This window comes from Nilaparvata lugens, chromosome 6 (assembly GCF_014356525.2).
Source record: "Nilaparvata lugens isolate BPH chromosome 6, ASM1435652v1, whole genome shotgun sequence".
In the NCBI taxonomy this organism is placed as follows: Eukaryota; Metazoa; Arthropoda; class Insecta; order Hemiptera; family Delphacidae; genus Nilaparvata; species Nilaparvata lugens.
In genome coordinates, this window is record NC_052509.1 from 29,233,014 (window position 1) to 29,305,102 (window position 72,089).

Below are 72,089 nucleotides of genomic sequence, written 5' to 3' on the forward strand. Positions count from 1 at the left end.
GCTATTTATGATTATATATGAGGCAATTATTTCAAACTAAGGAGATCCACATCTGTTAATACTGATTAATAATTTATCTTGATATTAATTCCTAAAACTATGTTCAATGCATCAACTACTCTACTCCAGAAGGTACTTAGAGAATCAGTATCTCTATTCTTACAAATAATTATTACCTCTCTTACCAAAATTATTTCCATAATTGATAATTTTCGAAATGCTGAATTTCAAATAAATTCGATGATTGACATACGTTATAGATATGGATGTAATCTATAGGTATAGATAGTAATCTCTTCTATATAAAGGTGTATATAATGATATCTTCTACTATTGCCACAGCTCGAACAATAGAAGCAAATGTGTGAAGAATTATTAATATAACAGAGGGGTGGGTAGTCTGCTCATATGCTTATATAGGGGCTGTGTTTCATTTAACGTTATCTTAGACATTCATCACTAAAATATTACATTACTCAATTTACTACTTTCATCGTTATTGTAACTCCCAATAGTTAATTATACTTCTAATACTATATATATAATATTTTTCATACTTCACCGTTCAATCCTATTTGTAACTCATCTAAAATAATCTAGCACTTTCTCCATCGTCTCCTCTACTTCTTATTTTTCTTTCTCGTTTCTCTTCTTGATCTTATATTTATAATGTTTACTAGAATATTGTTGTAATTTTTATTATAACTGTTGTGATTTTTGCGATGATGATTTTCCATTCTTTTTCTTCTTCTTCTCTTTCTTTTTCTTTTCTTCTTCTGCTCCTTCTTCTTCTTTTCTTCTTCTTCTTCTTCTTCTTCTTTCCTTGATTAATTCGAGATCACAATACGATGTTCTATTTCTTATTCTATAGTTCAGTTTTATAAGTTCTTCTCAAGTTGTGCACATTCCTTCTTTCTCTTCTCTTCTTCCCTATTGAGTGAGGGATTTTTTCCACTAGCAATCCAGCATGTTCAAATGTTTATTTCCTTTCTATATCTATTTCTCTTTCTACCTTCTCTCTTTCTATCTGATTACTTTTTACTGATATCCATATTTGATATCCGATTCTTTCCCACTTTGAATCATACTATTCCTCTTCAATTTTATGCAAATATTATTCATTATCAGTTGTATTATGTATCTTTTCTCTATTGATAACTTTCTTCAAAGATTTTCTGTTTTTCTGCTGGCTTCTTCTTCTCTTTTTCAGTTTTTACAGGATCCCATTTCGCTCTATCTACACCTTGAACACGATCTTCCACTACTGGATTCCATCTCTCTCTATCTCCTCTTGGACTCGATTTTCCACCACTGGATTCCATCTCTCTCTGTTTCCACTTGGACTCGATCTTCCACTATTGGATTCCTTCTCGCTCTTCCTCCACCTGGACCCGATTCTTCCACTACTGGATACCTACTCGCTCTATCACCACTTGGACTAGACCTCCCACTAGCATTTCTTCCTCAATCTTCATCTTATTCACCATTAGGATAATTCATCACCGGAATTCCACACATCTACATCTTATTGTGTTTAGTGAATTTTTTGAACTAGTGTTTTAAATAGTGAAGGGAGCCGAACTGTCAAGGCATACTGAATGCACTCGAATCAAGAGACTTTTTCATTTAGGTTAAGTTTTATCAGTTTCATCCCCATTTTCCCCGTCATGTGTCGTTCTGAGGTCGGTTCACGATTGGTCTGCTGCTTCCATGATGCCTCTCACTGACAGGTCAGCTCGCTCACCCTCAAGTAGGTATGATTATTTCAATAATAGTAATAATGACGCAGGTATGTTTCTAGCAAATAAGCTCCACTCTTTCAAAAAACTTTTCAAGGCTGCTCACCTTAACGTACAATCCCTCAGCTGCCACATTGATGAACTCAGAGCAATCTTCCGTTTTCAGGACTTCAATATAATTGGAATTTCCGAATCATTTTTGAAGCCTAGTATTTCATCAAATTTTGTTGCATTGCCTGGATATAATCTTTTCCGGAATGATAGATTAGATGAAGCTTGTGGGGAGGTTGCAATTTATGTGAAAGACGGTATCAAAACAAAAGTTTTAATCACAACTAAACAAGAGTATTGTTCCAGACCAGAGTCTATGCTACTTGAATTATCCTTATCTAGTACTGATAAATTACTCGTTGGTATCTGTTATCGCCCACCAAAAATAGGTCATTCCACAGATTCGAAAATGCCTTGCTTTCTCTTATGCCTTGTTATAACCGTATACTAGTTATGGGGGATATGAACACCGACTTGAACATGGCAAATTGTAACTTTGACTACTTTCAACTGACTACAATTTTCCAATGCCTAAACATGACTATTTCACCTCTCGATCCAACTCATCATACTAATGAATCAGACACACTCATTGACCTTCTCATTGTTAGTGATCCCAATGAGGTTGTTCAATCTAATCATACCGATAATCTTGAAGAGCAGGCTACAAACTTAGATTTACCAATTACTGATCAATTTCATTTCCATCCAATCTCAGAAGAAGACACTTTCAAACCAATTCAACGTATTCATAGTAATGCTATGGGTGTAGACAAAATTCCTATTAAATTTATCAAGAAGATGTTATTTGCTGTTTTACCAACCATTACATACATTTTCAACAAGTCACTTGAAGAAGGCAATTTCCTGAAAATTGGAAGTTTGCTCTGGTTCGCCCTCTAAATAAAGTTCCATCACCCAATAAAGTTGAGGATTTTAGACCAATCAGTATTCTACCTGCATTGTCCAAAGTGCTAGAAAGACTTATTCATGCTCAAGATGTAAAATTTCTAGACAAGAATAGTAAGCTTCATAACTTTCAATCAGGCTTTAGGAAATTCCATTCAACTGAGACAGCTCTGCTCCTTGTCACTGATGATATAAGGTTAGCCATGGACCAAAGAAAATGCACCATCCTCACCCTATTTGATTTTTCTAAAGCATTCGATACTGTTGATCATACAGTCATTTAAATAAGTTGGCTATTCTTGGTTTTAGTCACAACTCGTTAGTCTGGTTCAAATCCTATCTATTAGGTAGGAAACAATGTGTATCTGTCGGTGACAAAAAGTCAACTTGGAAAAACGTTATGCATGGAGTACCACAAGGTTCAATTTTAGGCCATCTCCTCTTCACTTTGTATGCTAATGACCTTTTTTCCATTATCAAATTCTCCAGTTTCCATACTTATGCAGACGACCTTCAAATCTATTTAAGCTGTCCCATAACAAAAATTAATGAAACAGTTGGAATAATGAATCAGGATATCAATTCGATAGTGGAATGGACAAAGAAAAATGGCCTTAAGCTTAATTCCATCAAAACACAACCCATTATAATTGGATATTCTCGTCTTATAAACAATATTGACCTTGATTCGATTCACAAAATTAGTGTAGACGGTAATGACATTCCTTACTGTGGCTCAGTTAAAGATTTAGGCATTATTATGAATAATACTCTTGACTGGTCAGAACAAGTGAACAAAACTTGTAAAAAGGTATTCTCAACCATGCATGCATTGAAGAAAATGCACGATATCCTCCCTAGAAACATTAAATTATTATTGGTTCAATCTCTCATCTTCCCACATTTAATGTATTGCAATTCTGTTCTTAACGATATGCAAGTCACTCTGAATGATAAACTACATCATTGCCAAAATTATTGTCCACGTTTCGTCTACTCTCTCCAACGCCATGATCATATCACCCCAGCCCACATTGCAAGTTCAACATTAAAGCTTCCCGATCAAAGGCTTTTTCGATTAGTCAAGCTTGTTAGAGATATCTTGAAATACGGTAATCCGAACTATTTTAAAGATGATTTCAAATTTGTCTCTGAAGGTAGGAGGATAGATGCTTCACACACTAGAACCGGAGAAAGTACTTTAAGGATACCCAATCATCGAACTACTATTTTCACAAAATCCTTCTTAGTCAGTGCCTGTCGTGCATGGAATACACTTCCTGTTTCTATCAGGTCTATCAAGAGCCGAGCGAGTTTCATCCTGACTTTAAAGAAACATCTTTTGGAACAAATGACTGAAACTGTCCGGCCCTAGAACGATCACATGACAACCATCCCTCACCCATTCCACCAATATAAACCTTTAACCTGTTATAGAACGAATTGTTTCGTTCACTTGTTTTTCCATTATAACTCATCTCCCGAATTTCAAAAACGCCTAAACAAAATTATTCTGTAATCTTCAAGGTTCAAAGAACCCGATAAAATCGATTATAAAGGTATTCAAAGTAAATGGACGTCAATAAAAAATAATAAAATTTTTTTTCTGGTTGCCATAAGTTGGGAAGATGTATTAAATGTATAAATTTAAGTTCAGCGCTCTACCGTCAGATAGGGCTGTCATCACCCATGTATATTTTTCCAGAAATATACAAAAACGGTTCTACCGTACAAATGGCAACCGGAGATTTGGCAACAGTGTATGAGCGAATGACCGTGAGTAGTTCTCGCGGGAGCGGGTGCGTCTGACTATTAACTACTGATACCTTCCCTTTCATTTGCAATTCTCTAAACTTAATTCTCTACCCACTACTCCTTCACAGGCTTCCTCACTCGCTGTTTCTCTCTCTCTTACTATGTCTCTCTTTCTTTCTTCCTTCCTTGAGTTTGTGTTTATGTTTCATTTTGATGCAGTGGAGATGATCATAACATCACTAAACAACATTAAACAACATAATTCCATGAACGGATATAACTCTATAGTGTTCTATGTCTATAAAATCAATAGTATTTTCAACCATTATAATCAATGATTCCAGTCAATATAACTTGATTTCTTATAGATGGAGTGAATTATTAATCTTACAGATTGAATAATAATGTAGATGAAAACTACACCATATCTATATTTTACCCTCATTACTATCCTAATTGACATAAGAGTTTCACGGAAATGAAATGGTACCATATAATGTTAATGATTCCATTATAATATTATCTAAGTCAAAAAGTATAATTGGAAGATAATCTTCAATTCTATTTTTCTCTTACTTTCCACATGGTCTCTTAACCCTATACAGGTGTATACAAATTCGGCAGTGCGGTCAGAAATTCCCAAATTTAGTATACAAATTCGGCAGTTTTGAGAAAAAGATCCCTCTTGAGTGTTATATAAACTCGGCTATTTTTCTCAGGTATGAAAACTCAGCTATCCTTGTCAGGGCCCTACAAACTCGACAATCGAACTTTCGATTTAAGATGTATTCGACTCTCAATGGATGTAAATGTATAAAAAAGTTCGCTATTTTCGTAATAGAACTTATTATTATCAGAAGATTAAAACATTCATTTATCTCATAGCATTTAATGGCTACGGGTGACCAGCCACGGTAATCAAACATCAAATATTAAGAAGAGTTACCAATCGAATATATATTTCATACGTTCAATGAATGCATGGTGAAGAATATAGAATGATCCCATTTAATATCAACAGTGTCTCCGTCACATTTACATCAATCATTTTAGTAAGAGTCATGATCGAGAATCAGTATGCCACATTCATGTAATTATTTCCTATAAGATATAAATATTTCTTCAACAAGATCATATAAAATTATATCAGTTTTCCATATTATGAAATTAATGAATGATAGACTAAGAATTACATTCTTATTACTAACAATATAGGATTATACATCGTAAATGATGGAGTAATGTTCTTTTGTAGTGTTGAATTTCAACAGAACCTTGTAAATCTCATAGAAATTGTTATCTGTCAGTTTAAGAGTTGTTGAAATCTACTTAAAAACTGGAAAGGACGATTCGAGATTAATAATTTATTATTTGTTAGATCACTTGATTGAGTGGTGTCATGTGCGTTTCATGGGAAGGATCATGGTGATGAGTGGAAAGGGTTTGTACAAGGAAGCACGAAATACAATAGGTGTATTATGTAGTCCCTGCTCAATCTTTACAAGAATTACCGAGTTTGTATAGCACTTTTTGAGGGTCCCATGAAATTCTGAAATTCCTTTGACCATTACTGCCGAGTTTGTATGCACTCTCCAATACTCTCTTGCTTTCTTGTACAAGCTCTCTGAATCCCTATCATTTGCTATCTTCTATCGTTTGCTATCTTTTATAATTTCTTTATCTCTCTATCTTACTCTCTTTTACCCGCTCACAAACTCATGGGTTTGTCTGATGAAGAGAACCTGACTCTCGCACCCTCTTTCTCTTTATTTCCCTCTTTCATCAAATAAGTTCTTCCAGTATTTATGCTTTGGTCAATCAATTGAATACTGAATTAGTATCATTTTCAACTATCATAACCTAGAATTCAAGCGAACGTATTTTGTACTTTATATTAAATGAAAAGAAAAGATATTGTCAAACCACAAATTAATGAAAAATCGAGATACCGGTTTCGGTTGTTACACCATTATAAATCTCTGGTAAACTGGTAATCCAAAGTAAATGAGCTAATCTGATAATATCAGATGAAATAAAATAATATAGTTCGAAGCGGAACAAATTTAATAAATTTTCTAACACATCATTAATCACCGAAATTCTTATGAATTTTCCTTCTGCAGTAAATAGAAACTTTGAATTCTTTGTTGCCTAACAAATTAGATTATGATTTCTGACAATCTTGCGAGCCTCAAACGTTTTGAAAGTTGTTGATAGCTGATCAATTTTCACAAATCTTGCTATATAGTCTAGCTTGATCATACTTCAATGTCAATCCGATACACAATACTCCCGATTGTCAATCAATTGAGAAAATGCTAAATATTGAAGAAATTCGATTCCCTCAGCAATAATTTCTAAAAATCATTAGGCCTAAGCACAAACAATAATCTTGAGAACAACGGGATGATTGTCTTGTGTAAGCTCTAATAATTTTCAAATTCTTCATTATTGAGAGCACTATACAGTTATAAGCCTACTGTCAAAATACGAGAATTATAAAATAAGCTGCTCACTTGTGCTTGCTGAGCTATAAGTTAAAAGGTGATACAAATGAATGCCAGGCAGAAAGAGAATTTAACTTCATCGGAACAGTGGAAACAGACTGAAATTTCTATGTACCAGTCCTCTAGGCAACAAAGAATTCAAAGTTTATATTTTAGTATATTTCCAAGCTTCAAAATGACATCTGGTTGACATCTATATTAACCATAGTAGAAGTTGTTGGAATTAGATAAATCTTTCGGATATTGTAGTATGATTATTTTGGAGCTTCCACATGGCTGAACTGATCCGATATCCACGACATTATTAGAATTACGGATAATTTCTTAAAAATCGGCATATTTTTGCCGCCATCTTGTTTTTTTTATGATGACAAACATTTTTGAGACTACCATCATGGATAATCTCTTTCTACACATTATTATAAAGAGATTGATACCATTCCTAAGTCTGTACCTTCAAGGAGTCATGAGTTAAAGGATTTTCCAATTGTTGGGATTGGCATTTGGTGGAAAAAGCATGTTTTCAGCTGCAAACAGTACTTTTCTCTCTTTTTCCGATGACGCTCCAGCCGTGGAATATGAACTGACTGCCTCCAACCAGATGTCATTTTGAAGCTTTAGAAATATACTAGAACACTGTACCAATAACACTGGTGTATGTCTACTGCGAATACATTTACAGGGTGGAAAGTAAAATATTGTCCCCGAAAAATGTATGTTTCAAGTTTTTGAAGTTGAATGAATCATGAAAAGAGTGGTTGAAATGAGTCGATTCTCTTCTCTCGAACATCATAGTTTGTTTAATTCTGAACACTTTGGTGGTAAAACCAAACCGATATATCTCACAATAACTAAATAGCAAGCGATATAAAAATTTCTGTCAATAATGACCGCCATCATGAATTTTTCAATGATGTCGAATATTTTTGTTGTTTCCATCATCAATATTCTTATTCGGCTTGTTGTAACGAAGAGATTGAGACCATTTTCAAGTCTCTATCTTGAAGTAGTCATGAAAAAATCGATTTTATAGTTATAGCTTGTCACCTCATGTGTATGGCAAAACGCACGAGAAACCGTGCAGGGTTTTTTTTTTGAGGGCGCTTAAGAACTCATTTCCTGACGTACATCCCATGAAGATATATCGTTCCAAAGCTGAAATAACGCTCTAAACTTCATAGATTCAAAATTTCTCTGTATCTCTTGCACGAAAAAAGTTATAAAGGAATGAAATTAAAAAAAAATTAGAAAAAACGTTTTTTGGGCTTTTGAAGGTTATAACTAAAACAATAAGCGCTTTAGAGGAAGATTTTATAGAAAAAAATTGTATTGGAGGGTTTTTAAAATATTTTCGTCCGAAACAAAGGTTGATTATCTTGAACGATTATTGAAATACAAGCGATATAGCAAAACCCTGGAAATTTTGGCGGCCATCTTGTTTTCGAGGTGTTTGCCTGTGATTTCGACTTATCATCATCACGATCCTTATTATGCTAGACCTGACGAAGAAATTGAGACATCTTCCTCGGCTGTTACCCAAAAATGACCACGGAGTGCCTTATTCATGCGCCCGGACTACTTACTCGAGAAGGAAAATTCATAAGAATTTTTGTGATTAATGATGTGTTAGAAAATATATATTAAATGTGTTCCGCTTCGAAGTCCCTCCCTATTTTTGTACATAACAGCTTATCAATATAGACTAAAGAAAATCAGGAACTAATTGATTCAAAGTAAAACTGTTTCAGGAAGTGTAAAAATAATAATACTAAGTATGAAATATTGCTGGAATGAGAGAGTGTATTGGTCATACTGCGAGATTTGAGGATGGAAGTTTATCAAAAATAGAGAAAAGATTGAATTAGAAGTATTCAAACTATACATCTTGAAAGCGTATAATATCATTGTCAATAATATACGCGTGTATAAAATATAAGTGTTAATTACGGAAGAACTGAATTCTTTTTAATCTATCTGATATTATATAATATGTCTGAAGCAACTCTTTAGAAACACAATCTTGCGTTCAGAAATTCAAAAATATCATTGATTAATCAATTTTTGACAAAAATAGAATGAGTAGTCCGAATTGTGTTCAACGTTTAAGTAGGTTACACGGAATTTATTGTACTTTGATCGTTTGAAGACATAAAATTCGAAAGATCGCAATAACTTTTTTTTTGTTGACAGATTGACTTGAAAATTTATGGGAAGGACACTAATGTTAAGATAAATGTTCCTTTTTCTTTGTAGAATTTTTCCATGACTCCTTTCCCCTCCAGATCCGAAAAACTTTTCGGGCGATTTGATCCCTTCAGACCAGTTTTGAATCTCCCGGCTTTCATAGTCTTAGGCGCGCTTTAAAGCGATTGGGTGATCATTGCGCGCAGAGGCTCTCTATTGGTTTCTATTCTTCCTAATGTGTTTTGAAAACGTTTTCAATACATGTATTTGTGAACGTCACTGAACAAACATTGTTTTGGTTTGAGTTTCGAGAATGTCAACACAGATATAGCGGACGCAAACAACTTTGGTAAACGATTGTTATTGTTAACTAGCAGGTAACCCGTGCTTCGCAAGGGTCTATTTACAACTTGACAAACTGAAAACTTGATGTAATCAAATCTTGAAGAATCGAAAATAGGTCTATAACCATCCTCGGTTAATTAATAAAGAATCTATATGCAAAATTCCAAGTTAATCAGTCCAGTACTTGAGACGTGATTATTGTGTTAAACATAATTTTTCTATTCCGTACGTGTATAAGCCAGTTCTTTTCCTTCATTATAGTATAGATTATTATGTCACTTTGGCCTCTGATCTGTATAAATGTCCTGTAACAACCAAAGGTGCGTCCACACATGCCGAACCGAACCTCGAACCGCGTAGCAAACCGTGCATTCCGCCGAGCATCGCGAATTCAGCGAACATGAGCATATATATGTTTCATAATGTTAAAAATCAGCTGTTGAGCAAACCTTAGACGGTCATTATTGATGACATTACTGGAGACTAATGTCATTAATAATGATCGTGTAGTGAGACATAGATAGTAATGATGGATAGTAATGACAAAAATCCGAATTTTCTGATTTTCAGTCATCATTACTCGCTTTTGGTGGGGATAATATCATTAGTAATGATCGTGTAGTGTCGTGCATCAGTATATCGTCATTTTTCAGTTCGCACTGCAATATTGTACAATCATCATGGACAGCGATAGTAAAGTGTCACCTTGTGAAGGAAATGCATTTGGAGAAGAACATCTGCGACAGTTCATCGAAACATTTGAAACACTTCCTTCCAGAACTGTGGAACCTATTTTGTTAATCAATTATCCATTCTGCAATGTTAAAAACGATCTGGCAACAGAGCAAAGCGAGAAAGAGATAGCGCTATCCGCTTTGTTGAATGATAGACAAGGATAGCAATACCATTGCTAATCAAACACTGTCATTACAACGTGGACCTCACTATATGCATGTAGTAGCCTATATTCTACATATAGAAAGGGAAACTTAATTGATCTGTGTATGTTTTTTACAATAACATAATAATGCTGAATATAAATAAATGCAAGTATGAAGTAAATTAAATGTACATTCATGTAGTCTTGCAAGATGTATGCAAGTACTTCACAAGTCTCAACAATGGCATTGCTTATTGATGCAGGTGACATGACTGCTGAAAATTTTAGGTCTTCAAAGTATCACCCAGTGGCAAGGTACCTTAATGTTACTGCTAGTCTTCCTTCAACTGGCAAACATTGTCTCATGTTTGTATCTTCTCGGAGAAAAAAGGTGTAAATAGTTTCAGCCATGTCTCAAACATAATGTCATTCATGCGGAAATAGTTTTTGTAGTCCTGGCTAGGTGAGTTGAATTTCATTTAACAACACAACATGAGAGTACTTTTCACGTTTTTTCAACCAATCCTTCAACCAGCGTTTACGTTTTACCCGCCTTTTTGTAGCTAATACTATAACTAGTAGTTCTGTGAACAGTAGACTCCACGCAGTATTCTCATCCAGAAGTACCTGATTGAAACTAAAGACCTTATATGGAAATACAGCAATAGACTGGCTTCTCCACACATCTGTGTAATAACTTGTCAGCTGATTTATGATGAATAATTCTATAGTCTGATTTTCACGCAATTTAAAAAGGAACATACCTGTCAAATTTCATGAAAATCTATTACTGCGTTTCGCCGTAAATGCGCAACATATAAACATTTAAACATTCAAACATTAAGAGAAATGTCAAACCGTCGACTTGAATCTTAGACTTCACTTCGCTCGGTCAATTATAGCAACACAAGCTTTTTTGCTTGATCCATTTTTTACGTTGTGGTAACACAAGCTTGACCACACCTTTACTGAAGGAAAGTAATGACAGTGAAGAATGATTGTGTAGGGTTAAAGAGTAATGATAATCTGAAATGACATTACTGGTAATCGCTCGCCTCTGTTTTAACTGTTTGCCGTAACGCACTCCGTCTTTTCTTCTATGATTGATTCTCTTCAGTCCTGAAAAGCCTACCCATGTTCAATTGTTCAATAGCTGTTGATATATGAGTTTCGACTTGCAATACCACTAGCAGTGGTTTCAAAGTATCACTTATAAAATGATTATTTTCTGTCAATGGAACAATATATAACATAACAATATCATGACATATTTCAAAAGATTATCAGTCATTTTTTGGAGATTCAGCAGCTTTCAGGTTGCGTTACTAGGAACCTTTAATTTTCACTTGCTATTATCTACCATTTACTAATTAAAGTTCTAAAACTCTATTGAGAATATATAAAAAACTCCAGAGAGATTATATCGAGGTAATCACGGAAATCTTATATACTTTAATAAGTGAAGGCTGGAAGGCTGTAATAGTGAATATAAATTCACTATATGCTGCATTATAAGAAACAAATATTTCTAATCTTCATAGGCTGGAAAAAACTTTAAAATATTAAACCGTGATTTATATATTAATTTCTTGAAATGTTATATCCATTGAGCTGCAAAAGTATTTTGAAATTAGATCATTAGAAGTTCGATCCAATAAATTGGATGAGTAAATACAATAAAATTGAAATCTATCTGCATATTCATCAAGATCAGTGGCTACCAGAAAGTGGTCCGCAAGGAGCCCAAGGAAAGAAAAATTGATGTTTACGCTATTAGTGTTATTTGAATGAACTTTATCAGTCTTTTTTTAAGTATAGGCCCAACCAACTTCCCATCAAAAATGTAATACTAAACTCATCGAAAGTTCAAAATTTGTTTTCAATCGGTGAAAGAAGAGATAAGTAGCAAATTTCCAACGCAATAAGATTGGACTTTAAAGTTTGTTTGAAATCTTAATGGCGGATTTGTACCACGTGATTGAGCTAGTCAATCAAATGCGTGACAGTTGATGGCCATACTGTGGGTAATATAGTTACTGCAATTCAGACTGAAGGAGATCAGTAACTAATTGATTCAAAGTAAAACTGTTCTAGAAAGTGTGGTAATAAAAATTAAATATTGTTATTATAATGAGACAGTGCTTGTTAATTGGTCATACTGTGAGACTTGAGGATGAAATGATCAAAAACAAGTTGAGAACCAGCTTGGAAAACAAACGTAAGATAACAATGAAAAAAACCAGAAGAAAAAACAAGCTATTGTAATTCCTGGTGAACATTATGAGTGATGGAAAATGTTCATAGCGAAGAAACAAAGAGGAGTCAAAAGGTCCTGATTGTAAATCCAATAATTAAGTACCTATAATCAAGGAAATTACATTCTCATTATCAGAAGATTCTTGGATTCTTGTATTATAGTATGTTAGTTGAAATATTTAGTTCAGCTACAATGATTGTATTATTGTATAATGCCACAAAGTTTGAAGGAATACTGTTACTTCTTCTTTTGTGGTAATGCTAAAAATAAATTAACAACAATATTTCTATATCGTGATTAAGAAGAAACAATCAAATAAACTCTACTTAGAATACTTTTCAATGTTTTGATTGTAAGATTCTTGGAAAATTTATTTCCATACCGCAGTGAAAATGCTGGGTGTAATTCATCTTAAGAAACACCTACCCGTACTATTTTATTAATAATTATTTCAAGTATCTCTACTCAGTTCATTGCATTTATTGACTTTACAAGAAAGTAAGTTATAATCTATATAATAAGAGAGAGTAGGGTTGTGTTTGTTTGTGTGTTCGTTTGTTCGTTTGTTCGTTTGTTCGTTTGTTCGCATCAAAACATGTCAACTTGTGGATTGCATACCGGAAAAACGGGAATGATTTAGATCTCCAAATTCTGAACATAGATTCTAAAAATATCAATCTCGTGCACCTGGAAGCCCAAATTTCAATTTTCCTTCTAGATTTTTCAGAATTAATGTTCAAATAATTCATCTATGCTACCGTAGGCTACATGAAGTTTCATAGCCCAAAGTGTGTATATTTATGAGCAGGTTATAAGACTGCCATTTATGAACGTCTATGTAGCGCAGCGGTAAAAGGCCTGCTTACGGAGCGATGGTTCGTTCGAATCCCCGAGGCTTCCCATTTTTTTGTTCTTAATTTTTTCCCTCGAAACGTATTATTATCAATTATTTTTTGAAGGAATTTGTTTTCATTACTATTGAACTTGGATTTTATCAAATAATTATTTTTAATGTGAAATTTTGCCACCAGTACAAATGAATTGGACATAGTCTTCATGCTGTAGGCCTATAATTGAATTTCATGAGAAGAACATGAATAGATCACAATAAAATAAGAAATAATTTATATTCTTTAGTTATAATGTACTATCAGACACAAATTCCCAGTGAAACGAGTATTTTAGGTATTTTGTTTGGAATTGGGAAAACAAAAGGCTGCCTGATTCAAATTAAGGAGGATCCTAATCGAACTAAAATTTATTGATGTATTGGAAAAATCAATATGATTCTGTGAGGTTCCCAAGTATTATGTATTCTCCAGTGTTCTATACTATAATAAAGGAAAGAACTGACTTATACACGTAAGGAATAGGGAATTATGTTTGATGCATCATCACGTCTGAAATATACTCAACTGATTAATTTGAAATTTTGCATATAGACTCTTCATTAACCGAGGACTGTTATAGGTCTATTTTCAAATTTCGATTCTTTATTATGTCAAGTTTTCATTTTGCAGTTTTAAAATAGACCCTTGCGAAGCACGGGTTACCTACTAGCTTATAATAAAATAATTAGTCGAATGCAGTAAGTCGTAAGTAAGTATGACTCTGTTACACTATACTCAAATAATTGAATAAAAGCCTTCAAGTAAGGCAATGAAATATTTACGAATCGACTAGAATATTATTGATTCATGTAGTTAATTGAATTAGAAGTATTCGAATTATACATCTTGAAAGCGTATATATATCATTGTCAAAAATATACGCATGTATAAAATATGTGTCAATTACGGAAGAACTGAACGATTTAAAATCTATCTGATATGTTAGATATATGAAGGAACTCTTTAGGTTCACAATCTTGCATTCAGAAATTCAAAAATATCATTGAATAATCAATTTTTGACAAAAATGAAATGGGTGGTCCGAATTGTGTTCAACATCTATGTAGGTTACACGGAATTTATTGTACTTTGATCGTTTAATGACATAAAATCCGAAAAACCTCAATCACTTTTTTATTTGTTGACAGATTGACTTGAAAATTTATGGGAAGGACACTAATGTTAAGATAAATAATCCTGTTTTTTGTAGAATTTTTCCATGGCTCCTTTCCCCTCCAGATCCAAAACTGTTCGGGCGATTCGATTCCGTAAGACCGGTTTTGAATCTCCCGGCTTACTAATTCTTTGGCTCGCTTTCACGTGATTGCATGATTATTGCCCGCAGAGGCTCTCTATTGGACAGCACTGATAATTTGCTTTGTGACTGTTATCCCACACCTTATCCCATACCTTGTTTCTCATAGATTCCTTTTAGTGTTGAAATCTTCAATAATAATCATATTGAAGATGTATTAAAAGCTCATTGTACAAAATAATTAAATAAAAAAACACCTGCTCAGAGAATAACAACTTTCATTATTTTTATAGGTTCATATTCATGTATCTGAATTGTGCTGTGTAGTTAATTTAGCTCTCTCTCTCTCTCACTTGCTCTCTCTCTCTCACTCGCTCAATCTCTCTCTCTCTCTCTCTCACTCTCTCTCTCACTCTCTCTCACTCTCTCTCTCTCTCTCGATGTAAACAACATCAATGTAAACTCACTTAACAAAATTAATGTTGATGGTGTCGAAATAGCTTACTGTGATTCAGTTTAAAACCTTGGAATTAATGAACGAAAATCTTGACTGGTCTGATCAAATTAATAAGACTTGTAAATTTGTATTCTCCGCCATGCATTCATTGAAGAAGATGCAAGATATTCTTCCCAGAAGAATTAGATCGCTACTAGTCAAATCGCTCATATTCCCACATCTTATATATTGTTATTCTGTGCTCAATGATGTACAAGTAACCAACGATAAACTTCAGCGATGTCAAAACTATTGCCTCAGGTTTGTTTACTCTCTCCAACTCCATGAACGAATCACTCAAGCCCATATTGATAGTTCAACTTTTAAGTTACCTGATCAGAGAATGCTTCGAATGATCAAGCTTGTTAGGGACATTTTGAAATATGGTAAACGTTTCAAAAACGATTTTAAATTTGTCTCTGAAGGTAGGAGAATTGATGCTTCCCACACTCGAACAACTATTTATACAAAATCCTTCCTTGTTAGCGGTTGTCATGCATGGAATGCACTCGCAAATCAAATTAGGTCTATAGAGAGTCAAGCGGGCTTCACCCAGACATTATCTTTTAGGAAAAATGGTTGGAACTGTCGAACCCTAGAGCAGCATAACATTAAAATTCCTTCCTTAATCCCTATCCTTATCCTTTATAATCATTTCCCTCCACTCACAAGTAAAAATGATGGTTCTTCTCTTTTGCACTATCATTCATGTGAATTTAGCATAAAAATTGTGTATAAGCTACATTCTAGATTGTTTCTTATTCAAACTCTTCCTGGAGTGGAGCTCAGCATTCTTATTCTACATCCCTTTCCCTCTCTTTCGTATTATAATTCCCCCTTCATAATTCCCTAATTGGAAAATTATTTTTTTGGAACTTTCATAATCATATCATCTTGTTATTTACATAAACTAATCTTTTTTGTATAATAATTCCCCTTTCTTATTAACATTATTTTTGGATTTACATCTACAAATCTCTTTTCTAATGATAACTTTCACTCCCTCATTATTCCACTTATTATTACATCATATCGATTTTCTAATTATTGGGAATTAACTTTTTCCTCATTTCCATCCTTATTATGATTTACTCTTTTCTGTTGATGTATGATTTACTCTTTTCTGAATGATTTATCGTTCCTATGAGTAGTATAAAATGGCCGGTTCTGGGACACAAGTGTCCCAGAACCGGCCTTCACCTCAAGGTCACCCAAGTTGACCAAACCTAACCTCAAGGTCATCCAGGTCAACCAAAACTAACCTCAAGGTCATCCAGGTCAACCAAACCTAACCTCAAGGTCATCCAGGTCAACCAAACCTAACCTCAAGGTCACCCAAGTCAATCAAACCTAACCTCAAGGTCATCCAGGTCAACCAAACCTAACCTCAAGGTCATCCAGGTCAACCAAACCTAACCTCAAGGTCATCCAGGTCAACCAAACCTAACTCAAGGTCATCCAGGTCAACCAAAACTAACCTCAAGGTCATCCAGGTCAACCAAACCTAACCTCAAGGTCATCCAGGTCAACCAAACCTAACCTCAAGGTCACCCAAGTTGACCAAACCTAACCTCAAGGTCATCCAGGTCAGCCAAAACTAACCTCAAGGTCATCCAGGTCAACCAAACCTAACCTCAAGGTCATCCAGGTCAACCAAACCTAACCTCAAGGTCACCCAAGTCAATCAAACCTAACCTCAAGGTCATCCAGGTCAACCAAACCTAACCTCGAGGTCATCCAGGTCAACCAAACCTAACCTCAAGGTCACCCAAGTCTACCAAACCTAACCTCAAGGTCACCCAAGTCTACCAAACCTAACCTCAAGGTCACCCAAATTGACCAAAACTAGCCTCAAGGTCACCCAAATCAATCAAACCTAACCTAAAAAAAAAAAAAATCAAAACACATAAAATCGGGAATAAATGGAAAAAAAAATTAAAACACATAAAATCGGGAATTAAAAAAAAAAAAAATTAAAAACACATAAAATCGGGAATAAATGGACTATATAATGAATAAGTGGGCTATAAAAGGAGTAGTTCTGCAAGGAGTGGGACATTGTGTCTTGTGCAGTCGTGCCGCCAGTATGTGTGTGTGTGTGATTTTTGTATAGTAATGAGATCACACCAGATGAATTTATGTCCATGGTAGACCTACTAGATCAAGATGTCCATGGGAGACTCTAGATCAACATGGCAATGCTGCTCTAGAGATCAAAATGGCATTGAAGATAGATATTTCCAACGACTCCCACTCCACCTCCTCCATGTTCAGACATGACTTATTTAACATGGACATTCTCAATGACCCTCACTCTTCCTGTCACATGGACCATCATGTCTGTATGGCATAATTGGGTCGTCCACTCAGTGGTCAGTCACTGTTCAGTTACTGTTCAGTCACTGTTCAGTGACTGTTCAGTCACTGTTCAGTCACTGTTCAGTCACTGTTAAGTCACTGTCCAGTTACTGTTCAGTCACTGTTCAGTCACTGTTCAATCACTGATCACTCACTGATCACTCACAGTTCACTCTCTTTCTCTCTCACTATCTGTCACTCTCTCACTCTCAGCCCTACAGTGGGAACACTATTGAGATGTATGGGCATAGTTGAGAGATGACGTCATACAGACTTGTTGGAACAGGAAGTGGATGCTGATAATGACTGGTGGGCGTGGCCATTGGTCATGTGACTGGGGAGGTGGAGTGGGGTCATTGGAACAGCCTTCGTTGAAAGCATAGCAAGGTGATACAAGGTGATAAAGCATAGGTCTTACCTATATGAACTCTGAACTCTGAACTTGGGGCTCTGAACTCGGGGCTCTGAACTCTGGACTCTGGACTCAGGCTCTGAACTCTGAACTTCTGGACTCTGGACTCGGGGCTCTGAACTCTGGACTCTGGACTCTAAACTCTGAACTCAAATGTCCTGCATTGTTGAAAAAGTCTGTCAATGAGATAATACCATGATTATGTAGTTCCTCCACCTCAAGCTCAATCACTGCATCCCGCGGACATAGCTCACTGTTTGACAACATGTCGCAGTAGACTGAGGAAAAGTGGAGGGGAATACAGCAAAAGATGAGTCATCTAAAAGTACACCCACTATCAATCATCATTATTCAATCATGGTGGCTACAAGCATGTACCAAGCAGCGCTCTACCTTGTGCTAGAACTCAGTGCTAGTGCATTGGATCCAAAGTACACAGGAATTTCTCACTTCAAGGGAGCACGGACTGGATACATCAAACATCCATCATATGCAACAGTGCCTGCTAACATCAGGGATTCCTGCTCTACGTGGTAATCAGTCAGCAATCGATCAAATGTACATTGATATCAGAGACTGGTACATGAATATGGCTGGGGAACGAGCTTTGGAGGGATCTCTCTGCAAACGAGTCCACTGCGCATACAATCTGCGCACATGTCTTCACCCTATATTCACATTGCTGGACTTTTTGGAAGCGGTTGTTGCAAGGTCAGTCAAGGTCTGTGCATCGTACTGTGAAGAAACATCCATTGTTATTACTACTCCAGTGAGTACTGCAACTGCTACAACAACTCTTGCTGCTAGCATCACAACTACTCAAGCTAGTACTACTCCAACTAGTACTGCTGCTACTACAACTCCTACCACTGTGCCAGACCCAGTAACAACATCAGCCTGCAGTGGAGCAAGCAGATATGTGTGAGTGTGGAGACTGTCTACTAGTAACCAGCAACCAATGGATCATACAACCATTCCTAAACTTTGGAGATAAGGAACTGCCTGAACTGTTTGGAACAGCTCAAAACTTCTTGAAGACATTGACATACATCTTCCACGACGCTGAAGTATCAAGCTGCACCAATCTAAACGAGGGAGCAGTCATCTTGAAATTCATGTTCGGCAGAGGATTTTGTGAAATAAGCAATCGACTAGGAGATTTGTATCACTACATAGTTCTTCATATATTAGACTGAAATATTATCTTTGTGCACTATGTATATTTTCATGCATACACTGTAAATAAACATCAAGTAATACCACAATTGTTACACATTTTATTCCATACAACCTTCAACTTCTAGAGTAAGCACAAGGTGTGAGATAAAGCATAAATTACATCCTATACTGTTAGTCATTCAATACAATAGTAATCATCCTACTCTGATAAACTTATCTTTATGCAGGAAGTTGGTTAATCATAACTTCCACCAACATCATGGTCTGATGAACTTGTTGCCTATATGAATGCTCATTAACAAATTCATATCACCATCATGGATAAGACAGTGATAGCGCGAGAGCTGCACAGACAAGCTCGTCGGAATTTTCCAACAAGAAAGGTTACAGTCAAAGGTCTTGACGATCTCTATCAGGCTGACCTTGTTGAGATGATACCGTATGCTCGACATAACAAAGGTTACAAGTACATTATTACAATCATAAATTGTCTCAGTAAGCTTGCATTTGCTATACCAATTAGGAATAAGTCATCCAATGACATTGTTGGGGCTATGCGTCCTATATTTGAAAAACATTCAATGAAAAATCTACAGACCGATGATGGTAAAGAGTGATTCAATACAAAATTCCAACAACTTGTGAAACAGTATAATGTGAATCATTACTCAACTAGATCAGATAAGAAGGCATCTATAGTGGAACGCTTTAACAGAACACTTAAACAGTTAATGTGGATCAAGTTCACTGAGCGAGGAACCTATTGTTGGACAGACATTCTAACCTCACTCCTCAAAGAGTATAATGCCAAGATTCATCGAACAATAGGTATGCGGCCAGTAGATGTGCAGAAGAAGCATGAGAAAGTGCTGCTTCCCAGGCTTAGCAAACAAAGACAAGAGTATAAGGATGAGTTGGATAATAAACTGAAAAACAAGTTCTATCCTGGTCCTGGTCAAAACATTGAGCCAGGCGATAAGGTGAGAATCAGCAAGTATAAAAAGACTTTTGACAAGGGTTATCTAGCCAATTGGACAAATGAGCTGTTCACAGTAACACGTGTATGTCACACAGTACCTGTAACATATGAATTGGAAGACTATAGAGGTGAGCCTATTCAAGGAGGGTTTTACTCTGAAGAAATTGTAAAGACAACAGTGCCAAGTGTCTTTGAGATTGAAAAGGTTCTGAGGAAAAGAGGGGACAAGCTGCTAGTGCATTGGAAAGGATACAGTGAGAGTCACGACTTGTGGATCGACAAAAGTGACTTGATCTAGGATGAGAGAGGTTGTACAACGGCAAAACCTGTTCAAAAATATTGATTTCGATTGTGTGGTGAAAGGTTGTGGTCTTAAAATAGATAATAAGAAGAAGCAGCATGGTCCTTTGTTCCCCAACCATATAAGATGCATTATATGTGGACCTTCAGGGTGTGGTAAGACAAATCTAATGTTCAACATGCTTTTTGATCCAAATGGAATACACTTTTCAAATATACATCTTTTTTCAAAGACCACATTTCAGTCCAAGTACAAGCTACTTAAAACCATCATGCAGGGACTAGGTGATGAGATGGAATATGTAGAGTGTGATACAAGTGAAAAAATACCTGAACCACATGAACTGCCTGCCAATTCAATAATTATCTTTGATGACGTAATTTGTGAGCAACAGGATGCCATCAGGAAATACTTTAGTGCAGGCAGACACAGTGATGTCGATGTTTTCTATCTGGCACAGACCTATAGCCGCATTCCAAAACAACTGATTCGTGACAATGCAAATTTTCAATCATGTTTGAACAGGATGAGCTGAACTTGAAACATCTGTATAGAGACCATGTCGGCGCTGATATGACCTTTGATCAGTTTAAGGACATGTGTAACAAGGTTTGGTCATCAGCTGCACATGCATTCATTGTCATTGACCGCTCATCAGGAAAGAATGCTGGGCGCTACAGAAATGGTATCAACACCTATTTACTTGAGGTGTAAGTCTAGTAGAGTATCAGTCTGTTATTGTGAGGCAAGCAGGATGGTTCGACCTTGTCAGAAGACATTGGAGGAGGTAGCTTCTACCATCAAAGAGATTGCAAAGCTAAGACGTAACACCAAGAGAAAGCATAAGGAGCTCACACTTGGAAGAGAATTGACAGAGGAGCAACATGCAAAACATTTCAAACCGCTAACTGAACCACTGGAAAAAATTATTGAGACTCTTCAGATTCCTACAGCACAGCAGCAACCACCTCCAGCTCAGCAACAAGCACCTCCAGCTCAGCAACAGCCACTGGCTCAACCATTAGCAGAACAACATCAGCTTATACCACCTACACCACCAACAACACCAATCTGACCCAGACATGTTTGACGTCCATTACCACCACAGCTAGAAGTTGTTGAGGAGCAGGAGCAGAAGGAGGAGTCACCAACCTATGAATCATTTGGAGAAGCAGCAGGCTCCACTCCGGCTCCAAGTACTTCAGCAGTTGCAAGAAAATTATTGTCTGAGGCTAGAAGTGATGAGGAGGAGGATGAGGAGGAGGAGGAGGATATTGAGGCAGTGTTGAATAACAGCAGTCCTAAGGAAGTGTACAACATTTATACTCAAAGTGGATTGAGTGGAACTGAAGTGGGTCCATATGTTTATAGAGCAATGTTGAATGATAGTAGTGCAGATACTACATTTGGACCAAGATTAGTTGGAAACAAGTACTATTTGGGTAGTAGGCATCTAACCTTTGGAAGTGATGGCTCAAAGATTGAACTGACTGATCCTGCAGATGAAGAACATAAAATGATTTTTGATGCAACAGCCGGACTATGTGAGCTGATTTTCAAAAAGAAGCCCAACAATCAACTTGTTACGTCAGCCAACTCAAATGCAGACAAACACATTCTGTATTTGACCAATTTGTATAGGAAAAACTATGACCCAGTTGGACGTATTATAAACTCCAATGATGCCAAGTACAAGAAGACAATTTACTCACTGATAAGGAATGGTAAGCATAGTGGGAGAGTACTGGTGACACCATTTAATATGGTGACAAACAATCAAACTAAGATTGAGTATGTCCACTACAATGATCCCAACGAGTTGGTGGACAGACTAAGACTGTTGGATCAGTCCAAGGCAGTTGGCAATACTGGACATGAGAATGAAATCAATTCGATTCTAGAAGAGTTGGTGGAAGGTGGCTATATAGTTGGTAACCCTGCATACTAGCTTTGTTATATAAGAGACCTAATATGTATATACATAATAGTTGAGCTATGGATTCTGTGGGAATCATTAATGCATGCTATAGATGTTTGATAAATTTAGCACATCCACATGCTGATGGAGATGCTGTTAACTTTGCAACATGTAGAGAACTGATTTCAATGTGGCTGCCAAAGACAAGGGACAATACCACATCACAGGTATTTACAAGTCTCAACGATTCAATACTTACTGATATGCTGGATCCAATTAAGCCTACTGATGGAGTTAACAATCGATATCTTGAGAAGAGGCTGATTGAGTTTGCTGGTGAAATGTTTACATTGTATTTAGACATCCGGAAAATGCTAAAACCATGAAGGGATTGCCACCTGATGAAATGAAGAAACGTTTCATAGATCTTATGGGATTACCAGAACCACCTTCTGCAACACCACCTGAAACATCATTGCCACCAGCACAAACATCGTCCACACCAAGAAGTATAAAACCAGCTGCTAAAACCATTAAGAAGCATTAGATGGCTGTATGTAAGAGAGTGAGGAGGTACCAAGGGAGAGGGGTACTATCATCAATTGCAAAAGCTGCCGGTTCAATAGTTAAAAATAGTGCTGGCACTATAGTTAAGAAAGCAATTGACATTCTGCCTGTTGAACTATACATCCCCGGTCACCAGAACTGTGGACCAGGTACAATGCTAGAGAAGCGGTTGGCATGAGGCGATCCAGGTATAAATAGTCTTGATCGAGCTTGCAAAGAGCACGACATTGCCTACTCCAAAAATAGTGATACAGCGAGCAGAGCAAAGGCTGACAACATCTTGGCAGATCGAGCTTGGAGTGTGGTAAACTCTTCAGATGCAGGAGTACTTGAGAAGGCTGCAGCACTAGCAGTCACCAACATCATGAAGGCTAAGGCAAAGTTTGGGGGAGGAGCAAGAAGTTGTAAGAAGAAGAATTCTAGGAAAAGTCGGCACACATCATCCAAGAAAGGTAAAGGACTTTATCTGAGATGTCAGCAGACATCGTCCAAGAAAGGTAAAGGTCTTTATCTGAGACGTCAACAGGGGATGGGAAACGGGGCACGCCACCATTGTCAATGCAGAAGATGATGATTGCTCTGCCTGACCGAGCACTCACCGACGCAGACCTCTACAAGTATGTGTGTCGTCTAAAGCTGAAACACTCTCGAGGAGTGTTTATGCGGGATGTCCTACCATTGGATGGACCCTTGAGACAAGAGTGTGGTATCATCAACCTGGATACCAGCAGTGGAGCAGGCACACATTGGGTGTGCTATGTGAAAAAGGATAATGTCACCCAATACTTTGATGGATTCGGCAACCTGAGACCACCGCAGGAGTTTATTGACTATATGCATTGAGGACTGGAGCCAGCATCGAGGATTGAGTATAACTATGAGCAGAAGCAGGAGAATCTATACTCACATATCTGTGGACATTTTTGTTTGAAGTTCTTGATTGATAATAATTAAAATTGATTAATACCACAATATGTCCATCTATATTTATTTTACCCTTTACTCTTAGTATATAAGGCTGATGAAGGGAAATTGATAGTCATTGTATAAATGTATATTGAGAAGGCAACATCATGATGCTCTATTTTGGAGGTAAAACGTCAGTTCTGGAGAGCAAGTATTTTCCACCACTTGATGTGAGCAGTGGTGACTGAGAAATTGGATTAACTGGCTTTACAAGTTGTAACTCAATACCAAATGTTGAGGAAGGTTTTAACAATGTACTACATTTTTATGCAAGTAATAGAATTCCTAAGAAGGGTGATACTAGTGCAGAGATAACACATGATGAGCTTTGGAGTATGGCTAAAGCAAGATTTGAAGAGTATTGGAGCGAGGTGCTTGAACATCAGAAGCATAAACCTGGCGAGTCTGATGATGATGATGAGGATGGTACAGTATTGCCTAAAAGGACTAAAAGGAAAATGCTAGCTACTACTGCTGACAAGGAGGATTTGGTTCTGCATCAGGTATCATTACCAACAGGTAGCTTTGAATTTACCACAATTGCCGACTTGCTTGTACAAAGGCTGTCGGAAAATGATGTTGATTTCCAGGTGACTGTAGATCCATCAACCTTGAAGTGTATAGTTTTGAGCAGTGCCAAGTTGGATTTCAGTCCATCAAATTCAATAGGAAAGCTGTTAGGATTTACTAATACTCAAACAATAGAGGCCAACACATCTACTAGAAGTGATACTACTGTACAAATCAGTAGACCTAATGTGATACGCATCACATGTGACATTGTTAATGGATCCTACTCCAATGGAATTAAAGATCACATGATCTATGAGTTTTACCCTAATGTTGATCATGGGTATAAATTGGTGGTGACTGTGCAGAATGTAATCTATTTACCTGTAGACATCAAGCAGATTGGTAGCATTACACTGCAGGTAGTTGACGAGAACAGACATCTGATAAATAATAGAGGAGAGGAGATTAATATAGCTCTAAGTCAACGCAAGTGAAATGGTGTTGTTATTTGAAAAGTGGAATCAAGGATTGGATATGGAGGCTGCAGTCCATCCTCCTCCTTCTTCTCTCCATCATCATCCTCCTTCACCTATAAAAGAAGATAAAAGGAAACAAGGATTCATTCAGCATTCAACCTCGGTGAGGTTAACATCAAGCAGCATTGAGTATCTGAAGGAACAAGGCTGTCAAGTTATAGAATAGAAGAAATGGGAGTTTTGGATGTTACACGACGAGGACCTTCGTCAGACGACAGTATCATTGGCTATGACTATCATTCTCAGCCCCCTATACTACAAGCTTCAATGCCAACGATGGAGTGAGGATACCAATCCAGCAACAGGACATTTACACACTACCATCAGAGAGCTATCTACATCTAGAGTATACTGTGCTTGTAGCTGGCAATGCTGCTGTGGCTGGAACACCATGTGTGTCTGGATTTTTTGCCAATCTGTTTTCAGAGATATGCTATGGAATCAATGGTGTGGAGGTGGACAGCATACGTAATCCAGGTATCACCAGTCTGATGAAGAATGCAATGACATTCGAGCGAGATGAATGCAGCAAGATGGAAGCGGCCGGCTACAAGTTTAGTTCAACCACTGGTTTTGCTAATTTTGCTGCAGATGGAAAAAATGGATGTACCTCTACGATACCTGCAAGGCTTTGCCGAAGACTATAGACAGATTCTGTTGAATGTGAAACAAGAGCTGGTGTTGAGAGTCAATCCTAATTTCAATGACTGTGTGAGTGTTGCCAGTGCTAATGTTACAATCACAAAGTTTTTGTGGAGTATGCCATATTTAGAAGTGGCTGATGATGTGAGAATGCATCTGCTACAGATTGTGCAGAATGACATACCAATCGGTATACCATTTCGACATTGGGAATTGTACGAGTACCCAACCTTGCCGCAAAGTACAAAACATACATGGACTGTCAAGTCAACAACTCAGCATGAGAAGCCACGCTACATTGTAGTTGGCATGCAGACTGCAAGACGAGGTGTAGCAGCAGCTAACAGTTCAAAATTTGACAAGTGTAGTATGAAGGATATTCAAGTGTTTTTAAACAACAAATACTACCCGTATGAGAGCATTGATGGTGATGATAATCGCATCTACAACATGTATGCAGCTTTCAATGGAGTCTACAATCATGATAATGCTCACTCATCCAAACCTCTGCTTGAAACAGGAGCTATAAGCACTGATAATATAATGTTGTTTGCTTTCGTTTGCTCCCGCCAAAATGAATCACTCAAAACTGGATGTATCGATGTTAGGATTGAGTTTGAAGCTACTGCCAACATACCCGCCAATACACGAGCCTACTGCCTAATGATTCATGAAATGATCAAAGAGTACCGACCATTGACTGGTCTAGTACAGTCAGCATAGAGAGAATATAAAATACTTATGATCTGGATTGTGCAGCTCATTCTTATGTGGAGCATTGAGTGATACAGTCATGTTCAAGTCGGCTACTGTTACCTTCTCTACTAAGGAAGATGGAGAGATAAGTGAAGGAGAGGATGTGTTAGACAAACTGTTGATGAAGGATGATTCTACATGTACTACAGACCTACATACTGCTTCTGATGATGGCGTGGTATTTGAGGACTGTAGTGGAGATGACAATTTTGCAACATTTACACCGAGAAGAGCTAGCAACATTTTCGGTCCACTACCACTCTACCTGATAAACTTCCAAGGATTTGAAGGACTGGGTCATGATTTCATTGTGAAGGAGATGGCAGTACTGGAACGTGATGATAATTATCATGTAACAACTCATCACTACTTTTTTGAGCCACCCTACCCAGATATGCTGTTGAAAGCTAGTGCGGTGCTTGACAACAATTGTCTACATCAAGCTTAACATGGACTAAGATGGTCAGTCAAGGGAGCTGGTCAACAACATCTTCCCTACAAAGCTCTGAAACCAATTGTTTGCGATATGATTGGTCGATGGCTGTCTGACAACAACTTGGGACAGTCAATCAAGATCTTTGTCTATGGATATGACACAATGGCTCAATTGGACAAGCTGCTGCAGCTGGATGATAAGGAGAATATAGAGTATGTCGACCTGACATCACCCTATCAATCTCTACTACAAGATACCGAACCTGGAGGAATTGTTTTGGACTAGTGCTGGACATGGAAGCTACTGCCCGGAGCATTACCCACTCAACTTTGTTGAGTCTGTGCGGAAGAAGCTGACTGGATCAAGGAAGGAGCCTATGGATGCACCACTACTCTGCACACTCAATATTGTGAACTCAACCCATGATTGGATTATGAAGACAATGCTGGAAGATAGATATTTTTGTCAAAACCTTCTCATGTCAATGAATAAACATTTGATTTAATTTACTGTTTTATCATTCACTTTTACCCCCACCACCACCATCATTATAGACTATATATAAGTGGAGACGTTTGTCTCTTGAACATCAGTCAATCGCTAACTGTTGACAATGTCATACTTTAGAGGTTATGTTCTGTTTGGCGATAGCCAACGAGTACCTTTGGATACTATATACAGTCTCAAGTATAGTGAAGTAGCTGTTGTAAATTTGGATAAAGTCTATAATTGGCAAAATGAGGATGTCAAGATTGAATTAATCTTTGATGATCGTTCATCCCGAAAGTATTGGTGTGAATTTGAATGTGGTGACAAGAGTCTAACTCTTATCAGCAACAATAGGAAGGTGACCTTTGCAGGATTCTCATACTGCAGAGATGATGGACGTGTGAAGAGATTCAGAGTTACAGAGGCCTGTTCAGGAGACCCTGCTCTACTAATATCTATCTACACTGCTGCTTTTCGGGATACTGTACAAACTGATGGAGTATGCAGCATTTCAGAACGAGAGGAAAGGTCAGCAGAGGTCTATCAGGAGACCACAAAATATAGAAGAGGATTTTCAATGACTAATATAATTCTGTTTTATAATGGAAAATAAATATATATGGGAAGAATAAAAATATGGTTTTCTTTTCTCTACCCACTACATACAAAAAAATATATCCTCTGGTTCTGTTGATACTGACCTTTAATACTTACCTTTACCGCCTTGGATTCGAACCTAGAACCTCCAACTTGGGAAGCTGACTTGCTAACCACTACACCATAGAGGATTTATGTTCAAAGACTTAAATTATATAGAATATGATACTTCTTCATACTAATGATAACGAATAATTGAGAAGTGAGTCATGATGGGGTGGCATTGTCATAGACCTGTTGACAAGGAAGGTTATCCCCACCACCACCACCACTTTTCTCTGTTTGGTATAAGACGGCTTGTCAGCACTGAGAGGTATTCCGTCTACTGCAACATGTTGTCAAACAGTGAGCTATGTCTGCGGGATGCAGTGATTGAGCTTGAGGAGGAGGAACTACATAATCATGGTATTATCTCGTTGACAGACATTTTCAATGATGCAGGACATTTGAGTTCAGAGTTTAGAGTCCAGAGTCCAGAGTTCAGAGCCCCGAGTCCAGAGTCCAGAAGTTCAGAGTTCAGAGCCTGAGTCCAGAGTCCAGAGTTCAGAGCCACGAGTTCAGAGCCCCAAGTTCAGAGTTCAGAGTTCATATAGGTAAGACCCATGCTTTATCACCTTGTATCACCTTGCTATGCTTTCAACGAAGGCTGTTTCAATGACCCCACTCCACCTCCCCAGTCACATGACCAATTGCCACGCCCACCAGTCATTATCAGCATCCACTTCCTGTTCCAACAAGTCTGTATGACGTCATCTCTCAACTATGCCTATACATCTCAATAATGTTCCCTCTGTAGGGCTGAGAGTAAGAGAGTGACAGATAGTGAGAAAGAAAGAGAGTGAACTGTGAGTGATCAGTGAGTGATCAGTGATTGAACAGTGACTGAACAGTAACTGAACAGTGACTGAACAGTGACTGAACAGTGACTGAACAGTCACTGAACAGTGACTGAACAGTAACTGAACAGTCACTGATCAGTAATTGAACTGACTGACTGACCACTGAGTGGACGACCCAATTATGCCATACAAACATGATGGTCCATGTGACAGGAGGAGTGAGGGTCATTGAGAATGTCCATGTTAAATAAGTCATGTCTGAACATGGAGGAGGTGGAGTGGGAGTCGTTGAAAATATCTATCTTCAATGCCATTTTGATCTCTAGAGCAGCATGGCCATGTTGATCTAGAGTCTCCCATGGACATCTTGATCTAGTAGGTCTACCATGGACATATTCATCTGGTGTGATCTCATTACTATACAAAAATCACACACACACATACTGGCGGCACGACTGCACAAGACACAATTTCCCACTCCTTGCAGAACAACTCCTTTTATAGCCCACAGTTAAAGATCCCCAGTGTTGATTTATTTCCATTTATTCCCAATTTTATGTGTTTGTAATATCTTGGGTAGCTAAGATATTAAAGAATTGTTTTAACCAAAGTGTAGACGTGGTTAAATAAAGCTAAAGTTACTCTATGAAAATTTGTTATATTTAAACATTTGCTCTACCAAATTTTCACATCAATTTTGGCTCTCCTCTGGCTGCCTAGCCTAATACAAAAAAAAAAAAAAAAACATTGAATGAGATTTGGACTGGTACAATAAACAAAACAAAAAAAAACCTATCGTTATGCGAAGAAAGTTCGATCGCCCCTTGTCATTAGAGTAGAATTAATTTTGGGACTCACCCATAATGAAGACGTCGAAGAAATCCATTAGGTGATGATTTGGGTGATCCAGTTCCAAAAAGAATTTGTGTCCAAGCGCGCTCCGTTCGCTTCAACTGTTAAAAGAAGAGTGCACGGAAAGAATGCAATTTTTGTCTCAGGTCCGACTCTTCCTAGGCCTACACGTGTGGAAAACTAGACTACGGCAGGGGGGAAGAAGAGCCGGAAACTGTTGATGGGACGAGTGGATGGAAACTATTTTTTCCAGGCTGGGATGCAAGCTAGGCAGTTCCCAACCCTGAGAAAGATCCTCACCTCGTCCATCGGTTGAAAAAATGCAAGCTTTCCGTAGCCTATGCTAGGCAGCCAGCAAATAAAATATTACATTCTAATTTTCACAAATTGCAATAATACTATTTTCAATTGCTTCCATTACATCACCCCCTCCCTAGAAAAAGGGTCACTAGGATTCCCGCGGCTCCTCAGGATCCTGGGTGGGTGGTGTAAAGTCCTCTGCAACATCCATTGTAGAGGGCTGCTCTGCTGATACCAAAGCATCCTTGCTCTGGGCTGAGTGACGGTGGCGGTCCCAGACCAACCCTGCAGCCAGCGCAGCGACAGCAGCAAGGGTGGCTCCAAAGGCGAGAGCTGAGGTGAGCCACCAGCTCCACCCCTCAGCATTGGGTTGTTCTTCCAGGGATGTCAGATGGTGTAGCAGCTGGTCAATGGACACCTCGTCTACCCCAAGTTCACCAGGTTGCAGGCAACCCTCGGTCTGATGATGGTGGATGCCCTCCAGCATCCGCTCTCTAGTCATGCCTGGGATGGTCAGCATGAGAGCAGGAGGCACACTAAGGAGTGCCAAGTGCTTCTGAAGATTGAGGTGCCCTCTGGCACAAGCTGATGGTAGGATCTGGTAGTGGGACGTACTCAAGGTGCAGCCAGGTGTTGCCTTCATGTGTCCAGTTCCATAGAGTGTCAACTCATGTACGATGATCTGGTTGCCCTGCTGACATTGCAAGACAACCTGCCGCTTGGATGCTATACTGTAAATCCAGGTGTCATCTTGATCATTCCAGACCCAAGTGTCTGCTGGGTCGGCGGCAAGCACAGTCAGCTGACACTGTTGTTGAGATGCAGCAAGGTCGTTCAGGAACAGTGCACTCAGGCAGGATGGATGATGTCGGCTGTAGACTGGAGTCATCACTGAGCATACAGTCAATGGCCCCGCTTCACACTGCTCCGGTTGTTGTTGGTGGATGACTGCAAACCGAGCCTGATCAGGTGTCATCAGCAAGCGGTGGGCAGGCTTCAGCTGGTATTGTACCATCAGCTGGGTCTGGTTGTCACGAACTGGCAATGCAAAAGCCTGGAAAAGTTCAAATCTCCATTCAGGAGACATTAATGGCACTGTTACAATCAGTTTTATCAAGCCACCAATGGATACAGCACGCACTTTCATGATATTGTAGTACAGATGAGCACTGGTGGGGTTCGTCCCAAATGGCAACTCCAACCCATCTGACAGGCTTGATCGAACTTTTTCCAGAATATTACTTAACTCAACAGGAGACAATAAATTGATACTTAACCTACCATATGACACTTCATTAATAATCGTTATCAGTTTTCTTAAATCTAACAATGCATTACTACTTGCTAAACTTAAATTCTGTAGGGCTGAGGATGTGTTAATATAGGCATTCAAAAGTTCTTGGATCTTAACCACCTTTTGGTTGAGTTTCTTTATTGCAGAGACCATCTCGTTAGTGTTCCTTGAACATCCCCTTGCAATTTCAACCAGCTCTCTACTGTTTTCTGCCACTCTGCGACTTAAATGTCGGGTCAGGGTCAAGTGATCCTTCTCCACATGAATGAGTCCTGTAGTTTGAGTTTGGAGTGCTTCCTCGCTGTGTTTCACTGACTGCAGATCTTCATCTTCTGCCACTCCAAAGATTACACGAAGAAGTTTTCCTCCCGCATTGATCAGCCCCCTTCTTCCCTTACCTTGGTAGAGAAGATCCATCAGGGTTCAAATGGAGACAGAGATGTCATCCTGCATATCGCTGATGCTGCTGAAGGCTTGCTTTTGAATGTGTAGTGCAGGCATTTTTTCTGAAGCAGTGGTGATGGCATTCTGCATTTCTTGGGTCTGATCGTGTAGTTGAGACAGTTCGTGACTGATTTCAGTGATGTTGATAACTACCAGGATCCTCCAATAGTCACCTGTCATAAGGATATCTGCTTTCTTCTGGAACCATTCTCCTTGTGGATTGATGATCTCTCCACATGATAGACCGATAGCACCTGCAACTGATGGAACAGCTGTGTCCAGTCTTGGAACGGGTTCATGTTCTGTTAGTTAACTCATCTGTACATTGTCCTTGCAGTGTTAGATATCTGACCCTGATACCCTTTTCTTGCCACTCAATAGTTGCATTCCTCAGCCCAGTTATTTACAGCAACTTAATACTATACCAACACAATTAATCTTATCCTTCTAATATTAACCAATACAATTTGTAATCAAAACATCCAGAGAAAAAAATACACTATCTGTCAATGGCTCTCCATTGAATATGAATATTTCAAACAACAACTAAACAATAAATTCTTAACCTAAACTCACATGAATCTCAATTACTAGATATTGTAGCTGATTACAGAAGGCTCCATACACATCACAGTTAAACACGAATACATCAACAGTTCAAGTTCCTTAAAATTAACATAGATTTCTAACATTTCAACATTAAATTCATCTTAGATGTAACTGCATGTGATTCTTCTACTAGTCCTTGTGGGCTTACACATTCTCACTAAGGATTCATTAAACCTCTGATCAAACAATGCTCCACTCAGCTATGCTTCAGGACAGACACACTTCCTCCCTGCCAGGCAGCCATGCTCCTGCAGTTCCAGACAGCTGTGCTTCCTCTCGACCACATACTGAGGAGTCTTATTTGAGCCAGTGACTTCTTCACTTGCTCCTGATTTCCCATGCATACCCTAATGCATGTTGTAACCTGCGCACCCTAGGCAGTTACCGTTGCACACACCCCATGTGTGACTCCCTTGAGGCACCAAACAATGTTACTTCAGATAGTTGATTATTGATCTTTGATATGCTAGATCAAGAGATCGAAATATTCTTCTCATCTTGGAATTATCATTAACTTGATAACTTCTGTACTCATTAGACCTCATTGCAAATGACATACAACATACAAGATAGATCTATTACAATATGGGTCACATGACAGCTACACTTGAATACTTTTGTTCAATTCAATTAAAATCATCAAAATCGACACATTACAAATACAGTATACAATAAACCAAGTTTTGTTTCTACTCTATTTCTCTTCATGTATATATACACACTTCTTGTTACAATCAGCTGTCCCAGGGCCAAACGCAGTCTGCAGCAAAGAATTTCCTACTCAATCCAGAAATTCTCTACCCGACCTTGTCTGGTTAGGTTGCTGACCTTGCTCGACTCCTTGTCACAATTGGGGATCGGGGTACTTCCCGCACTCTCTCATCTGGGCTGTAGGGAGGGTCCTGATTCTCATCAAATACAGGGCTGGGTGGTTCTTCCTCTTCTTCTCGAAATTCCACCTCTTCTTCTCGAAGATTCTCCCTCTCTTGCTCATCCTCACCAGGAATTTCAGCTTGTGAGTATACTTGCTCCCACCATTTATCCTCAGAATCTGGGGCTCTATATTCCACCTCTTCCTCTTCCTCAGGAGTTTTATGGGAGCTGGTTGTACCCTTAGCTCTCTCTTCAATCTCCGATGTCTTCTGGGAGTCCTCATTAACATTATCCAGGGGATCTGCTTCAGCCTTCTCTCTCTTATAGCAAGGCTTCAGCCTGTTCACATGAACTACCATCTTTCGTCCATCAGGCAACTTGATCAAATAGTTCACAGTTGACAGCTTCTCAGCAATGGCGAATGGACCTTTCCATGGCAAATGAAATTTAATTGAATCACCTGGTGTTGTTGCTGGGTCATGGAGATACACAAGGTCTCCGGCCACAAATTCCCTCAATTTTCTTCCTTTATTGGCAATTTTGGTTCGCTGTTCTGCCATCCTGGTAGATCTCTTGTGAGCATCCTTGTATGCAGTTGCTAGCCTCCTTCTCAAGTCGATCAGATGTTCTTCCACAGTGGTTCCTTTTACCTCTTCTGGGAGGGGACAGCTTGCTGGAAGGATGATCTCACGGCCATGGAGTAGGTAGTGTGGGGAGTATCCAGTAGAAGAGTGTGGTGTTGACCTATAGGCAGACAGGGCATAAGGCAGCCATCGGTCCCAATCTGTTCCATCTCGCTGAACAAAATGGGTCATGGATTCATTCAAGGTTCTGTGTAACCTTTCCACTCGGCCATTCCCTTCTGGATGATAGGCTGTTGTTCTCAACTTTTGTGTGCCCAGTTGTTTGCACACTGCTTTAAACAGATTTGACAAAGAGTTACGCCCTTGATCACTTAATAGTCGGCCAGGCACCCCATGTCTTGTTATGATGTGGGTTACAAAGACATGTGCCACTGTTCCAGCTGTCTGATCTACTACTGGAACTGCTTCTGCATAGCGGGTGAAATGATCAATAAAACTGATGTAATATTTGTTTCCTCTCTTGGTGGTTGGTAGAGGGCCTACCACATCTACAGAAACTAGATCAAATGGATATTGGGGCTCATCAGCTGCTTGCAAGGGTGCCTTCAACAAGATTGGTGTTTTTCTCTGTGAACATTCGTGACACTCCAACACAAACTTCTTCACCGCTTCTCTCAGTTTTGGCCAATAGTAACGTTTCTTCACCAAACTAGCTGTTCTTTCTTGTCCTGGATGGCCTGCCCAAGGAGCACAGTGATTCCAGGCAATTGCTTCCTCTGCAAGTCTGCTTGGCATGGCAATTTCCCATCTGTTTTGGTCTTCCTCACCGCCGGTCCAAAGAATGATTTCTCTCTCCTTTTTGCCTGTGCCTGATGATAAGATCTTCTGACACCAAGGGTCATCCTTCTGATGTTGGATGAGGATGTCTTCATTCATCTCCTCTGCTTCCACCAGCATCACTGCTCGGTTCAGGGCATCAGCATTTGTGTGTTTCCTGCCTGGCTTATGCACCACTTCATAGTCAAACTCGGATAATCTGAGTGCCCATCTTGTCAGACGTGATGATGGGTCACGCAGGCTCAACATCCACTTGAGAGCAGCATGATCAGTGATGAGTTGGAATTTCTTCCCCAGAAGATAGCATCGGAACTGCTTGGTTGCAAAGATCACTGCCAACAGCTCTCTCTCAGTTGTGCTGTAGTTCATTTCAGCAGCGTTTAACTGACGGCTAGCATATGCCACAGGTCGTTCTCCATTCTCTGTATTCTGAGATAAGATTGCACCCACGGCTGTTCCTGATGCATCTGTTGAAACTATGAACTCTTTATGAAAGTCAGGAAAAATCAAAACCTGGTTTGAACACAACACTTGCTTCAATTTTTCAAAAGATTGCATTTGTTTGGAGCCCCACACAAATGGTACGCCCTTCTTGGTGAGTTGAGAAAGGGGTTGAGCAATCTCAGCAAAATTTTCCACAAATCGTCGGTAGTAACCAGCTAACCCAAGCCAACCACGAATTTCCCTGATGTTTTTAGGTACTGGATAATCCTTCACCGCTTGAATCTTTGCTGGATCTGGTTTTGTGCCTGACCTTTTCAAAAGATGATGAAAAAGATAATTTTGAATAAAATTTAGAATTTAGAAATAGGCCGACACATCTAGAAAATACCTGAGTCTATACCTAATTCATGCAGGTGAACGGGCTAGAGTTAAGAAAACCTCAATTAATCTTGCCATGCCTGATTTACTAGGTTTCTACTATAAACTAACACTACACTTTGAAATAATTAAAACAAAAAATACAAACAACTTCAATAAACATTGGCAACTAAAATCGAACAACAGAAACAACAATATCATGTTACTTTGTTGACATTCTTCATCTGATTCGGGGGCACATTACTATCCCCGTTTAGATAGCAATATGTCACAAAACCAAACAAGATCAGTCATAAAATAACCAATTAATTTCAACATGAAATTACTCAAGAAAGAAAAAACCAGTTTAACCCAAATTTCGTCAATAGTAACCCATATAACCCATTCCATAATAATTTTGAATCCCCACTTTTGATTGACATCCTCGAATGAACCTTTGTTTCACTACACTGCACTTTCGTTGGTCTGTACGTTGCTTTATCGTCGGGGTTACAGTACCTTGTTTTTGGCGGTGAACTTTTACCGGTTGAATTTGGCTTGACGGCGACGTCCTCTTACGTCCCTAGACCTGTCGTCTGAACGGGTGTCTTGAAGCGGTGTTACATAAAGTTGCGGAACCAACGGGGGTGGTACATAAAGTTGGTTTGGGGACACACATGAACTGCTGTAAATAAATGTATTACAGCATTGTTTTCTAACTCTTCCTACAATTCATCAAAAGCTAAAACAGGAGTTTATTCTGTTATTAGATTCAGATTTTATCTTGACGTTCTGATTTCATTCTCAAAATTTAACAGATTTAAAACAAATTTACTTGCCAGAGTGTCATTAATATACAATGCAACATTTATGAAAACACCCATAATAAATTAATATAATGCTTTTAGAAAATGAATACTTCATTAATTATGATGTTAACCTTCATATAAATTGATATAATACTCTTAGAAAAGGAATAATTCAGATTGAAATGATGCTAACTTATATGATATTTTTCGTATGGTTTGTGAAATCAAATATAATTTTTCATATAGTAGCTCGACTAGTATTGTTGGAAACTTGTGCGCTAGCTAACATTTATTAAGATTAATTTCATGGAAAAGAAAAACTTTCTTCTTTGTCTATTAAGATTTCTATCATAAAAATTTACTAAATCATTCGAGAGCCTTAATGACATAAGAAAACAGAGTCTGAAAAATATAAAATTATAAAATGTCATAAACTCAATATGAACATAATCTTAAAAATTTCATTCCAATTTAAAGGCTATCTTCCTGACTTTCAGCAATACTCTACGATAATATATTTCCAGAAACAATAACTCAAATGTAACGTAACTGGAAACTTTCTATACTTCTTTAGAAAAAAATTAAAAGTATCTTCCATCACTAATAAAATCAAAAGGATTATTCTCAATCAATATTATTAACTTGAAAAATAACAGGCTTTGTTAATACAATACTCTTATGGAAGTTTCAATCAATTAAATTCCCTAAATTATATTTTAACCTTATTTTACATACCTTAGCGGTTATTTGAAGAAAAATTATTCGTACATGATGAAGAAACACAATTAAACCTTTCAGGACATGGCACTACTAGAAAATTTAATCTTTAATAAAAATAAAACTAGCTCCTACATTAACTAATGATATACTTGTAAACCTGCCCGAAAAGGGTGATACATAAAGACTACATCTTTACTCTCGTAGTGCTCCTAGCAAAGTGTCCTCCGAAACGTAATCTGGTCTCGCAGTTGGGGAATCCCCCCACTACTGTATTTAGAGACAGGTCTCCCATTGGGCGAAGGGAATCAATTTGACCAATCGTCGCGTGGCTTCTAGAGCCTTTGGACCAAATAGTAACTGCAAAATCGGTAGTTTGTTATAATTTCAATGCTTGCTGTTTTCTAGCTTATCGCACTCCATGTCACGACAGGAAGGCTAAGTTTTAGAGATAATTCCATAATCTACATTCCTCGACGACTCGGAGCCACAATTTTTCAATATCTATCATGGGAAACTCGAAGACATGGCCGTTCATAATAGAGAGAGAGAAAATAATTTATTTCGCTAACTCACTTACAATAATGGCTCTAGTCAATTGCATATCAAATTTACTATTATAACTTGGGAAAAGGCCTGAATTGAAAAGAGTGCTCGGCACAGTTTCACCCCTTCAGATGTTACCAGGTGTCCCAGGTCTTGACAAAATTGCATTTCTCCAAATTCACCTTCAAATTTGCATTTTCAAAAATACTGAGGACATGATCTAGTCGTTCAGCATGCTGAGGTATTGATGAGCTGAATACAATTACATCATCTAGATAGACAAAGCATTCCATTCCCAAAAGCTCGGTCAGGAGGTTGTCCATCAAGCGTTGGAGAGTTGCAGGAGCACCTGTCAAGCCAAAGGCCATTTGTTTATATTGAAAGTGGCCTCCCACTGTGGTAAAAGCTGTTTTCTCCTGGTCCTCATCAGCTATCCTGATCTGATGGTATCCACTGTGTAGGTCAAGGGTGAGAAATATTTACTACTGCCTAAATTTTCTATGGTCTCATTTATTAGGGGCAGAGGATAAGCATCAGCCTTTGTAACCTCGTTTAGTGCACGAAAGTCTGTGCAAAAACGATATTTGATGTTACCATCCGTGGACTTCTTCTTTACAAGAACCACTGGTGCACTCCATGGGCTAGTAGATGGAACAATGACCCCTTTATCTAACATCTCGGCAATGTGCTCCTCCACAACAGGTCTAGGGGACTCGGTATGGGCGTTTTGCTATTGGTCTATCACTGGTGGTAGGGATAAAATGTTCTACATTTGCTTGGCATCCTTCTAACCCTGGTTCTTCAAAAGTGGATGCATATCTTTTCAGCACCTTTTTTAGTAGGATGGACTCGCTGTGTGGAAGGTGACCCAGTTTTTCATCAATCTTGTTCTCAATGTTTTTGTTCTCTTCCAAAGTTGTGATAGAATTTATTGAAATAGTTGGTTCTCTCACACTCAGAGATTCTGCCACCGCTAAACATTGTTTCTTATCAATCCTTATAGGTGACTGAGTGAGGTTTATAACCTTGACAAACGTCTTCCCATTTTGTAAATGTTGAATACATCTTGCCACACGCAAGCCTGCTAGAGGTTCCAACGTTGGTTCAATGAGCATCACTTCACTAATGGGAGTATTGGTATAAACATCAGCCAGTTTCTTGGAATATGCCGGTACAGTCAGACTTTGTATCGCACACATGTGGAAGATCTTCTTATCATCAGCGGACGTAGTGACAATGTCGCTGGCAGGCGTTGCGGCATGCTGCTCCAACAAGTCGCTGCCTTGTGTTGTATTTACATACTCGGCTGCCGAAGACGCTGTCCTTTGGTTTCTCCCCGACGATAGATCTATGCGTTGAGAAGGGATATTTCGAACGTTGGGGGGAAATTCCCCATTGCTGGACGGAGGGACTTTTTCAGCCACGGAGGGAATTCCCTGAGCGCTGGCCTGAGGGAATTTTTCAGCTGCAGAGGGAAATTCTTCTGCGCAGCCAGCCGGCGCACTGAGTGATCTTCTCTTGCTTTTCTTTTCACACACTTCTTTGTTGGCTATCAGTTGTTTCTTTCTACTCATCTTCTTCTTCATCTTATTGGCTTCTCGCATCGTACGTCCATCCATAGATTCCGATTCGGTGCTATTCCTCGGAGATAAATCGTCAACTCGATCTTCTTCTCTCTGCTTTGTTCGGATCTTCGCGTTCTTTTCGAAGCTACTAGAGTCTGTAAGCGGCTGTTCTCGCTGTTTCTCCGGAACTTCGTGACTACTATAAACTACATTCACTGGCTTACACTTATCTACTACGTTACGCATTCTTGTCATTCCTCTTCCCTCATTCGCTTCTCCAAACGTTATTTGGCGTCCTACAACATCAATTCTAGAGCCTAGTTTGGTTAACAAGTCCCAACCTAAAAGCCCGTCATATTTGACTTGAATGGGTGCTATAATAAATCTATGTTGAACTTCTAATTGTGCTACTTTCAAGGTCACAATCTGAGTTCCTGCCACTGATAACGAATCTCCGGTCACACCCCTCGCCGAAGTATTTTCTTTTTCGAGCCATACCCCAGGTATGCTTTCCTTTAGAATAGAAATCTCGGCTCCCGTGTCTACCAAAAATTTCTTGATCTCTCCTTCAACCCAAATTTTTGCAACTAGTCCTTGTCCACTATAGGACACGTTGGGAATGACATAATGCCCTTTCATTTCCGTAGGCCAGGTGGTTGGGCAATTCTTACCCCTAGCCGACTCTAGTTTTCCGAATTATTACGTCTGACTGGAGAGTTTGAGCTACTCCTAGTCGCGGTAGATGACTCTTTCGCCCATTTCGAACACTGATAGGAAAGGTGATTGGGGTTACCGCAAACAAAACAAAATTTCGGCCTCGCCCTACGATCCTCTCTGCTGTTATTCTCGAATTTCTTCTTATCGGTTGATTTTGATCTTTTGTTCTTTCTACTTGCTTCTCTCCGGTTCGCACAATCCCGAGCGAAATGTCGTTTTCCGCCACATTCGAAACAACCGGAATTCCTCTCATTACTTCCTTTTCTATCCACGAACTTTGATGTTACCTTTTTCTGCTCACTACCTTGAACCGCAAAAATACTATTGGGACGGCTTTCTGTAACTTGTTCAACACGCTCCGCTACAACTATTGCCTCTTCTAGGTCTTTTGGTGGATGGACCTGTAGGGTTACGGCTGCTGACCCTTGAAGTCCTCGTACAAAAGCAGTCAATAATGTCCTGTTGAGCTGCGTGCGAGCCCATATTGCCTGTTGGGGGTCGGCAGGAATAGGCATCGCCTTTAACCCGATTTCGTGACAACGGTCAGCAAACGCACGGGCGGCCTCACCTTGATTTTGCTTTATGGCGGTGAGCGCGAAGAGCATCGTTCCGGGTCGAGACTTTTCTCAAATCTTTGTTTGAGTATACGTTCGTAATCTTCAAATTTGGAAACGACAGAGTGTAACTCGGGGTGAGTGTCTAAGCAAGTTGCAGCTGCACCCGTCGTTTTCATTCTACAAATAAACTTCAAATCATTGTCCTCCCAATTTCCGAGTTGAGCAATGAGTTTTAAATTTTGGATGAATTCGCGTTCACTCTGACTTCCTTCTTCACCCGAAAACGACTTCACGAGAGATTGTACTCCCAAATCCTTCCTTACAGATGAAGTGATTTGGCGACTGGCGTGGCTTCTTGAATCTTGCGATAATAATTCTGACCTAAGTTGGTTTTTCTCCGCTTCGTTACGTTCATTCTGAGCTCTAAGTTCCGCTAACTGTCTCCTTAATTCGTCCATTTCGGATGCGTTTTCCGAGTCTTCCGAACTTCCCGGATTTAGCACGTGTGACGGAGGTTTTGGAGGAGGGTTAACATCGTCGTGCCCCATGACCATCGTGTCCGTAGAGCTCAGTAGGATGAAGTTGTTATATCTTATGAACTACTCCGCCAAAATCAGTACTATTAATGATTTCTTATTAATGAATGATAGAATTTGAAATCAGATGAATTGTACGATAATAATTGAACAGATTGTCACTAAAGACTCTCTTCCTACTCTTTATTTCGGTCTAAGGTGATAATTTTGGAACACAATAATTATTCTTATACTCAGCAATTGATAACTCGAAGAAAGAAAGAGAGAAAAAAATTGAAATGGTTAATTTTAAGGTTTGATAATTTGGATTAAATTTCAAATTCTTCCGTTTGTGTAACAAATTTCAAGAAAGCCCTTCGTAAATTGTTTTTTTTTCACAATTTAGTATAAGAAGCAAAATGATCCCACATTAAATATTATTACATCAATGATTAAGTTCTTACATTCCATAAAAAAACAATCAAAATCAACTTTTCAATAATTCTCGTATTTAAAAAATTTTGGTCAAGAGCTACGCAATTTGGTTTCAATTTAATCGTAGAAACTTGTTAAAATATTTTATGATTACTTAATATTTTGTTACACTCAAACAATTCACAGTATTTAATTTTGCTTAGGCAGCCAACTAATAATAATTTATTAATCATCAAGTTCTCCGTCGAGTAGTGGACTAACAAGATCAATGACTAGTAATGAAGCTTCCATCAACAAATGGTTATATTCGTACATTGGAAGCAGCTCCAATAAAACTTCCACTATTTCCTGTACTAGCGTTGGGTGATCCAGTTCCAAAAAGAATTTGTGTCCGAGCGCGCTATGTTTGCTTCAACCGTTAAAAGAAGAGTGCACGGGAAAAATGCAATTTTTGTCTCAGGTCCGACTCTTCCTATGCCTACACGTGGAAAACTAGACTACGGCAGGGGGGAAGAAGAGCCGGAAACTGTTGATGGGACGAGTGGATGGAAACTATCTTTCCCAGGCTGGGATGCAAGCTAGGCAGTTCCCAACCCTGAGAAAGATCCTCACCTCGTCCATCGGTTGGAAAAATGCAAGCTTTCCGTAGCCTATGCTAGGCAGCCAGCAAATAAAATATTACGTTCTAATTTTCACAAATTTCAATAATACTATTTTCAATTGCTTCCCTTACATGTTGTAACATATTGTTATTTCGATGGATAAATAAGAAGCCTAGCTGAAATATTTATAGATCTAAGTGAAGTAATTGGCTAATATCGCCAAAGAGATAACATAAAGATTAGATAATATTAGATTGTCCTGGCTGAACTGTACAAGAGCCTAAGAGGAATTGAAATAATTTTTTGCTAATATATAATATTATATAAAACATTGAAAATCGAGGTTAGGCATAAACATTTAGTGATCGGCGACCTAACGATCGACTGAGCCATGCAACGTAGAATCTGACCAAACACCTTGGCAGAAATTTATTGTGGCAAAACGGTATGCAATTTGAGGAACTAAAGGTCTCACGTGGCTAATTATTATGATGCATGAAACAAATAATAACATATAAAAAGTTAACCAGCATGTAGAGAGCATATTTAAAAAACCCAATAAAAATAATTAAATGTATCAAGGAAATAGGAGGTTACCAGGTGCATGAATACTGTAACAATTTGCATGCATCAATCACATAATGGCAATTGATAGGCGGCAATAGTGAGCCGATTCAAAAATATTTATATATATTTCTATAAATAAATAGAATTTGTATAAAATAGTTGTATAGTCTATGTTTTCGATATGGCCTGAAGGCAAAGAAATTATTATATATATAACATAAGTCATAGTTTAATATTTTGGCACGGTCTATTTGAGCCTTGAATGGCGGAGGACTAGGATATTCAAATTTTATGTGAATTTAGAAATTGGAAATGAGAATTGTGAAATTGAGAAAGGAGAACGACACTCGCCTGCCAAATGCCACCATGAGAGGTCACTAAAAATTATAGAGCGTAATACCTTGCTATATCTTGTAATAACTTGAAGTTAAATTGAATTACTAAATTTCTTATAAGACTTTGTGATGCTCTTATAAAGCGAAAGTCATTTTAAATAATTTTGTAACCCCTTGGAAGAGACGACTCCGGCTACAATAGTCCAGGACCACCAGGAGTTGGATCGACATCAGCAGCTCATAAGAAAATTCTGACACGTGAGTGAGAAATATTGAAATAGGCTATCTTCCTGACTTTCAGCAATACTCTACGATAATATATTTCCAGAAACAATAACTCAAATGTAACGTAACTGGAAACTTTCTATACTTCTTTAGAAAAAAATTAAAAGTATCTTCCATCACTAATAAAATCAAAAGGATTATTCTCAATCAATATTATTAACTTGAAAAATAACAGGCTTTGTTAATACAATACTCTTATGGAAGTTTCAATCAATTAAATTCCCTAAATTATATTTTTACCTTATTTTACATACCTTAGCGGTTATTTGAAGAAACAATTATTCGTACATGATGAAGAAACACAATTAAACCTTTCAGGACATGGCACTACTAGAAAATTTAATCTTTAATAAAAATAAAACTAGCTCCTACATTAACTAATGATATACTTGTAAACCTGCCCGAAAAGGGTGATACATAAAGACTACATCTTTACTCTCGTAGTGCTCCTAGCAAAGTGTCCTCCGAAACGTAATCTGGTCTCGCAGTTGGGGAATCCCCCCACTACTGTATTTAGAAACACGTCTCCCATTGGGCGAAGGGAATCAATTTGACCAATCGTCGCGTGGCTTCTAGAGCCTTTGGACCAAATAGTAACTGCAAAATCGGTAGTTTGTTATAATTTCAATGCTTGCTGTTTTCTAGCTTATCGCACTCCATGTCACGACAGGAAGGCTAAGTTTTAGAGATAATTCCATAATCTACATTCCTCGACGACTCGGAGCCACAATTTTTCAATATCTATCATGGGAAACTCGAAGACATGGCCGTTCATAATAGAGAGAGAGAAAATAATTTATTTCACTAACTCACTTACAATAATGGCTCTAGTCAATTGCATATCAAATTTACTATTATAACTTGGGAAAAGGCCTGAATTGAAAAGAGTGCTCGGCACAGTTTCACCCCTTCAGATGTTACCAGGTGTCCCAGGTCTTGACAAAATTGCATTTCTCCAAATTCACCTTCAAATTTGCATTTTCAAAAATACTGAGGACATGATCTAGTCGTTCAGCATGCTGAGGTATTGATGAGCTAAATACAATTACATCATCTAGATAGACAAAGCATTCCATTCCCAAAAGCTCGGTCAGGAGGTTGTCCATCAAGCGTTGGAGAGTTGCAGGAGCACCTGTCAAGCCAAAGGCCATTTGTTTATATTGAAAGTGGCCTCCCACTGTGGTAAAAGCTGTTTTCTCCTGGTCCTCATCAGCTATCCTGATCTGATGGTATCCACTGTGTAGGTCAAGGGTGAGAAATATTTACTACTGCCTAAATTTTCTATGGTCTCATTTATTAGGGGCAGAGGATAAGCATCAGCCTTTGTAACCTCGTTTAGTGCACGAAAGTCTGTGCAAAAACGATATTTGATGTTACCATCCGTGGACTTCTTCTTTACAAGAACCACTGGTGCACTCCATGGGCTAGTAGATGGAACAATGACCCCTTTATCTAACATCTCGGCAATGTGCTCCTCCACAACAGGTCTAGGGGACTCGGTATGGGCGTTTTGCTATTGGTCTATCACTGGTGGTAGGGATAAAATGTTCTACATTTGCTTGGCATCCTTCTAACCCTGGTTCTTCAAAAGTGGATGCATATCTTTTCAGCACCTTTTTTAGTAGGATGGACTCGCTGTGTGGAAGGTGACCCAGTTTTTCATCAATCTTGTTCTCAATGTTTTTGTTCTCTTCCAAAGTTGTGATAGAATTTATTGAAATAGTTGGTTCTCTCACACTCAGAGATTCTGCCACCGCTAAACATTGTTTCTTATCAATCCTTATAGGTGACTGAGTGAGGTTTATAACCTTGACAAACGTCTCCCCATTTTGTAAATGTTGAATACATCTTGCCACACGCAAGCCTGCTAGAGGTTCCAACGTTGGTTCAATGAGCATCACTTCACTAATGGGAGTATTGGTATAAACATCAGCCAGTTTCTTGGAATATGCCGGTACAGTCAGACTTTGTATCGCACACATGTGGAAGATCTTCTTATCATCAGCGGACGTAGTGACAATGTCGCTGGCAGGCGTTGCGGCATGCTGCTCCAAGTCGCTGCCTTGTGTTGTATTTACATACTCGGCTGCCGAAGACGCTGTCCTTTGGTTTCTCCCCGACGATAGATCTATGCGTTGAGAAGGGATATTTCGAACGTTGGGGGGAAATTCCCCATTGCTGGACGGAGGGACTTTTTCAGCCACGGAGGGAATTCCCTGAGCGCTGGCCTGAGGGAATTTTTCAGCTGCAGAGGGAAATTCTTCTGCGCAGCCAGCCGGCGCACTGAGTGATCTTCTCTTGCTTTTCTTTTCACACACTTCTTTGTTGGCTATCAGTTGTTTCTTTCTACTCATCTTCTTCTTCATCTTATTGGCTTCTCGCATCGTACGTCCATCCATAGATTCCGATTCGGTGCTATTCCTCGGAGATAAATCGTCAACTCGATCTTCTTCTCTCTGCTTTGTTCGGATCTTCGCGTTCTTTTCGAAGCTACTAGAGTCTGTAAGCGGCTGTTCTCGCTGTTTCTCCGGAACTTCGTGACTACTATAAACTACATTCACTGGCTTACACTTATCTACTACGTTACGCATTCTTGTCATTCCTCTTCCCTCATTCGCTTCTCCAAACGTTATTTGGCGTCCTACAACATCAATTCTAGAGCCTAGTTTGGTTAACAAGTCCCAACCTAAAAGCCCGTCATATTTGACTTGAATGGGTGCTATAATAAATCTATGTTGAACTTCTAATTGTGCTACTTTCAAGGTCACAATCTGAGTTCCTGCCACTGATAACGAATCTCCGGTCACACCCCTCGCCGAAGTATTTTCTTTTTCGAGCCATACCCCAGGTATGCTTTCCTTTAGAATAGAAATCTCGGCTCCCGTGTCTACCAAAAATTTCTTGATCTCTCCTTCAACCCAAATTTTTGCAACTAGTCCTTGTCCACTATAGGACACGTTGGGAATGACATAATGCCCTTTCATTTCCGTAGGCCAGGTGGTTGGGCAATTCTTACCCCTAGCCGACTCTAGTTTTCCGAATTATTACGTCTGACTGGAGAGTTTGAGCTACTCCTAGTCGCGGTAGATGACTCTTTCGCCCATTTCGAACACTGATAGGAAAGGTGATTGGGGTTACCGCAAACAAAACAAAATTTCGGCCTCGCCCTACAATCCTCTCTGCTGTTATTCTCGAATTTCTTCTTATCGGTTGATTTTGATCTTTTGTTCTTTCTACTTGCTTCTCTCCGGTTCGCACAATCCCGAGCGAAATGTCGTTTTCCGCCACATTTGAAACAACCAGAATTCCTCTCATTACTTCCTTTTCTATCCACGAACTTTGATGTTACCTTTTTCTGCTCACTACCTTGAACCGCAAAAATACTATTGGGACGGCTTTCTGTAACTTGTTCAACACGCTCCGCCACAACTATTGCCTCTTCTAGGTCTTTTGGTGGATGGACCTGTAGGGTTACGGCTGCTGACCCTTGAAGTCCTCGTACAAAAGCAGTCAATAATGTCCTGTTGAGCTGCGTGCGAGCCCATATTGCCTGTTGGGGGTCGGCAGGAATAGGCATCGCCTTTAACCCGATTTCGTGACAACGGTCAGCAAACGCACGGGCGGCCTCACCTTGATTTTGCTTTATGGCGGTGAGCGCGAAGAGCCATCGTTCCGGGTCGAGACTTTTCTCAAATCTTTGTTTGAGTATACGTTCGTAATCTTCAAATTTGGAAACGACAGAGTGTAACTCGGGGTGAGTGTCTAAGCAAGTTGCAGCTGCACCCGTCGTTTTCATTCTACAAATAAACTCCAAATCATTGTCCTCCCAATTTCCGAGTTGAGCAATGAGTTTTAAATTTTGGATGAATTCGCGTTCACTCTGACTTCCTTCTTCACCCGAAAACGACTTCACGAGAGATTGTACTCCCAAATCCTTCCTTACAGATGAAGTGATTTGGCGACTGGCGTGGCTTCTTGAATCTTGCGATAATAATTCTGACCTAAGTTGGTTTTTCTCCGCTTCGTTACGTTCATTCTGAGCTCTAAACCTAGCGCCGCAGTGCAGGATGGTTTCTCACAGCTTGGCGTTGCTGTCATTTGAGATGGGTGTCTGACTTGGAGGTATTTCGGCCGCATTGCAGGATGACTGTTAACGGTTGCCGGAAGATCAACAGCTGGGTTTTTTTCGTTATTTTTCGTGATAGAGAAATTCTAATTGCAGATTCGTTCTCAGCGACCCCAAGTTTAGCCTGAAGGCTCAGAATGTTAACAATGTATTTAAATAATCAAAAATCATTATGAAAAGTCATTAATATGGAAGTACACCACGTTTCTGGAAACTTTTTACTGGTGACTGGAGTTATTATTGATTATAGGTAGCACAAAAATCAAAATAATCGTGAGAAAGAAAACTGCTGATGAACGCGAATAAGACCGTCACTCCATTGTTCTATTGTCTCGGCTGCTTGGCTGAGCCTGTCTGGAGGGATCAAATAACCGACTGGTTTGATCTTTCGTCTGTCCACTAGGCGGAACTACGCCAAACATTGCTGGGTGGAAGACGTTACTGCGGCCGCTCGCATTCCCACCAACGCTGCTATTATTTGCTGTCTCAGCGCCTAGTCCGAGTCAGACAAGCATCCAGCCTGCACTGCGGAGCTAGGTTAAGTTCCGCTAACTGTCTCCTTAATTCGTCCATTTCGGATGTGTTCTCCGAGTCTCCCGAACTTCCCGGATTTAGCATGTGTGACGGAGGTTTTGGAGGAGGGTTAACATCGTCGTGCCCCATGACCATCGTGTCCGTAGAGCTCAGTAGGATGAAGTTGTTATATCTTATGAACTACTCCGCCAAAATCAGTACTATTAATGATTTCTTATTAATGAATGATAGAATTTGAAATCAGATGAATTGTACGATAATAATTGAACAGATTGTCACTAAAGACTCTCTTCCTACTCTTTATTTCGGTCTAAGGTGATAATTTTGGAACACAATAATTATTCTTATACTCAGCAATTGATAACTCGAAGAAAGAAAGAGAGAAAAAAATTGAAATGGTTAATTTTAAGGTTTGATAATTTGGATTAAATTTCAAATTCTTCCGTTTGTGTAACAAATTTCAAGAAAGCCCTTCGTAAATTGTTTTTTTTTCACAATTTAGTATAAGAAGCAAAATGATCCCACATTAAATATTATTACATCAATGATTAAGTTCTTACATTCCATAAAAAAACAATCAAAATCAACTTTTCATTAATTCTCGTATTTAAAAAATTTTGGTCAAGAGCTACGCAATTTGGTTTCAATTTAATCGTAGAAACTTGTTAAAATATTTTATGATTACTTAATATTTTGTTACACTCAAACAATTCACAGTATTTAATTCTGCTTAGGCAGCCAACTAATAATAATTTATTAATCATCAAGTTCTCCGTCGAGTAGTGGACTAACAAGATCAATGACTAGTAATGAAGCTTCCATCAACAAATGGTTATATTCGTACATTGGAAGCAGCTCCAATAAAACTTCCACTATTTCCTGTACTAGCATTGGGTGATCCAGTTCCAAAAAGAATTTGTGTCCGAGCGTGCTATGTTCGCTTCAACCGTTAAAAGAAGAGTGCACGGGAAAAATGCAATTTTTGTCTCAGGTCCGACTCTTCCTATGCCTACACGTGGAAAACTAGACTACGGCAGGGGGGAAGAAGAGCCGGAAACTGTTGATGGGACGAGTGGATGGAAACTATCTTTCCCAGGCTGGGATGCAAGCTAGGCAGTTCCCAACCCTAAGAAAGATCCTCACCTCGTCCATCGGTTGGAAAAATGCAAGCTTTCCGTAGCCTATGCTAGGCAGCCAGCAAATAAAATATTACGTTCTAATTTTCACAAATTTCAATAATACTATTTTCAATTGCTTCCCTTACATGTTGTAACATATTGTAATTTCGATGGATAAATAAGAAGCCTAGCTGAAATATTTATAGATCTAAGTGAAGTAATTGGCTAATATCGCCAAAGAGATAACATAAAGATTAGATAATATCAGATTGTCCTGGCTGAACTGTACAAGAGCCTAAGAGGAATTGAAATAATTTTTTGCTAATATATAATATTATATAAAACATTGAAAATCGAGGTTAGGCATAAACATTTAGTGATCGGCGACCTAACGATCGACTGAGCCATGCAACGTAGAATCTGACCAAACACCTTGGCAGAAATTTATTGTGGCAAAACGGTATGCAATTTGAGGAACTAAAGGTCTCACGTGGCTAATTATTATGATGCATGAAACAAATAATAACATATAAAAAGTTAACTAGCATGTAGAGAGCATATTTAAAAAACCCAATAAAAATAATTAAATGTATCAAGGAAATAGGAGGTTACCAGGTGCATGAATACTGTAACAATTTGCATGCATCAATCACATAATGGCAATTGATAGGCGGCAATAGTGAGCCGATTCAAAAATATTTATATATATTTCTATAAATAAATAGAATTTGTATAAAATAGTTGTATAGTCTATGTTTTCGATATGGCCCGAAGGCAAAGAAATTATTATATATATAACATAAGTCATAGTTTAATATTTTGGCATGGTCTATTTGAGCCTTGAATGGCGGAGGACTAGGATATTCAAATTTTATGTAAATTTAGAAATCGGAAATGAGAATTGTGAAATTGAGAAAGGAGAACGACACTCGCCTGCCAAATGCCACCATGAGAGGTCACTAAAAATTATAGAGCGTAATACCTTGCTATATCTTGTAATAACTTGAAGTTAAATTGAATTACTAAATTTCTTATAAGACTTTGTGATGCTCTTATAAAGCGGAAGTCATTTTAAATAATTTTGTACCCCTTGGAAGAGACGACTCCAGCTACAATAGTCCAGGACCACCAGGAGTTGGATTGACATCAGCATCTCATAAGAAAATTCCGACACGTGAGTGAGAAATATTGAAATAGTGATAGGGCGCCCTCAGTGCTTCGAAATAACATAAGAATCAAAGCTAGCTCGTCGAAAGGGTATTCTTATAAATAAGGAATTTAGTGAAAAATACTTGCACAAGTAAATGTAGTATTGAAGGTATTTCATTGGAAAGTAACGAGTCAATACATATCAGAAGTTCTATAAATCAAAGAAGTATAAAATCTAGGCTGTTAATACATTTTCATATGATCTTTAATTTCTGCAATATAATTTGCGATAGTTTGTTGTAGCTCTGATTCACTAGATGAATTGCTATATTTATTCCGTCAGGTGCCGAATCTCGTACCTTGAGATAAAATATATATTCATTATGAAGAAATCTATTAGATACCATAGAATATTATATATATATTTGGATTATTGGTTGTCAATTTATCAAGCTGATTTTTAAGAAATCTATTTTTAATTGTCACGATGTATATCGTAACTAGAGAAAGGAATTGAATTTAGGGCTCATTTATTCAACGCTCGGCTATCTTTCATAGAATCTGAGGGGTCAACGTTCAAGCCAGCCACTGGCCTACCGCTCAGCGATGCTGCGCATCCTCTCTCCCCTCCCTCTCGGTCACTGAGGGAGGCTCGAGAAAGGCCAGCAGGAGGCAGTCGAGTTTGGAGAGCCAAGTCGAGCGGTCGAGAGAGGTGAGAAGGAAGCAGCGAGCAGCTAGCAACGTCACAGTACGCCTTGTACTAAGTGAACTCCGATTTCTTCAGCGACCGGGAGTTGTGTCGAGGCTAAAGTCGATTAGCCTCTCACACAGTGAACTCCACTGCTCTACACTCGTTTGGGCGAGTGTTGAACGACATTTAACCTGTTTAGACGACGGGTTGCCAGTTTCGACCAACGACAACACGTCAGGTTTGGTCGAAACCTGACTCCCCATTGGTAGGCCACCAGTGGGACATCGAGGCGAGAAAGGACATCTGGGAAGGTGTGGAAAAGCCTTTCCCACAACTCCGCAGCCGATCCGGACCCCAGGAGGACAGCTGGTGCCGGCAAGTAGGACTTAGGAAAGTCCAGAGTGCTGGCCGCCGCAGCGCACTAGTCCAGTGCGGGATCGCAAGAGGACGTCCGGGAAGGTGTGGAAAAGCCTTTCCCGCAACTCCGCGGCCGATCCGGACCCCAGGAGGACAGCTGGTGCCCGGCAAGTAGGACTTAGGAAAGTCCAGAGTGCTGGCCGCCGCAGCGCACTAGTCCAGTGCGGGATCGCAAGAGGACGTCCGGGAAGGTGTGGAAAAGCCTTTCCCGCAACTCCGCGGCCGATCCGGACCCCAGGAGGACAGCTGGTGCCCGGCAAGTAGGACTTAGGAAAGTCCAGAGTGCTGGCCGCCGCAGCGCAGTAGTCCAGTGCGGGATCGCAAGAGGACGTCTAGGAAGGCCAGGAAAAGCCTTTCCCGCAACTCCGCGGACGATCCGGACCCCAGGAGGACAGCTGGTGCCCGGCAAGTAGGACTTAGGGAAGTCCAGAGCGCGGGCCGCCGCAGCGCACCAAACCAGTGCGGAACCGGAAGAGGACCTCTGGGAAGGCCAGGGAAAGCCTTTACCAGAGCTCCGCAACCAACCCGAACCCCGGGAAGACACCCGGTGTCCGAGGACTAAGACTTAGTCCCGACACGAGGCCCTTTCTCACGACTAACACTGCAAGGTTCCTGTTCCCTTCTTTCCGCGACCAACCCTGTTTGGCAGTGCGAAAGCACGGCCCCTCTTTCCTAAAAGAGGGAAACATTCCTCCAAAGCACTCAAAACCCTGTTTCAACCCCCAACCCGAGCGAGGGTGGTTGACGGACGCCCCACCAAGACTCCCGTCCCCTGCCGCGGCCCTCCCCAGTCGCCGACTGAGTTTAGCCGGCCCAGAGCGACACTGGGAACTCTGATAGAGATAGGTGTGGGCAAAAATCTACTCAGAAGATTGGCACACGAACGTGGGGCCCAAGGCAGGAGGAGTAAAGCAGCAATGAGTGCAGAAGAGAAATGTAATCGCGCCGGAGAAGACCAGGAGGCGCGAGAGGATAACAGCGATCCAGGAGTGTCCTGGATTTACAAACTCCACCGGAATGAAGCAGTGGATCTAGCAGCATCAGCAGGGCTACCTACAACAGGTACCATGGCAGAGCTCAGGAGAGCTCTTGTCGAAAACCACCGGAGGACAGTGGTGGAGGCCGCCGGTCTAAACAGGATCGGTGGCGGAGCTGGCACAGGTCAGGAAGAGGAAGGAGCTGCAGCTTTGTGGCCACCAGTCGCGGAGGCCACTGCATGTTCCAGACTGGAAGAAATACCCAAGGAGACGTCTCCAGAGTTTGATGGAGACTCCAGCAACTCCTGGGTGTACGGAGTGCACGATCAAGGCTTGATTGATCTACTACTCGACTCAGTGCTGACAGAGAGCACAAGTACGAGCCTGAGGAGGGCTCTACTGGAGCAACGACAGCGGATTGTTGCGATGCTCCCCGTTCTGGATAATGGGGAGGAGGCGCTTCGTCGAAGAGCGCGAAGGCCAGCACCAGTTAGCGAGGAGGCAGAGCCTGCGCTGGTGAGGCCGGAGATGCCGGAGAGGCATAATAACATGTCTAGGCATGTGTTGAGGTCACCTACCAGACCAGCGGTGCCTGCTACATCCTGCATGGACCCGGGTGCCGTGTGTGACAAGGTTCGAGGGTGGCGGCTCTCATATGATGGGAGTGGAGATGCTCCAAGTTTTATGGAGCGGCTCGAGGAGCTGCAACAAGCATATGGCTTGTCTGGCAGACAGTTATTTCCAGCGCTACCTGAAATGTTAGCGGGGAAATGTTCCTTATGGATGAGGAATAGGAGAGAACAGTGGAGACACTGGGACGATTTCCTGAGAGACTTTCGGTCTCGTTACTATCCACCTACTTATGTGGAGGATCTGGAGAATGAAATTCTCGACAGGCGGCAGAAAGAAGGCGAGCTCATAGACGACTATGTTGAGGAGCTGCTAACGCTGATGAGGAGAAGAGGTGGTTTTTCAGAGAGTAGCCAGGTACAGAGATTGTACAAAAATCTTCTACCACGCTACAAGCTCTACATCAGGGAGGCTGAAGTGTACACCACCGACGACTTGCTACACTTAGCGAGGCAATATGAACGAATTAAATCCGAGGAGAAGAGTGCTCAACAGAGACAACGAGCTGTGAAGCAGGAGGAGGTGAGGAAGCAGACCAAGCCTCGACAGGAGACGACTACTACACAGCGCCGGAGTGAACAGCCTACAGAAGGCCCCGTATGCTGGCAGTGCAAGAAGGTGGAACACTGGAGATCAGAGTGTCCGGAGGTTTCACTCTGCTCAAAGTGCGGGAAGCCACGACCCAATTGTTCCTGTGAGAGAGAGCAGAAGAAGACTTCTGATAAAACAGCTGGGGTTAAAACAAGGCTTCAAATCCAGCTAGAGCCAGAGCTCCAGGATGACAACCGTCTTTTCACTACAGTGGAAATAGGAAGCAGACAGTATAGTGCTCTTCTCGACACAGGAGCAGAGTCCAACTATATTAGCTCTAAAGCTTTTAATAGTTTGGAAGCAGTGGAACAAGAGCCTGTGCAGCGCGGCGCTGTTATGGCTAACGGAGCGGCTGCACGACTGCGAGGTGGTGTTATAACCAACCTGGAAATTGGCAGAATATCCCTATCAACAACACTCACAGTAATGGATGGGCTTTCTCCAGATATTCTGCTTGGTATGGAGTTTCTCCGTGAGCGCCGGGTGAAAATAGACCCCTATTCCCGGTCAGTGGAATGGGATCCTCATCTCGTCAAAAAGCACATAAGAGACGATATTTCCACTCCAAAAGTGGGAAAAGGAGCTGTCAACTCGAGGCTGGCTACTGTTAAAACCCAGCCTGACATAGGGAGGTCAAGGAAGCCACCTGGAATTATTCCTGTGAAGAAGCAGGAGAAGGAGAAATTTCCTCAAGTCCAGAAACACGTAGGAGCCGTGTGGAAGACTGGAAAAGAGGAATTTATTTCTCAGAAAATTTCTCCAGCCCGTGGAAAGTTCATTTGCTGGCACTGTAAACGAGCTGGGCACTGGAGGTTCAACTGTCCGGAAAAGCGGTACCGGAGGCGGAAGAAGGAGGATAATTTTCAGCAAGGAGCTGGCACACAAAACAAGACAAAACAAAATTACAAAGATTTACGAAACAAATAAAACACAATAAAATGTTACAAATATAAAAAACCATGGGCTTAGTGTTTGGGTGTGTTGGAGAAGAGAAAAAAAGAGAGGAAGATACCTAGCCAACTATGGTTTCCCATGTAATAGGCAGGCAAAGAAGAGAAGAGAAGTAATGAGGAAAAAAGGAAGGGAGAAATGGGGGGAAGGAAGAAAACAGAGGAATAGGTACTCAAAATAAAGTAAGCGAGTCCACTGAAAAATGAAAAAAACTAATGAAAAAAAAAAATGCTGGAGCAGAAATCTCGAGTCATATATCTAAATGGAAGAAGAAATTACTGTATGTCCAGTTTTTTATATCCAGTTTAATTTTTCCGCTGATCTTATTGTCCATGAGAAAGTGATTTGGAATGAGGTTTATTATTTTAGTACCTATGTAAATTAATTGCCTCCTTATACATTCAATATTAGTGTTATAGGTTACATATTTGTTAGCAGTGGCCCTTAGATTATAATAATTAAGAGTAGAGTTTATTGTGAGAGGAAAATCGGATCTATATTTTATTAAGTACTCAATTACGGTTTTTATGTATAATTGACGTATAGTCATGACCTCAAAATCACTAAAAACCATATCCGTTGGATAGAGCCTGGGTTTGTTTAATATAGTTTTAATTATCAGTTTTTGTGCTACAAATAATTCAGCAATATGACAGTTGAAACAGCCTCCCCAAACAACTATGCCATACTGCAGAATTGACTTGACTAGAGCATGATACATCATTTTCAGGTGGTTCTTATTAAGAATTCTGTTAACTTGGTAAAATTTAAAGGATAAATATCTAATTTTTCTACATATGTATTTAATATGAACATCCCATTTAAGGTTTTCATCAATTATAATTCCCAAATACTTAGTATTATTGACTTTTTTAATGGTGGGACAATCACAATTACCCAAGTTTAAATTGCACTGAGAATGGAGTCTCAAATCTTGATTCTCGTTAGGCTGCCCTACTCTATTTGCAGAGAAAGTAATGTAATTAGTTTTTTCAATATTTAAACTTAAGGTATTCTTATCTAACCACTTCTTAATTAAAAGCATATTATTTTCAGCTATAGTATGAACTTCATTCCATGAATTCCGTGAAAAATAGCTGCAGTATCATCTGCAAAGGATATCACAGTTGAGTTTAGAAGTCTTAAATTTAAAAAGTCATTTACATAGAGTATGAAAAGGATGGGAGAAAGTACAGTACCTTGAGGAAGACCATAAGAAGTTAAGTTAGTTACACTAGATTGATCATTTATGGTTAGGGACTGGGTTCTATTACTCAGATAGCTTTTGAACAATTTAAGCGAGACTCCTCTGAAACCATAGGACTCCAGTTTATTGAACAAAGTATTATGAGGTATTGTATCAAAAGCTTTGCGTATATCCAGGAAGACCGCAATAGTTTTCTTATTGGAGTTTATTTTATCAGATAAAGTATTGATGAATTTTATTAGAGCGTCAGATGTACTTTTACTATTTTGGAAACCGAATTGGTTCTTGTTGATTATTTTGTTAAGATTCAAGAAAGAAACAACTCTTGACTTTATTAGTTTCTCCATTATTTTAGCAAGGTTGCTGATAAGACTAATCGGTCTATAATTACAGGGATTAGTCGGGTCACCTTGTTTGAATAGAGGTTTTATTTTGGCTGATTTGAGGTGCTCGGGAAAATATCCCTCCTCAAAGCATCTATTAAAAATGAAAGCGAGAGGTTGAGATATAAAATTGGCTATTTTCTTCAGCGTAATATTACCTAGACCATCAATACCAGGACTGCAGTTGTTCTTTAGATTTTTAATAGTTGCCTCAACTTCAACTGGGCACGTTGGTCTCATAAAAAACGTATTATCGATCTGTATTGCAGGAAATCGATCACCAGTATTATCAGGGATATTGATAGTTTGAGCTTGTAATTTACCCACATTTGTGAAATAATTGTTGAGGGAGTGAGCATCAAGTTCAGTACTCTTTTCCTTGATACTGGCCTCACCTATAACCTCGTTTATGCACTTCCACAACTTCATGCTGTTGTTATTACAATTTTCAATTTTCCCTTTATAGTAGACTTCCTTTGCATGATTTATGATCTTATTCAAACCATTACGATAAGCCTTATATTCATTCTTTAAGATATTGTTATTAGGATCTCTTCTGAGTCTAGAATGCATTTTGTCCCGCGTGATTATTGATCTTATGATGCCTTCAGATATCCAGGGCTTCAGGGGACGAAGTCTGTTAGGTATCACTTTTACCTTCTTGCATTGATTGATGAGACTGGTCAAACGATCGACAAATTTATCCATAATAGTGTCAATGCTTCCATTCACGGTATAGATTTCTCCCCAATCCTCATTCCTTATGCGTTCCAATAGTGCATGATAGTTGGTTCTAGTTAATGTGTTTATCAATACGTTTCTATTATCCTTATTGATAGGGACCTTCACCAAGTTCAGTACAACCGCGTAGTGGTCAGTTATGGTTGTCCTAAATATAACTCCTTTAGTGGACATAGAATGGTTGCCTGAATTTTTATAAAAAATGTGGTCAATGCAAGAATTTGTTGTGGTTGTTACTCGGGTATCACCATTTATGTAAGACTTATAGCCATTACTATTGAAAATATGCAGATAATCTTGAACAGGAACACTAGTTGAATGTGTATTTATATTCATGTCTCCCGCCACACATACATTTATTCCATTAGGAATTTTACTGATTTCATTACTCAGACTATTAAGAAAATTATCAATATTTTGATTACTTGGTGATCTATAAACCCCAATCACCTTCACAATAAAATCATCAATTCTTAAGTCAGCACTAACTACATTAGCATCAGAGATATCGAGTGAAACTTCATTGAATCCTATGCAATCTTTTATGTACATGCATAATCCATCACATTTATTCTGTTTAGTGTACTTATTTATTGCCGTATATCCAGGAATGTTGAAAATGAACGGCATATCTGCAGTCAACCAGGTCTCAGTTAATATTATAATGTGAATATCAGTTTTCAATTCATTGAGGCAGCAAATAAACTGATCGAAATTAGCATTCAAACTACGTATATTCATAGACATAATATTGAAACACTCAGCATCTTTATTTCTGTCCTCGTGAAAGTGATAGTTCAAATAATCGTCGATTACATCTGTTTCATTTTCTGTTTCTAAAATATTAAGAACCTCTTCAGTGTCACTCATAAATTATATCATCAGGTCCACTTCTCTTTTCCTTGTTCCATTCAACAAGCCCCTCACTATCTATGAATTTAAGTTTTTTAATTAGTTTGTCCACAGCATCATCTACCAGACTGGTTGTTAAATACCTGAAAGTTTCAGTGTGTCTAGACAAGGCAACAATCGCATGGGGCATGCTGTTATAGATTTCATTCTCCTTGTACTTAATTCTGATTAGAATAACATTTTTATGAGTTAGCCCTTGTGCTTCGTGGATTGTGTGAAGTGCAACATCCTCTCTCCACTTTATAGTATCACCCACCATAAGTTTTTCTTCTTGGGTGAATGTTAATATCAAAGTGTCGGGTTGTATCAGATGGTATTCCCCATTTCTGTAAGTAGGCAGAATTGAGATAGCTCTTTCATTAAGCGTCGTAATATTTTCATAGACAGTGGAAAGGACAAAACAAACATCGATAGGACATCTACGAGTTACCGTTTGTTTTGTAAAAGGTTCGCAGAATTCTGAAATTTTATGCCATCTTGTGGCATAATTACTTCTCTCAATGTAGGGTATTTGGTTTGCGTCACCAACTACAATTATTTCTGAGGCCTTACTCAAGTTAGCAATAAAACCGATGTAACCCGCATGCATAAGTAGAGCTTCATCAATAAAAACTCTATTGTATGTTTTATTCTGATTATGATTTATTATATATGAGCCAACTGTCCTGTAATCAAGCTTAAGACGATTACAATGTTTTCGACCATACCTTTCAATGACAGTTTCACGGATTGCTTTAATACCTGCCCGTGTTTGAGTGAGTACTAGATCCTTGCCAGGCTCATGATGCGAGACTATAAAGTAAGATTTACCACAGCCGGGAACACCGTCATACCATTTTATTTTAGGAAGTTTACACTCATGAAGAGTTATTCTATTTATAGTTTTTATTAATTCGCTATTCAGCATAAGTGTAGTATTACGTGTGACTAAAACATATCGTTCTTTAGTAGAGAATTTTAAAGTATCCTCTTGAAATTCTACGTAACTTCCACCCTGCTCCAAGCAATATCCCATTCGGTATTTAGAGTTTGTTTTGAATAGGAATCTTTTCAAATTATTATCATAGATGTTCATATTGTTATTCAGGACGCTTATTAGTTCATCACCTGATATTGACATGTTTCTTTGCGTGACCCTAAGAAGAATATTTTTATATATTTTAGCATTTTCGTTATCAGTGTTTTGAAGTAGGGTCCGTAATTCAATCATAGAGTTTATGAAAGCTTCACGTTTATTATTACCTTCAAAGAATCCCACAGGGTACTCAACTCCCGGACTATCAGATAGCTTAGGTATATTAAGAAAATTAATTTCACAATAACCTCGATAATAAAAAATAAACTTCAAATCTCTAGCTCCTATGACAGTACTCAAGAGTTCAGTGGCAGGAATATCAAAATAAGTTTCACCCAGATTGTTAAAAGAATCAATTCCTATAATCAAAGGGTAATTGAATTTACTCCAATCATTTATTCTATTCAAAAGATCAATAAGTACCCCATTTTCACCATCATTTAATATGAAAATAGGAATGTTCTTATCAGAAAACAAAACTCTTATACAATTAGAATCCAGTAACACATTCAGGTGATTCCATTCTTCAAGAGAGAAATACTTTTTATTTCTAAGCAGAGAGAGACCTTTGGATGTTTTAATAATATTTCCTATTTTTGTAAAAGATATCATAACATCAACCCTCTCACCAAAATTATAAACCAGACTTATCTTACTTTTATCAGTATTAGTTGTTACGTTGAAACTATCAATTTTGTTAAGGATGGAATTTAAAGTAATCATTTTGTGTTGGGTTGATTGCTTGATTTTACTATCACTATTATTTTTATTTATCCTCAGTATATTAAATATTTTTCTTTCAGATTCCATAATCAGTTCTATCAATTATTTGTTGTAGCGCTTTTTGATAGGAAGGGCACTCTCTGTCACCTACTTTGTGATCGAAAGCTTTTTTATCATTGCGGCAATTTAAACATGAGGGCTTTTTGTCTCTATTAGGGCACTCTTTAACATCATGTCCTGTAGTGGAACAGTGAGCACAGGTGTTTTGTGCTTGAGTGCAATGCTTACTGATATGTCCAATTTTTTGGCACTTGAAGCAACGAGAGACGGCAACATAGTCTCCAACTCGGCACACCCTCCAATCAATACCAATCCGCGATTTGTTAATAAATTCTTTTCTTAATTCACCAGTGCACTCCACTACCCAGTGCACGGTGTTTTTGTTTTTCGGTCCTATTAAAAATCGGCCTGAAGTTTTTCAAAAAATTTTCCCTACTCAATGACGATGACTCGAGATTTCTCTCAAACACATCGTTTGCCAATTCAGCAGCAGTTATATCTGCAGCGACGTGATACAGAATTATTCTTGGCAATTTGGATTGTGGCTCGCTTACCTTTATGTTTGGATGTTGCAGGACCTTATCACCCAAAACATTTTCTTTATTGGCCCTTGGGTGAAGCACTAACAGCACACCCCCACCACGGACATCAACGGCTTTTTTAATGTTCAAATTTTGTTCACGGGTGATGTTCTTCTTTATTGTTTCTCGAATTTTTCCGCTTTGTTCCTTTTCCGTTCCATTTATTTTTGCTGGCTTCAGGATGATCACATTCTCCTTGGGTAACAGCTTCTTGGTCCGGGGCGGAGACTCCCTGGCTGCAGCAGTGGAGGCGGCACTCGACAATGTAGAAGGTGCGGTCCTCTTCTTTGGCAGTTGCACGGCCTCAGCAAATGAGATCGGCTTGTTGTGGCTTTTTGCAACTTCACTTGCTAGTTTATTCACACTCTGCTCCAGAGTGTGAATTTTTCCAAACATTTCCGCGTTGTTTTCTTGAATATTTTGCTTAACGTCTATTCTTTCGATACTTATGTTTAGTTCATTGCACACATTTAAAAACGAATCATAGTCCTCTCTGGATACTTTTTTTTCATGATAATTTCACTCCCCCATTTTAGAAATTTCTCTTGTATCTTTCTAAGAGAACGTACCTCGAAACGTATTCCGCTATCGTTTTTACTTTTCGGTGGCAATTCGGGAGGCATATTCATTTCATCCTTTTCCTCCTCTTCCTCGTATTCTAGCTGCGCGGATGGTGGTAGTTTTATTGGCGAATGGATCATCTTAAGGCTGATAGATCCAAAACACCATAGTTTATTGATAGTTTGATAATTGTTTTTTAAAGAAACAGAACCTAATTTTTAAAGCGAGCAACGTTCAAACGAAAAATTTGGTGACACACTTTTCACTCAGAAAAAAACGTTGAGTAGTTTTCACTATGAAAAACTGCTGAGTAGACTGCTGGTTGTTGTTGACACCACTTGTTCCACTTTCACTACTAGTACTACTCTACACTAATTATTCGCTACGATCTGCACTCTACGGAGGTCTGATTACGACTGTATATATTATATCTTAAAAGATCTGTGGAATGAAAATTGTGTTCCAAAACTTGTCATTCTCTATCTTTTAATCGACTGAATAGAACAGTAACACAAAAATATTGATTAAAACTATTTTTCTTTGTCGGAACAGATACGGTTTTTACCAATAAGAAAACTAATTAATGAAGCTGGTGGTAATTGCTTTAATCCGTGTAAAGTGTTACGATGCAGTTAATTAACAGACGTTATTATACTGTGGGATGAAAGTGAATTACGTTGCAATTAATTATTCATGTGGAATGAATAAATTGCGTTTGATTGTGAGTCGAGATGTACTACAATCGGAGGTTATTAGCTCCAGATTATGATTAAAATTTTCTAATATTTCACTTGAAAATAAAGTCGGAGGACTTACTATAATTGAATAAAAATAATTATTTCAATTCGAATTAATTCTATGTTGGATCGAGAAGTTACTTGTGCTGTGCAGATAAGATAAACGTTATCTCAACTGGCTAACTGCTATCGCCAAGCTTCTAGTCTGTAGAAGAGAATTACTTCTCCTTTTCAATAACAATTTATAAAATAGAATTCATGTGAATTCTAGTTTTTCCAGATATTCTACTGTTATTGAGTGTTTGATCGTGCTATTGTTAGTTTGGAATTAGATCACGTCTCGAGAGTGAATCTAATATTTTTACTCAGCCTACCATCATGAGTTTATTGACGGTGCAGAAGTTCATTCAATTATTACTATTTTTGTGCTGATTGTTGTGATTATTTTTCGGAAAATCAATACTTCCAGAATATGAATTAATTAACAGCTGTTGTGTCATTATACACGCCTTGTGTGAACAATTACTTTGAAAAAGTAAATCAAGATTTGTTTCGGGGTCAAATAAGTCTTGAAGTGAGAAGGAGAGATTGAGCAATAAATGTTCACTGATTGTGAATTAATTAGCAGATGTTATCTGTTATAATAAACACACTGTCATTTATATCCAATGGAAGGTTACTTTGCATAAGTAAATCATGTGATTGATTTCATTATTGAAATGAACAGTGAAAAGTGGAAATTGAGTTGAGATTTATAGTTCCGATTTTATTATTGTGATATAGTGAGAAGGCTGTGATCCTCATAACAGATCGAAAATGAATTATTTTTTTCGACCACATTTAATTGTGATATAAAATCGAAATATGTGGTGTAACATCACAACTAGTGGCTTCATGTCAACCATATAATTCAGTATTCCTCATCATATATAATCTCTCATATTTTATTGTGAGCAATAAGTTGCTGATACACTGAGCTAACAAAGGGTATCAATCACTCCGACACTTGGTAATTTCCCGGACTCCAATTCGCCTCTATCAACTTCTGCCTCCTGTGAAGTGTACATTGTTGTGTATCACATTTCTTCTTGAGGATGGGGACTGCAACTTGAGTCTACCTCCTCGACGAGCTCCTGGAATTATTGGAGCTGTGTCTCAGCTGACTATTGTTGAGACCACGACGAGTTCCTGGTCGTGTTGGGGATTCGTCCCAGCTGTCTGATGCTGGAAGTTAGGCAGTGTGAAAACACGGCCATGCAGGGCGAAAGCCCGGCACAAGCAGTGCGTGAGCACGGCGAAGCAAGGCAGTGTGAGAACACGGCCATGCAGGGCGAAAGCCCGGCACATGCAGTGCGCAAGCACGGCGAAGCAAGGCAGTGTGAAAACACGGCATGCAGGGCGAAAGCCCGGCACATGCAGTGCGCAAGCACGGCGAAGCAGGCAGTGTGAGAACACGGCCATGCAGGGCGAAAGCCCGGCACATGCAGTGCGCAAGCACGGCGAAGCAAGGCAGTGTGAAAACACGGCCATGCAGGGCGAAAGCCCGGCACATGCAGTGCGCAAGCACGGCGAAGCAAGGCAGTGTGAAAACACGGCCATGCAGGGCGAAAGCCCGGCACATGCAGTGCGCAAGCACGGCGAAGCAAGACAGTGTGATAACACGGCCATGCAGGGCAAAAGCCCGGCACATGCAGTGCGCAAGCACGGCGAAGCAAGGCAGTGTGAAAACACGGCCATGCAGGGCGAAAGCCCGGCACATGCAGTGCGCAAGCACGGCGAAGCAAGGCAGTGTGAAAACACGGCCATGCAGGGCGAAAGCCCGGCACATGCAGTGCGGGAGCACGGCGTCCTTTTCGCGATGCGAAAGCATAGCGTTCCTGGCAGTGCGGAAGCATGGCGCCCCGGGCAGTGCGAAAGCACGGCGTTCCTTTTGCAGTGCGCAAGCACCGCGTCCTTATTTTTGCAGTGCGAGAGCACGGCGACTCATTGCAGTGCGGAAGCACGGCGTTTCCCTTGCAATGTTATTTAGGTTCTCAGAACCTGTCTGAGGTGTTGTTCATCTCGTTTTTGTGTTACCCGCCCCTCCTGGCAGTGCGAGAGCACCGCGACTCTCATCTGCAGTGCGGAAGCACGGCGTCCTCGGCAGTGTGGAAACACGGCAACTCTGCAGTGCGGGAGCACGGCGTCCTTTTCGCGATGCGAAAGCATAGCGTTCCTGGCAGTGCGGAAGCACGGCGCCCCGGGCAGTGCGAAAGCACGGCGTTCCTTTTGCAGTGCGCAAGCACCGCGTCCTTATTTTTGCAGTGCGAGAGCACGGCGACTCATTGCAGTGCGGAAGCACGGCGTTTCCCTTGCAATGTTATTTAGGTTCTCAGAACCTGTCTGAGGTGTTGTTCACCTCGTTTTTTTTTTGTGTGTTACCCGCCCCTCCTGGCAGTGCGAGAGCACGGCGACTCTTTGCAGTGCGGAAGCACGGCGTTTCCCTTGCAATGCTACTTAGGTTCTCAGAACCTGTCTGAGGTGTTGTTCACCTCGTTTTTTTTGTGTTACCCACCCTTCCTGGCAGTGCGAGAGCACGGTGCTCTCATCTGCAGTGCGGAAGCACGGCGTCCTCGGCAGTGTGGAAACACGGCAACTCTGCAGTGCGGGAGCACGGCGTCCTTTTCGCGATGCGAAAGCATGGTGTTCCTGGCAGTGTGGAAGCACGGCGCCCCGGGCAGTGCGAAAGCACGGCATTCCCTTTGCAGTGCGAAAGCACCGCGTCCTTATTTTTGCAGTGCGAAAGCACGGCATTTCTTGCAGTGCGAAAGCGCGGCGTCCCCCATCGCAGTGCGGAAGCACGGCGGCCTCTTGCAGTGTGCAAACACGGCGTCCCCCATTGCAGTGCGGAAGCACGGCGGTCCTTTGCAGTGCGAAAGCACGGCGTTTCTTGCAGTGCGAAAGCACAGCGTTTCTTGCAGTGCGAAAGCACGGCGTCCCCCATCGTAGTGCGGAAGCACGGCGGTCTCTTGCAGTGTGTGAACACGGCGTCTCAACGCAGTGCGAAAGCACGGCGCAGGTCTTCAAGATCTTTTCTGAAGCTAGGCCTAGGATCTGGCCGGATAGCTTGCTCATTTCTTCGGATGGTGCCGACGCATCACCACCGGTTGGCGAGGAACCAACCTGGCGCCCAGTTTATGTTCGGTCTATGTTGACCGGCGGAGAGGTGGCAGAATGTACTCAGGCATTTGGGACATTCTGTCTCCCGTTTACCCCTTCCATCCTCACCCCCCCTCTCCTCCCCCTCTCTTTTCCCCCCCCCTTCCCTTAGTAGGAACAGTGTGTCACGATGTATATCGTAACTAGAGAAAGGAATTGAATTTAGGGCTCATTTATTCGACGCTCGGCTATCTTTCATAGAATCTGAGGGGTCAACGTTCAAGCCAGCCACTGGCCTACCGCTCAGCGATGCTGCGCATCCTCTCTCCCCTCCCTCTCGGTCACTGAGGGAGGCTCGAGAAAGGCCAGCAGGAGGCAGTCGAGTTCGGAGAGGCAAGTCGAGCGGTCGAGAGAGGTGAGAAGGAAGCAGCGAGCAGCTAGCAACGTCACAGTACGCCTTGTACTAAGTGAACTCCGATTTCTTCAGCGACCGGGAGTTGTGTCGAGGCTAAAGTCGATTAGCCTCTCACACAGTGAACTCCACTGCTCTACACTCGTTTGGGCGAGTGTTGAACGATATTTAACCTGTTTAGACGACGGGTTGCCAGTTTCGACCAACGACAACACGTCAGGTTTGGTCGAAACCTGACTCCCCATTGGTAGGCCACCAGTGGGACTCCGAGGCGAGAAAGGACATCTGGGAAGGTGTGGAAAAGCCTTTCCCACAACTCCGCAGCCGATCCGGACCCCAGGAGGACAGCTGGTGCCTGGCAAGTAGGACTTAGGAAAGTCCAGAGTGCTGGCCGCCGCAGCGCACTAGTCCAGTGCGGGATCGCAAGAGGACGTCCGGAAGGTGTGGAAAAGCCTTTCCCGCAACTCCGCGGCCGATCCGGACCCCAGGAGGACAGCTGGTGCCCGGCAAGTAGGACTTAGGAAAGTCCAGAGTGCTGGCCGCCGCAGCGCACTAGTCCAGTGCGGGATCGCAAGAGGACGTCCGGAAGGTGTGGAAAAGCCTTTCCCGCAACTCCGCGGCCGATCCGGACCCCAGGAGGACAGCTGGTGCCCGGCAAGTAGGACTTAGGAAAGTCCAGAGTGCTGGCCGCCGCAGCGCAGTAGTCCAGTGCGGGATCGCAAGAGGACGTCTAGGAAGGCCAGGAAAAGCCTTTCCCGCAACTCCGCGGACGATCCGGACCCCAGGAGGACAGCTGGTGCCCGGCAAGTAGGACTTAGGGAAGTCCAGAGCGCGGGCCGCCGCAGCGCACCAAACCAGTGCGGAACCGGAAGAGGACCTCTGGGAAGGCCAGGGAAAGCCTTTACCAGAGCTCTGCAACCAACCCGAACCCCGGGAAGACACCCGGTGTCCGAGGACTAAGACTTAGTCCCGACACGAGGCCCTTTCTCACGACTAACACTGCAAGGTTCCTGTTCCCTTCTTTCCGCGACCAACCCTGTTTGGCAGTGCGAAAGCACGGCCCCTCTTTCCTAAAAGAGGAAACATTCCTCCAAAGCACTCAAAACCCTGTTTCAACCCCCAACCCGAGCGAGGGTGGTTGACGGACGCCCCACCAAGACTCCCGTCCCCTGCCGCGGCCCTCCCCAGTCGCCGACTGAGTTTAGCCGGCCCAGAGCGACACTGGGAACTCTGATAGAGATAGGTGTGGGCAAAAATTATAGAGCGTAATACCTTGCTATATCTTGTAATAACTTGAAGTTAAATTGAATTACTAAATTTCTTATAAGACTTTGTGATGCTCTTATAAAGCGAAAGTCATTTTAAATAATTTTGTAACCCCTTGGAAGAGACGACTCCGGCTACAATAGTCCAGGACCACCAGGAGTTGGATCGACATCAGCAGCTCATAAGAAAATTCCGACACGTGAGTGAGAAATATTGAAATAGTGATAGGGCGCCCTCAGTGCTTCGAAATAACATAAGAATCAAAGCTAGCTCGTCGAAAGGGTATTCTTATAAATAAGGAATTTAGTGAAAAATACTTGCGCAAGTAAATGTAGTATTGAAGGTATTTCATTGGAAAGTAACGAGTCAATACATATCAGAAGTTCTATAAATCAAAGAAGTATAAAATCTAGGCTGTTAATGCATTTTCATATGATCTTTAATTTCTGCAATATAATTTGCAATAGTTTGTTGTAGCTCCGATTCACTAGATGAATTGCTCTATTTATTCCGTCAGGTGCCGAATCTCGTACCCTGAGATAAAATATATATTCATTACGAAGGAATCATATATTTGGATTATTGGTTGTCAATTTATCGAGCTGATTTTTAAGAAATCTATTTTCAATGGAATTGTCCAAGTCGACAAGTATTAGCAAGCTGATATTGCAGCTACATGCAAATAGATGCATATGATCATAAAATAAAAGCACATGGTAACGTTTCGTGCTGTAGAATTTAAAGAATAGTATTTAGCCTGTGATATTTTATTGATTTTGATTATTATTCTATTTTTAGAAAATATATTTTATAGAGAGAGATATTATATTTTATGGGCCTAAACTGCCGAAATTTAGTCAAAATTATCTTGTATATATGGTTGGAGAACAGTATGTTAGCTAGTCAGAAACTGACAATTGAAAATATGAATATTATTATTATATTATAAGAGCTTAAGTAATAAATAGGTTACCTGGCTTGTAATGTCCATAGGCCTATCCTCATTTGTGTCCTAAATATTTTGTTAACCAAAACTTTCACTTTGTTTCACAAACACTTGACACTTAATCCATTTTCAAAATATGAGTTTCTCTTCGTCCGCACAAAGTAAGGTAGCAGACACACTGCAGATGGCGATAGTAGCGATGATCGACGCTGAGGGGGGCGCGATGGAGTCCAGCACCCAGATATCTCCAATCACCGTCAAGAATCCTGGAAACGGTAATAAATCATTAAATGTCTCTCAAGAAGAAATAAGGAGGGTTATAGTAGAGGGGATGATGAAGTCATTTTCTAATAGTTTAGAAAAAACAATGACCATGGTAATGAAGGACTTGAGGGCGGAAATGAAGGAAATGCGGGAATCACTGAAGGTTACATCAGTAAGAATGGGTAAGGAAACTGCGGACACAATACCAGCTTCTACCGCTGAAAATCAAGAACTAATTACAACCGACTCAGCAGCAAAAATAGATATTGTTACTTGTGAGTTGAACAAAAAAATAGATAACCTACCAGCACAAAACACCGTGCAAATTCATGAAGTAGCTACAAACAGGAACAATAGTCAACTTATTTCCATAGATAAACAACAGAATAGTAAACCTACACAAATAGCTCACCTAAATTCTGATATCAATCAAAACCAAGTAATACTTAATTCATTGGAGACAGCCGTTGGAGAACAGCAATTATTCTCATCTGAATTAAATGCCGAAGTAGTAGAAAATGAAACGGAAGCTACTAGTCACTGGAAACAGGCCCAAGGGAAGTTAGTACAACTCGAGAATCAATTACATCAATTTCCGCACGAGAATGTAGAGCCTATTCCCATAGCAAAGTTTGATTTACTACACAGTTTCAATGAATTAGGCCGTTTTGACAATACAGATCGCTATCTTCAACCTAAAGAATTTATTGACCAAATAAAACTAGTTCAATCACTAACACCCACCTCTTGGAATTTTTGGCGTCTTCGATTATCCAGTTTGTTGAGCGGTGAACCTCTGATGTTCTTCCAGATCCATAATCACGAATTCAGGACGTTGGACAAATTCAGTGCAGCTTTCCTGGAACAATATTGGAGTAAAAATAGACGAATGGATGCACTAGCCAATATCATTGCTAGCGAATATAATTCTAGAACAGACGACACATGCATCAATTTTGTTAATACCCTTAAACTGAAAAATGCTCAATTGGATGAGCCAATAATTGATTCTGTTTTAGCAAATATAATCGTAAAAAAGCTACCTTTCCAAGTCAGAACAGCATTAATTACATAGCCAATAACTAGTTGCAAACAACTGATAGATCATTTATACAATATACAATCTATGATGGCAATACCAAATCACCGGTCAGATAAATCATATTCACAAAATCAATACAATTCAGAGATTAATCAGTACACCAGCCAAGTTTATGAATCAGTACCATATGATTGCTCACGACCTACCCCTCAATTTGAACGCCGCAATGATCAAAAACACAATAATAATTGGAATGATAGAAGTTTTCAAAATCGCCAAACAAATCATTACTCACAGCAAAATGATTGCCGGAATTATTATGATGGCTGTGATCGATTAAACACAAATAATGGTTACACTCAGAATAATTATCATAGAAATTACAAACCGCCACCTCATCAAATAAGTACAAACACAACAATAGAGCAATAAGTACAAACTACACAATAGAGCATGCATCCAGATTGAATCAACAAAAAACACCTGATAGCCTACCACCAAAAATAGAGAAGACTACATCTGAACAATTATGTCTACATGATAACCCCGATACAACCCACACAAGCTCAGAAAAAATAGATAGAGGAAATAAAGATACTACAGCCTCATATACCACCTTTGTGAACGGTTTACCGAAAATATTGGAAAAACAGAAGCCAATTCAAGACAGCCTACCACAAAAAACCGCCGCCAAACATGCAATTAAGACATCCTGCAAGCATCAACCTCTATTAAGTTTCTATTAAAACATCCTGCAAGCATCAACCTCTATTAAAACATCCTGCAAGCATCAACCTCTATTAAGTTTCCCCACCGAAGAGCAACCCACCACCGAAGAATCACTGCTATAAATAAACAGTCACCAGGAGGAGACCGCCACCATACTACCCGCTTTGAACGTCACACCCGCGCATCAAGGGACCACCACCAAGCATCCGCGCACAGGAACTACGCACCCGCATCAATCGACCCCACCAAGGCACCCCAAGGACCCCAAGATGGAAGACGGAGAGGACGGCATCCAGGAGAAGAGGAGCGCCCACCGCAAGGCCCGGAGACGCAAGCGCCCGAGGACACCCGACCGACATCAAGAACGAGAGGACGGCATTCGGGAGAAGAAGAACATGCACTGCAAGGCCCGGAGCCGGAAAGTTAGAAAGAAGCGATGAAGGAGGAACCGCGCGCGCGCATACAGGCCACATGCACGCTTCAAGAGGCAACGGAGGATACCGGACCGAACACAGGATGGAGGACAGGAGACCACTGACGGCATGCATCTGCGGCACATTCACTTCAAGAGAGCTAATCAGCGATGTGACCAGGAAAATGGGCCAAAGGAATGGATTAAAAATGGAACTGATAGGACAACTATGGATTCATGCCGGGAGAATAATGGAGTGGACTACTTATGGAGATATATGAAGAATGGAAAGTGTCTAAGAAGAGTGAGAGAAATAAGGAATTATATTAATAAAATGGAAGTACCTGGCTATATGTTGAGAGATTATATTGTTAAAGAGATGATAAATGTTCTGATATATTGTATACTATTTGTTATGGCTGTGAAATCAATGAAAGACTGTGTTGTAGATATGATGGAAAATATTGTATTGTTGTTATTAAAAGAATCTATTATTGATGAGTGGGAAGTTAATATTATAAAAATAGTTATTGTTGTGAAACTACTAATTTTTAAAGAACTGAAGTCGAGAATATTGAATGAAAATGAAAGGAAGGATGAGTTGAGAGGGCAGGATGATTGGAGAAAGAATGGATTAAGAGGAATTATCATAAATGAAGTAAGGAATTGTTTAAAAGAATACACAAGATACAAGGGCTTTAAATTTATGATGAAAAAATTATTAATTAGGACAGCCTCAACAATCAACAAATGGATAGCAGATAACCTAACCGGCCTACAGTATAGCTACAAGCAGAAAGCCAAAAGATACAGGAAAGCCACGAAATTTTACATGCAATATCACAGAATTTGAAATAAATATGATAAGTAATCAAGAGGAAACGTCATTATCAGAAGAATTACTGACCTATCATGATAAATCTAATCTTGGGTTAGACCGCATGGCAACAATCCAATGTTTTTATTCCTCCCAACTGTCCGAAGCCTGCAACAAGCAAAAGAATAATATTTTTAAGTATGTAATTAAATAATCTATACCATATAAAATAAGACACAAACGGGGATAGTAGAAAATAAATTGAGTGAATTACCTTTAATGTGAAAAATGTGACGAATAAGGTTAGTTCAATGCTGCAGAATGCAAAGCACGTTATATGACGTCAGAAAGCAGATATTCAGAACTGGTAGATTAACAAAGCCATCTAGATTGAATGTATGTAGCGCTCAACATATGATTATGAAAAGAAAAAAATTGTACCCCAAAAACGTTATTTATCACTGTTATTATTGTATTTATCAATGTTTATATATCTATTTATATAATTTATTACCGTTAGTTTATGCCATGTTTGTTACTAAAAAACCTCAATTGAATGCTAGTTACCTAAAGCCAAAAAACCATTAGCAAAAGGAAGGAATTGTACCTGATATATGGAAAATTATTTATACTAAGACCTAGGAATTACAATAAAATAAAAGCCCCAGAAAATTTGTACATCAAAATTATTGTTTGAAAGAAATCTATTATGAGAGAATCAAGTGTAATATGTGTAGTTAGGTTGGCGGCCTTGCGAGCGGCAAATTTAAAAATACTATGTTCTGAGTGTTGTAAGGAGGAATGTTTCTAAGAGGTTATATTTATGATATTTTTGTGTTGATAAGGAGAATTTGTTATTGTATTTGATAGAGGTCTAAGGGGGGCGCAGCAGATAAGATCTGCAAACTATGATAAAAATTTGAGAGTATGTTTTTGTAGACAAAGTATGGAATATGTCAATGATGTTGAAGGATGGATTTTCATTAAAAACATTGTGATTCTCAAATATTTTGAATTCAAATCCAGGGGCGTGTGTAACATATTGTAATTCAGATGGATAAATAAGAAGCCTGGCTGAAATATTTATAGGTCTAAGTGAAGTAATTGGCTAATATCGCCAAAGAGATAACATAAAGATTAGATAATATCAGATTGTCCTGGCTAAACTGTACAACAGCCTAAGAGGAGTTGAAATAATTTTTTGCTAATATATAATATTATATAAAACATTGAAAATTGAGGGTAGGCATAAACATTTAGTGATCAGCGACCTAACGATCGACCGAGCCATGCAACGTAGAATCTGACCAAACACCTTGGCAGAAATTTATTGTGGCAAAAAGGTATGCAATTTGAGAAACTAAAGGTCTCACGTGGCTAATTATTATGATGCATGAAACAAATAATAACATATAAAAAGTTAACTAGCATGTAGAGAGCATATTTAAAAAACCCAATAGAAATAATTGAATGTTTCAAGGAAATAGGAGGTTACCAGGCGCATGAATACTGTAACAATTTGCATGCACCAATTACATAATGGCAATTGATAGGCAGCAATAGTGAGTCGATTCAAAAATATTTGTATATATTCCTACAAATAAATAGAGTTTAAGAAAAAGTTGATGTATAGTCTGTGTTTTGGATATGGCCCGAAGGCAAAGAAATTATTATATATATAACATAAGTCATAGTTTAATATTTTGGCATGGTCTATTAGAGCCTTGAATGGCGGAGGACTAGGATATTCAAATTTTATGTAAATTTAGAAATCGGAAATGAGAATTGTAAAATTGAGAAAGGAGAACGACACTCGCCTGCCAAATGCCACCATGAGAG

The 72,089-nt window shown here is 39.7% G+C and overlaps 2 protein-coding genes and 1 long non-coding RNA gene across 3 annotated transcripts; 2 read left to right on the forward strand and 1 right to left on the reverse strand.

Moving 5' to 3' along the window:
- The first annotated feature begins 20,047 nt into the window (after positions 1-20,047).
- LOC111054771 lies at positions 20,048-20,494 on the forward strand. The gene has a single exon (XM_022341870.2). It carries the CDS (start codon positions 20,048-20,050, stop codon positions 20,492-20,494), a length of 447 nt encoding a protein of 148 aa, XP_022197562.2.
- Positions 20,495-25,516: 5,022 nt separating this feature from the next.
- LOC111054772 lies at positions 25,517-26,362 on the forward strand. The gene has a single exon (XM_022341871.2). It carries the CDS (start codon positions 25,517-25,519, stop codon positions 26,360-26,362), a length of 846 nt encoding a protein of 281 aa, XP_022197563.2.
- A 40,795-nt stretch (positions 26,363-67,157) lies between these two features.
- Positions 67,158-70,420, reverse strand: LOC120351882. The gene is made up of 3 exons (XR_005571600.1): positions 70,341-70,420; positions 67,995-68,109; positions 67,158-67,252 (listed from the first exon to the last, which is right to left on the reverse strand). It is a non-coding gene; the product is annotated as an uncharacterized LOC120351882 (long non-coding RNA).
- Positions 70,421-72,089: the final 1,669 nt, after the last annotated feature.

Bases quoted from the DNA above. Each gene is read 5' to 3' on its own strand.
- LOC111054771 (XM_022341870.2), top strand. From the start codon at position 20,048: ATGCGGCCAGTAGATGTGCAGAAGAAGCATGAGAAAGTGCTGCTTCCC.
- LOC111054772 (XM_022341871.2), top strand. From the start codon at position 25,517: ATGAATGCAGCAAGATGGAAGCGGCCGGCTACAAGTTTAGTTCAACCA.